General features: G+C 47.8%; 3 protein-coding genes across 4 annotated transcripts; 1 reads left to right on the forward strand and 2 right to left on the reverse strand.

Moving 5' to 3' along the window:
- Positions 1-8,043: 8,043 nt before the first annotated feature.
- On the reverse strand, positions 8,044-10,188 carry LOC136489084 (uncharacterized). Of its 2 annotated transcripts, none has more exons than XR_010767411.1 (5): positions 9,902-10,188; positions 9,393-9,795; positions 8,665-8,750; positions 8,434-8,484; positions 8,044-8,335 (listed from the first exon to the last, which is right to left on the reverse strand). XR_010767411.1 is itself a non-coding variant. In XM_066485813.1 (5 exons), exons 2-5 carry the CDS (start codon positions 9,427-9,429, stop codon positions 8,236-8,238), a joined length of 324 nt encoding a protein of 107 aa, XP_066341910.1. In that variant the 5' UTR covers positions 9,430-9,795; positions 9,902-10,187; the 3' UTR covers positions 8,044-8,235. The 2 variants fall into 2 exon arrangements, 1 of the variants encoding a protein (XP_066341910.1); XM_066485813.1 differs by having other exon boundaries at positions 8,665-8,800; positions 9,902-10,187.
- Positions 10,189-16,728: 6,540 nt separating this feature from the next.
- LOC136537191 (glycerol-3-phosphate acyltransferase RAM2-like) lies at positions 16,729-21,623 on the forward strand. Its single transcript, XM_066529245.1, has 2 exons — positions 16,729-17,509; positions 20,498-21,623. The coding sequence occupies exons 1-2, from the start codon at positions 16,853-16,855 to the stop codon at positions 21,383-21,385; spliced, it is 1,545 nt and encodes a 514-aa protein (XP_066385342.1). The 5' UTR covers positions 16,729-16,852; the 3' UTR covers positions 21,386-21,623.
- Positions 21,624-21,764: 141 nt separating this feature from the next.
- On the reverse strand, positions 21,765-46,122 carry LOC136537198 (probable prolyl 4-hydroxylase 7). Its single transcript, XM_066529249.1, has 7 exons — positions 45,873-46,122; positions 45,715-45,772; positions 45,527-45,631; positions 23,230-23,287; positions 22,947-23,122; positions 22,753-22,813; positions 21,765-22,547 (listed from the first exon to the last, which is right to left on the reverse strand). Exons 1-7 carry the CDS (start codon positions 46,001-46,003, stop codon positions 22,237-22,239), a joined length of 900 nt encoding a protein of 299 aa, XP_066385346.1. The 5' UTR covers positions 46,004-46,122; the 3' UTR covers positions 21,765-22,236.
- Positions 46,123-71,468: the final 25,346 nt, after the last annotated feature.

Below are 71,468 nucleotides of genomic sequence, written 5' to 3' on the forward strand. Positions count from 1 at the left end.
ACTTAATGTAGTTAAAATACCAGTAAGTTGTACTATATATACTTCCCTACGTGTTTAATTACTATATCGTACTTTAATTTACGTGTGAGATGATGAGAATAATCTTCTTCTCGTATAGTGGTGTTTGCGGTAGCAACCAGGTAATAACTTGTGTGGATACTACGTTTGTGAATTTATCACTGCACACATAAGAATAACTCCTGAAGATGTCCTCAGAGTACATATATATCAATTTTTTATTTATTTTTAAATGAATATATATATGTATATTAATACTTTTCCTTTTATTTCAAATGCAAGACTGAATGGTTGAAACAAAGGGTTATGCAAAAAGACCATCTGAAAGCCGTTCAAGAGTCAATAGCTGGATTTCTTATAGAAAAAGTGCTAAATCCCAACGACAAGTTCTACTTTGATCCTAAGAAATAAATGATGTAAATTAAATATTTATTGATATCATTATTTTCGAGAACAAGATTATGAAAGTGTTGTATATATACATATATATCTATAATATATATAGTTTCATACTTTATTCGAATATAATAATGCTTGAGATGAGAATTAAATGTAATTATATGCGTGCATGTATTTATATTAGCAGCATAGAATACGTACATAAAAACATATTATATATTAAACAAATATATGTAACTAAACTGAAAACAAATTAAACAAAAAAAAAGAAAAAGAAAAGGAACCTTTAGTCCCGGTTGGGGTTACCAACTGGGACTAAAGGTCCTCCAGCCATAGTCCCAGTTGGTAACACCAACCGGGACTAAAGGTCCCTCTTTAGTCCCGGCTCGATGACCCGGAACTGAAGGTTCCACCTTTAGTCCCGGGATCGTTGTCCCGGCGTGGTAACCGGGACTAAAGGCAGTTACCGCCCAGGGCAACAAGGCCATCCTGTAGTAGTATTGCCTTTCACCAAGAGTTTACCGGCTCAGAAGTCTTCACATCTATCTTGTGCTCTTTAGCTTTAGCTTCACCGGTCGATCATCAGCGCTCACGAACTGCTCCTCTTCTACTCATAGCAACCAAGCAAAACAAATAGACAAACAGACACAACTAAGAACAACACATTACTCAAAGGAAAAGCTTGAAAAGAGCATACTAAAAGGCATAACTCGTTGCTACGGTCATGAGAGCACAAGAACAATCGAAAACGGAGCTACCGTTGGAATGGACGTGACTATCGAGATGTTGGCAACATAACTGAGAAGACGGACTACATGCTTGATTCATTTTAGTTTAACAAAATAAGGTGGAGGAAATTTAGGAGAAATATCCTAAAGTTTAATTAAGTCAAATTGAATCAAATTTATAAAACTAGAATAAAAATCCTAGTCATGTTTTATTTATAAATAATAAAAACTTCTATAGTATTGAAGCCATTTAGACATTTAATTTAGAAAACATAGAACATGCGAGTGCAACTAATCGAATCATTATATGTTCCGTGTTTAAACTAAACAAGTTATAGTTAATAAAGAAACATTTAAGTTGGTATTAATCAAATTAGCATTTAACTATGAGAAAGATCGAGGTATAAACCTAAGTTATTTTTAATTTAAAAACATTGAATAAACATTAATCAAATTAACATTTCCTGTTGAAATTCAAAAACATGTTACATGGTAAAGGTAACACGTAGCTTATTTTGTTACGGAGCTAACGCAACAAAAACGGACCTAAACGGAGCTAAAAGCCCTAAAATAGTGTTTAGTGGCAAAATTGTGGTTTATTGGAACCATTTTCGCAATTAAAACAATTAAAACTGAATTCTATATAAGGTTTGGACCACCGATACAACAAAAACTAAGAACTCAGGGTTTAAACCGATAAGGACAGGGCCCGTTTCTAAATAATTTTGAACTGGGTCGTACTGTGGATTGATTACGTCAAAATGGAAGGGCTTTTCTCCAAAACCCCTAGGGCTGACCGTGTGTTGACTGGTATCACTCGGACGCCGCTTGCGTGGCACTGACGCGGCGTCCACATGGCAGCCAAGCTAGCTCTGCTGCCTTCGTTGACCTGTGCATGCAGAGCGGATATGGACCGTCAGAAACGGATCGGACGGCCGGGGGCGGGTGCTCGATTGGGTTGACTCAGACAGCGTCGGTCAGCGACAACGGCTGCACGGCGGTGCGCCATGGAAGATGGCGGCAACTTGCCAGAGCTCGGAGGAACGCGAGCTACGGGGCTCGGCCGGACTGGGAAGGGCACAGGGCGAGAGACCTCACCACGGAGAACTCACTGGGGCTACTCCACGAGGCAGACGACGGTCGGCATTGGCGCTAGACGCGGCGGAGCGGCTCGGGCACGGCGAACGACTCTGGCGAGGTCGCGCGCACACGTCAGAGCGAGAAGAGAGAGAGAGAGAGAGAGAGAGAGAGAGAGAGAGAGAGAGAGAGAGAGAGAGAGAGAGAGAGATACCGACGTGTTCCTTAGCTCCTTGTTGTGCTGGTCTCGTCGGCGAGAAAGGAGATCGACGGCGGCGAGATCTTTCCAGGGCGGCGGCGATGGCGGCACGTGCGGAAGCTTCGGAGCGGGTGGTGGCTAGGTTTACGGTTCTAGGGGCGGCTCGGCGCACAGTGATGCTCTCTTTATAGCCACGGGGAACCTTGTGGCGCGCAGTTGGAGATCGATCGGGCGGCGGCGGCTGACTCCGGCTCCAGCGGAGTTTGTTAGGGAAGAAGGCCACTATCTCTAACGCGTGGGCCCTCTTGGTTAGCGGCTCAGGGCGGGGCAACACGGGCCATGGCAGCTGACGAGCGGGGCCCGTGGGTCAGCGACGTAGGGTGGGGCGAGCATGGGCCACGACTACTCTGTTGGCTAGCTAGGCCGAGGCCCATCAGTGAGGGCGATCACGCGGAAAAAGGCCGGTCGGCTGGGCTGCGAGCGCTACCGATCTGGGGCAAAGGCTGTGTGAAAGTAGGCGGGAGAGGAGGGCTAGGGCTAGAGCGGACCAAAAGCCAGGACAGGCCGAAACGCAGCGAAGAAAAAGAGAAAGGTTTTTTCGTAAACAAGGACTCAAACCACTTTTCCAAAACCTTTTCTGAGACATATTTTGATATTATGTTTTAAAACTATTTTGAGAGTTAAAAACCATTCTATAAATAATTTTCAAACTCAAACTTTGAAGTTATTTTTGAAATAGTTTTGAAAACACAGTTTTGAAGCTTTATTTTCCAAAAACAGAAGAGGGCTTATGAGTGGTTGGATCAAGTTTTAGAAATTCATTTTTCACATAACAGAACTAATGCAAAGGTATTTTCATTACTTTGTAAAAGTTTTATAAAGCATATTTTCTTACTTTAAGTTGACAACAAAATAAATAAATCTTGGAAAATTTTAGAAAAAGATATTAAATCCTATATTTTATTTAGTATTTTCTATTCACAACCAAAAATAGGAATTTTGACGTGTGATAGCCACCGGCACTGGCATGGCCAGGTGTGTTGCTGGAAGGTGGAAGCGAACCACCGACCGCAAGACCAAGAAGGGCTTGGTGGGAGGCCATCTTGGTGTGCTCCTTGTCGTAGAGCTCCTCAAGAAGAAGATAGGATCAGGCAGAAAGAAGGGTGCGCGGTGGTTGCTTGGAAGTGATTACCGGAATAAGCCCGCGGAGCGTATTTTTAAGCACTTGGCTCGTCTCGGTGTCACGGAGGGCATCAGCATGCAGTTTGAGACCGCCGCAGTACTCGTTGATGGTCATATTGCCTTGACAAAGGTTACAGAACATGGCCTCCAAGCACACGCCGTGGTGGAGCTCGTTGTCGCGTAACAAGTCGTTGATGGCGCGGTAGGCGGAGAAGGCAGTGGAGCAAGAACGACGAACGACGTTGAGGACACCCGTGGACACCGAGTTGTAGAGCCAACTCGGAATGCACTGATCCACCATCCGCCACTCAGATTCTTGGCGTTGGTCAGAGCTTGGAGTGGCAGCAAGATCAGAGCTGAGCCCGAACTTTGCCGATGATGTTGTTGAAGGTACGGTGCGCCAACCATTGTGTGTAGTTGGGAGCGGGGATGTCGAGGATGACGGACACGTGCGACTTGATGTTGACTATCTGAAGCACATAGGCTGGAGGAGACGGGATAGGGACGACATCATCAGCGTCGATGGAAGAGCAGGAAGAGGAGTCGCGAATCAAGGGGTCAAGCTCGAAGAGGGGATTGTTGTCCATGGGCAGCAGAGGACAGCAGGCGGCGAGAGGCGTCGACGTCCCTGAAACCGGCGCGCCGCGCCTCGGCGGCGCCCGCCACGGCGACGTAGCCCATCCAGTTGGCGTGGCCGTCCCAGGCGTCCTTGTGAAGCGGGCGGCCGAGCCAGCGCGGGACGTCGACGTCGCTGGTGGCGTAGAGGAAGGCGGTGGCGACGTAGCCGTGGCCCACGAGGCCCAGCGCCGGGAGCAGGCGGCGGAGGCCGTGGACGCACGTGCCGCGGTGCGGGGACCAGTGGCGGCGGTCGAACGCGTCGTAGGTGGCCTGCACGAGGTCGCCGTACTTGAGGAGGCCTGCGTCCAGCGGGTCGAGAAGCGCCGACCACTCGTGGCGCCGGGCGAAGGCGTCGGCATCGGCACGACCATCAGTGATGATCGGATGCGACTCAGACTTGGCAGCGTCGCCGCCGGTGAGGTGGAGGAGAGCGGCGAAGGCGAAGGCGAAGGCGGGCATGAGATGGAGAGCTCGCGACGTTGGAGTTGGAGTGAATCTGTTGAGGGTGCGATGGACAGCGCGCTGGAGCAGGCCACCACGAGCGTTGCGGTGGAGGAGCCCGGCGAAGGAGGCCATGACCATGAGAGGTGGCAACAATGTCGTCGTTAGTGTGTTGAAGGATCAGAGGGATGGGACGGGATGCAGCGCCCGGGATGGCTAGCTAGAGAGCACGGATGCAGCGGCCGGCCGGCCGACGGCGAAATTTCCTGCCAAAGCATCGAGTTGAGGGCAATGGAGGAATGCAGCAGCAGCACTTCATCAACAGTTGACCACGTGACTAATAAGAGGGCTAGCTTACGACATGATGTACTAGCATTTGTATATGGACATATGTTGCACTTTTTGCATGGTTTGGCTGTATAATTGGATCATCAGCGTGTTAGTAGCATAGCATATTGGGTGGAGCCAGCGCAAAAGGTCGCGAGTAAGTACGCGCCAACCGACGCGCGGTAGCTAGGCCTTGTTTAGTCCGCGAAAAATTTTGAAAAATTATACTGTAGCACTTTCGTTGTTATTTGGCAATTAGTGTCCAATCATAGTCTAATTAGGCTTAAAAGATTCGTCTCGTGAATTTCGTCTAAACTGTGTAATTAGTTTTATTTTTTATTTATATTTAATGCTTCATGTATGAGTCTAAAGATTCAATGTGACAGAAAATCTTAAAAAATTTTGTAAAATGAAGTGCACCTAAACAGCGCCCTAGGATGGGTACGCCAAAATCGGTTTCACGGGAACAATAATATTTTACTTTAGAACAACATGCATACGTACTACTAGTACACATAGAAAATACAGTAGAAAACTTCGGCAATGACCGCGTGCTGATTTTTCTGACCAAGGATGCCTTTAGACCCACTCAACTACTCCCTCCGGTCTAAACTACAAGGCATCTTAAAACGTCTTATATAATTTGGAATGGATTGAGTAACTATAGGTTGTGTTAGCTAAAAATAATTGACTAATAGCTAATTGTTAGTTGGATGATAGGTAAGAGATTGGCTGAGTTATTAGCTAAGGATCTAAATAGCTACATGCATGGATCCAAACAGGTCCTATTTCCTTTACTATAGATATGACCCGCTCGGTCGTCATGCATGCATATGAGCATGGGGTTTAATAGCTACTCCCTCCATAAAAAAATACAGTTCTTATTTTTTTTAAGAAGTCAAACAATTTTAAGTTTGTCTAGTATATATGTCTAGTACAAAACTATGCTGTCTCAAAGTTTATTTAGCAACTTATGTTGTACAGTGTTAGTGTAGTAACTCGTATGTCTAGTAGCACTTCTATCTTAATGATGATAAACTTTGTATCTACATTTTTTTTACGGCATTTGTATCAACTTATTGGTGTCAATTTACGTAGATAACATGTACGCCCTCGTCCCAGAACTTGCTACGACCACTAATCGCAACATGTGACGCGACCCCCAAGAGTGCTATATATTACGACATCCATATGAGTCCACGGGATTTAATCTCATCGATCAATCCCATTTCCTTGGTGTAACCCTGCTTCAACTTCATACACCCTGGTAGCAGCTGGAGGACACAAGAGAGCTATTTCAAAATCATGCCCTCCTAGCCGAAAAAACAGGATTCATGTCACAAACTCACAATGTTAATATTAATAGATAAAGGGAAAGGGTCAAAGTCCCATACGGTGCTGTAGGTGAATTGGATCAGGAGATAGAGCAGACCTTCTCGTATCATCTCGTCTAGTGTCCTCGCAGAATTATGTTGCAGTCTTGTGTCTGCAGTACCTCCTCAGACCTGCACACAGAAAGGGCGTAATTTGCTGGGTTCGATCAGCTTCAGACCTTCAGTTGAAATCGACGGGCACTGAACTCCGTTGTCTCTGCCAATGGAAGCAGAGCAGCGAACTGTGCTTGGGGCTTGGGAGTGCCTGTTGAGGGCGGCGATGGGGTCCGGGGACATGTCGGCCCCAGCAGCGGCGGCAGAGCGACCCCGAGACAGGAAGCGAGAGCGCGGCGAGTATCTGTTTGTGTTCCGTTGTTAGCGGTGGACCCTGCCAGACGATCTGGAGACCCAGGCTCACACAGAAGGATTTTTTACCCTTTCCAACCATTTACATCTCGTTATGGAGTATCTCTTATAAGGAATCCGCGACTAGCGCCAAGACGCCTGCATACAGCGTGCTCCCACGCCCGCGCCTGATGCACGCCGCATCGCGCCCATGCCCATTCTGCTCCAACGCACGCAGCATGAAGGCCCGCGTCCCATCCCGCCCAATGCGTCGCGCCCATGCCCATTCTGCTCCACATCCCGATCGATCCACCGCGGCATCCTGTTCTCACCGCTCTCGTGTTCGCGGCCTCCATCGTCGCCACACCAGGGAGCCGCAGCACCTGGACCACCGAGGGCTTAGGCTTCTTCCACACATACATCCAGATCCACTTTTGCAACACTTATATGGAACAATTGCAATATACGCCTGAAACCGATGAAACATTCGAAACGTACACTTGCAACATATGCAAATTCAGATAAAACACTTACAACATACGTCTGAAAACAGATGAAACATGCGTGTATAGCCCTAGCAAGAAATGCAACATACAGATCTACTTTTACAATACAACATCCAGATGAAACACTTGCAACATAAGTCTGAAAATATCTGAAACATACGCTTGAAACATGCGTGTATAGCTATAACAACATATGCAACATCCAGATGAAACACTTAACATAGGCTTGCAACATATCTGAAAACGTTGTCGGCAGTCATGGCCTACTTGGTGGGGAACTTGGGTGGCGCAGGCCTCCCCTTCCTGCCGGCAGAGCAAGGTGGATGGAGCCAGCGGCGCGGGTGACGTGGGCGGGGCACAAGGAGCAGGCGCGGGTGACACGCACGCAGAGGGGTCCGTCCGAACAGGACGCCCATGGCTTATCATTAGCGATCCACCTATGCATCAAATCGTCAACATTTACCTTGTTCACGCTCCTTCTCTGTTCACCTCCATCAGTTGCCCCATCGTCCGGAACAAAAAATCACGAAATCGAGATCATCAATTTATACGGACCAACCTGCACACATGATCGTGATAGCCCTCGTAGTCCAACGAAATAGCAGTCCCCAAACCAAACGTGTCCTCACTAAAATGCATACCATCCAATCCTATCTCACAAAAAATAAAATCCCAAAATTTTGAAATGAAAAATTCATAATGGGGTATTTGCAGTGGTAGAACTAAAACCCTCCTTGCGGTGTTATATACCCTCTAAAATCATCAGTTTTTAATACAAACATGAACATCAGTAGAAGCGGGGGAATGTTTCAAACAGCTGTGGTGCCCATTGACATCACAGCTTGTACATACACCCGCCGCAAAAGCGAAAATGATGCACAAGTTATCACTGAGGTTAAAAATTCAATGTTAACACACCATGTAACAAGGTACCTCCACAACTCCACCACAAAAAAAAGGAGAAATGGCCTAAATCTGTTCCACATATAACTACACAGGAGCGAGGGAAACTATACTCAAAACTACAAGGCCTTGAAGTTATACATGTAACTTCTCAATGTGCTGATATCTTGCATTGACTCCAGCAGCACATGGTCCACATAAAGGCTCAATGCACCTGCCCTGCACGGTAGCACATATATACAAGACAATAGTATGTTAGTTATTATTCATGAGTAGCTGCTGAAAGAAGATTTAAGAGAGATTCAAGTTCATCATACATCAAAGGGCCGAGTGGGAGCCATGCAACATCCCATCGAATTCTTGGCAACCTACAACACCAACGGTCAGAAGAAGACATATCTAGAATGGTTTGCTGTGTGTTAATGTAGCTGCAACAGCTAGAATAGTACTGGCATGGTAGAAGTTGTTTCAAATGCTAACACTTTAGCAAAGCATTTGATTGACGCAGGAAGGAAAAAAGAGATGAACAGCCCGATGAGATGATATACCTCAAGATGTAGTATGTCCAAAAGATGGCTACCAAAATGCCAATATAGCACGAGTACCACATCCACTTCTTTGATGGGCCTGAATTCTGTAGTATTTCCTTAATAGCAAATAGGCATGCTAGAGCAGCTATCCAATCTGCAATTTAACATTTATGTATCTTCATATCAAAGTGTTGGGAGAACTGTTTTAGGTTGGGTAATATATATGCCTTTGTGCCTATCAGGCTATGAGCACTGAGTTCTCCATTTTATTTGGGGATCCTAGGATAAAATGGGAATCCAAAATGGAATAGGTTAATAACAACCAGGTACTGGTAAGGTACCAGTATCAGTCTTTCCCCAACCTCTTTCAGACTCCTAAGGTACAACTATCTACTGGTAGCAATTAGGATACTAATAAAATCGTAATCATGAACACTTGCTGAGTGTAAGCTGCCTTTTGATGCAAATGATAAGGGAAAGCCCTGGCAGAACTAAGAAATAAGCATTGTAAATAACTATGCAAATAGTTTCCTATATGAGCATCGATTGTACAGTATAATAAATCTGTGTTCTATAAATGGAGAAGGTCACAATTGTTTTAGGTGGCCAATCAAATTGTAAGCACCCTAGTCAACTTTGACTAAACAACAATGTGATCCAAAAAAAAAAATCAGTTACAAGCATCAACACATGGTTTGTTTAGAATTTTGCAAGCTAAAACCAAATGGTTGAAGGAGATACCAAACCTGCAATTATGACCATTGGAGCAGGCAAATCTTCCATGAAGTAAGCATGGTACCGCTGTTAATTTGAGAAGCATAGTTTAAGGCAAATAGATAATAGTATACCAACAAGCAAAACTTGATTCTTCGTAGCGCCAAGCATACATTAGTGATTAATTATTTTCAATACTGCAAGCATTTCAGTTATCTAGAAGCAACAAAGCTTAAGAAGTATACAAAACAGAATAACATGATTTTTGATATTTATGATCCTAATCCAACATAAAAGGAACTCGTTGTGTGGTCCCTGAATTAACTTGGGGCCCCAAATGATGGCAGGTGTACATCAACAGTTGGGCATAAACAACCAGAAACTGTAGTAGACAAGGAAGGCCGCGTAACCTAGGAGGAACCCTGCGAAGATGCGCTGCACAAAACAGTAGGCGATGTGAGGACGAAATGGCCAAAATTGAGACACAAACCAAAGCCCTGCGCCCACACCAGGCCGAAGGAATCAGAAATCTGAAACGCACCCTCCAACGGTGGATCTGCTGCGCCTCCAGCATCCGAACCAACTCCTCTTGCTCTGCCAAACGCATCACAATCATTCGGTTCCGTGGCGTCAGCAGCGCCTAAAACCCAAAGGGAAGGGGAACGGGGAGGTGCGCGCGTGAAATTGCATCGTTTCTTGGGCGTCCATGGGGACAAGGTCATTGTTCCCGCCGTCACGCCGCCTCCACCATCGCCTAGTCACAGTCGCCGCCATCCTCGCTTCTGATCTAAGAGGCCAGGCCAAGGGCTCCGTGTGGATACGACGACGCTTCGACCTTCCTCGCGCTAGCTGTTCTGGTGGGAACGGTCAACTTGAACACTACTTTAAATAGAAGACTTCATTATTAGAAAACTGACTCAAAGTCATTAACAAAAGTAACACAAACGTATCAAAAGTAACTCGCAGCAGAACACCCAATCTTCCACATCCTTTGTCTGATTACCCATCCAGAATTTTGCCAAAATAATAATAAAGCAAGCGTGAATACCATGCATACCCAGCAAATGTTGGAACAAATGATATGCATAGGCTCAAAAAAAAAAGCTGGCTCTGGTTAGAACGCCATGAGCTTTTAGTTGGCATATTTTATTAGCAATCTGCTTACTAATAAAGTATGTTGATCCCATAGCCCTTAACAAAAATTTGTAAGTAAATCAAAGAACAAAAAGTAAAGCATGTATAAACATAAGCCATCATAAACCTAAATATCCATAATATTAACAGTTCTAGTTCAAGTATTATGCGAGGGTCCAGGCCGCTCTTAACCGTGAGCACGACTGTTATAACAGATTTTAAAACTCTATAGAGGTTGCGCACTTTACCGACAAGTCGTGATTCCCATTTGCCATGCTGATCAGACACATTCACGCTTTGTAGGTGTGTGGTTGGGTTTCACCGCGAGGCCTTTCCAAAGAGTCTCCTATATGGTTATATGTCTCGTTCTCACAGAGCACGCATAGGAGCAATCTCCCATTATCAAGGTCTTGGCAAGTCTAGGAACAACTCCCGTACCAAGCCTATCTTGCATAGAAGCCTTCTTCTGTACCCATGTCACTATGAGACTAATGTCATCCCCTAATTAATTAGCTAAGACCGAACATTAATCTTGTGGTTGCACTGTTTTTCTGGGTTGTCACTCCATGTTTTTTTAATTAAATTCATCATGTGCTCTCATGAACAATTCCGTATTCATTAATAAGGTGTATGAACATGTTATAAGGTCATCATATATCATAAATAAAAGGTAAAGCAGATAAGCATTTACTATCCTTCCAAAAACCCCTAGGAAGTCCTTATGTTTTGCTCGTCATGACACATGCATGCTTATAAATGAATTAATGCGAATGGGATTCAAAATGATCAAGGGACACTTGCTTTCCTCCAAGTTGCGCTCTGATGCTCGAAGACTTTGAATTCTTGGTCCTGCAAATTCAAGCACAGGAAAAGTCATCTTTCTTGGTTTTATAATATCAGACTTTGAAAACTCTGGACAAAATTCAGACTAAACTTATTTATGCTGATGGTTCTAAAAATATCGTAATTAAGCTCATATTATTTATGTCTGCTCTGTTTTTTACATCAAGAAACAATAAAATGGTTCATACAAATCATATTCGTACTTACTGTGATTGCTTGGAAGCATTAAATAGATCTTTTTTGTTGATAACATAAGCATTAAATAGGTTGAAATAGACCATAAGTCAGTCGTGTGTTTGTGGGTTATACTATGGTATACATCCTGCCCATAAGGCTGGTATCACCGGTGATCCTTGGAAAAGCGATGGGTGGATGGATATCCTGTGGGCTCAGGCTGTGGCCATTGCCCGCCCATACAGGTAGAGGCGACATACGCGGCTGAATCAAGGCACGACATGGTGATGGCGACCCGAGACATCCTGTTGTTGTTACCCAGGCAGAGGCAGAGGCAGGCAGGCAGCACCAGCATCACCCTACTGAACTTTTGGTGTCTCGTTTCCATTTGTTTACTGGTCTCTCTGATGAATGCAGGCAAGGCATATGCAGATGCAGCAGGTTCCCTATCATATCCATGCAGATGCAGAGGAGCACCTGCACGGCAGCAGAGCGCCAGAGAATGATGCGTGCGTGTGGGTGTGGGTGTGGCTGTGCTGTGCGTCTCAGAAGCCAGAAGCATAGGACAAGGACTCAAGGAGGGCCGGCCGAGAGCGAAGGCCTGAAGCCTGATCGGAGGAGAGGGAGAGGGGAGTCGGATTCGGATCGAACGTGATGGATGGGCACAGCAAAAGAGCGGAGAAGAATGGAATGGAATCGGTCGGAATCCCGGGCGTCACCTGAGTTGGTGTGCCCTCATCCAGACCGGGAGTTGAACCACCGGCATGGCCGCTACCTAGCTAGCTGCCTCCTCCTCTTTCATCATATCAAACGGAACAAGAAGCGTCTAAATGCTGCTTCTTCTTCATCTTCCGATCCGTTGATTTGATGCGCAGTCTGAACTGACATTTTTCCAGCGACCACCACTGCTGGTTGGTTGGTTGGTTAGTTACTTGATAGTTACTATACGAACTAACCTGTTACTTTCTCCTCTACTAGTAATAGTATGCTGAGTTTGTGTGAGAGGGAGAGGGCAACCGGCCGGCGGAGCCACGGGTGATCCGGTGCTCGTTCAAGAGGATCTAAACGACCGAGACACTCGGGGGTATCGTATCAAAAACCCCTTTTTTTCTGAGCGTTCCATTTGGCTACACGCTTGCATTAGTTGGCAACCATCAATATAATCTACCAAGTCCAAGTGATAGAAGCATCATCCATAGTGGATTTGCCTTATAAACCATGTTTGTTTGGGTTTGTTTGGTTTATAAGCCGTACTTTTTTAGCCAACGAATAATATTTTTCTCTCACACCAAATCAGTCAACGGTACTTTCAGTCATGGTTTATCAGCCAAATAAGCCCAAACGAATAGGGCAATAGCTTGCAGACTGACGCAACCAAAGGAGGAGCTGCGCGCGTCTCCTATGCAGTGGCGGCCCTAGAATTTGAACCTGTCGTATGCCTAACAAAAATATCTCACAATCAATACGGTGTATAATCTAAGATATAATCTGAACCCGGTGGATATATACCAAGCGTAATTGAGCACTAGTCGAGGGGAGAGATTTAGGGCTTGTTTGGATCATCTCCTCTAAAGTTTAGAGCTCTAAAAACTTTAGAGCACTTTAGATCATTTTTGAGATCTAAAGCTCTAACGTGGGGTGGGCTAGAGTTTAGAGCTAATTTTAGATCACATGTTTAGAGCTTTAGCTCTAAAGTTTAGATGAGAAGATACAAACAAGTCCTTAGTTTGGGACTGAAATACTTAAGAATGTTAGACTTTTGAACTCTCTAGATCTAACAAGTAATAATAATTTTGGTAAAATCTAGGGTAGTCCCCGGACTACCCTAAATTAGGCTGGTTCCGCCCCTGCTCCTATGCATCGTACACACAACACTCTGGCTGCTATATGGTTGTCTCGTCTCCACCTCCTTAGCACAAATTAGCAGGCGACATGTATTCTCATCTCGTATGCCATAATATGGATATATAGATTTGTTTTATGACTTACTATTACAAGTAGACAACAAAAACTTTGCTGCAAATCTTATTGATATATGAGAAAAACTAGGCTATGGACGGCCTAATTTTTTGTTGAGTGTAAACAGAGTAAAAAACAAACACAATTAAGGTGTTGCATCCCCCCACAACTTCGATTCATAGCTCGCACTTGATATTTTGTAAAAGAATAACAAGCCAACAAAGTTGTATTTTATATACCACATTTTGTATGGAAAATGCTCACTTATTTGTGGCTAGCTTGAGTAAATTGGGAGAAGATTTATCCAATAAGCGGCAGTTTTCAGTGGAGTGGTTCGACCGGATGCAAATTGATTGCTCCCAAACATTACGCGTTCTTGGCCCCATCAGCTGAACCATTTCCTGCAGCCTGCAACTTTACTAGTAGTACTAGCTAGAACGGTGAAGACTTTGTTGATATTACACTTGACATATGTTATACTGCCTCCGTCCCTTTTGGTTTGTTGTTCTAAATTTTCGAGAAATCAAATTTACTCAACTTTGACCAAATATGTATAAGAAAAATATTAATATTTATGATATATAATTAGTATCACTAGATAGATCATTGAATATATTTTATAATAAAAATTTTTTGGAGATACAAGTTAATATTTTACATAAATCCAGCCAAAGTTGATAAAGTTTGACACACACATATTCCATAGCGACAAATATAAAGGAACGGAGGGAGTAGATACGATGGTGCCAAGTGCCCATCCTTGACAATAAATGAGAAATTGAAGCCTCCCGAGTCTACAATCCAGCGACGTCACTATATGGCAAGCATCATCTAGCCCACTAAACACTAATTAGACCATATGATGGGAGGTGGATCAGACACGCCTACTCACTCAAGATTGCATGTCTCAACATCACGGGCTTTGGCGCCGATCTTTGCGGCCAGGTTATAGCGTGGCGGCTACGTGGCATAGCTTGATGTCGTGAGTCATGGCGTCGACCTTGGCGCTAAATGGTGCGGCACCGAGTCTGGGCCTCAAGCCAACAGCCCACCTGACCCTACCACTGCACAATAGTGCCAAAATAAATATTGCAAAAATCCAAAATTAGATCACAAATCTTTATATCAAAATTAATTGATGTCCATAAAATTTCATTTATTCCAACCATAAATTGTTTTAAGATCAATCGCAAAAACTTAGCTTCATGTTTGACCATAGAATCCTTTGATTCCCTTGTCCACTAATTAACAAACCATAAATTTCACATGTTCTAGCATTTAAGCTAATAACAGCTACATCTACCTTTAACATGTCCTTGCATTTTAGCGAATACCAACATTGGCATGTTTTTCTTGTGAACGGCCACAGCTAACATGGCGTGCGAAAGGGTCTTCTAGTGACAGAGGACAGGGATAGGTAGTGAAATAAAGAAACCTTACTTGTATGGATGGGAATAAAAAAACGGTCATATGTGACTAGAAAAAGATCAATTATATATATACAACTAGCATAGAGTTAGACTAGCTAATCGCAAATACATATGTAAAAGTCAAAACCTCTATATCAAACATAAAAAAACACATGTATTTGCACCCATACAAACATAGCAAAATTCTATCATGTGTGACCGGAAAAAACTAGTGAACCATAAAAACCTCAATTATTATGTATAGCCAAACTAGCCTAAGCACTAACTATATGTGTGTGTGTTAACTTTAATTTAGGTGATCAAGTCTTGCCGAGTACAGTTGAATACTCATTACACCTCAGATGCTAAACATGTGCGGTGAATGGAGTTTTGTCTGTATTGTATGTGCAACGATGAGGAGTTGTATCCCTAGACGTGTGAAGCGATACAAATTTCATACAAACTTCACAACACTAGTGCAAAAGTGATTAATACAATAATAAGCCCTACAAGCCTCTACTTTGCACTAGCTCTATTTCTCACCTACAAGCAAAACCCTACACAAGTCTAGTAGCTTTGAATTCTACTATACTCCCTCTGTCCCGATTTAATTGTCGTTTCCGGTTTTCGTGTCACAAGTTTGACTCGATTTGTAGAAAATACTAGCAACATTTGTATCTCCAAATAAATTTATTAAAAAACTAGATTCAAATATCTTTCCGATGATACTAATTATGTACCATAAATAATAATATTTTTTAATATATATTTTGTTAAAGTTGTTTCTCGGGAAGCGAGAACGACAGATATTCTGGGACGGAGGGAGTACAGCACAACACAAAACAACTAGCTAAGAAGCTAACTAGATAGCTACAAATGAAAGCAACTAACAACTAGGACTATGCTACTCTAGCAAGCTAAATAAAGCAACCACCACACAAACAAAGCACAAGATATGAATGCAAAGAGCAAGCATGCAGTATGCAAACCACCATACGCAATACACGAACACAAGATTTATCCTCGTGGTTCAGTTGCTTGCCGGCAACCTACGTCCACGTTTGTGGCAAGTCATCGAATGATGATTCGCACGTTAACTAGCACGATAAGATAGACCCACAACTTGGGTGCCGCAAGAATCATGCACAAGATGCACTTCAACTAGTCACAAGCATTCCACTAGTGTATCTTGAAAGGACGACCAAGATGCTCAAGAGAGGAGGTGAATTGGGCTAATCTAAAATTCTCGCGAAATTAAAATCTAACAATTAGCCCATTTTATTACCCTTTTTGTGTCTAATAGTGTTTTCTAGCCTATGCACAAAAGTTTTACAACCTAGTTCCAATCCTACACTAGCATGACAATTCTAAGAATATAAAGACATACATCGATGTAATTGCACAAAAGTAAATATGTAATGTAAAAAGAGGGATAAGAATACAGTGGTGTTTTTCCAAGGTATTGTAAAGTCAGAACTCCCCACTAGTCCTCGTCGGAGCACTCGTGCATGCAAGGGTATCGCTCCCCCTTAGTGATCTGTATAAGGATCAAGTATTCTTCGCCACTCCGGCACGGTGAATTGTCCACGACGGCTTACAACATGAGTTGGGTTTCCCACAATCACCATCAAAGATCACCAAGCTCCCAATCATCACCAAACCATCTAGATAATATCAATCGCTAAAAGTACAACCAGCACAAACTCTCACTCGACCCTAGCCAAAAGTTTGTAATGAAATGGAAATGATAGCCCATCCCTACCGCTCACCAACCAACCATACCGCTCCACCTCGCCACAAACGCGGGCACGGGCGCCGCGCCACCCCCTATATATACATATATACATGCCCGCGCGAGCACAGCCAGATCGAGCTCGAGCTGGCACGCCGTGCGCAGTGCGCAGTGCGAGAGAGTGAGAGCTCGCAGGCGCGTGCGCAGTGCCAGGTCGGTCTCACAACAGAGAGCTAAAGCCATGGAGGAGGCGGTGGAGGCTGTGGTTGCGGCCGGAGTGGAGCCGTTCCCGACGGTGGACAAGTGCGACGCCTCGGGCCTCGGCGCGCACTCCTCCGTGGTGGCGGACCTTGACGGCACGCTGCTCCGCTCCCGCAGCGCGTTCCCGTACTACGCGCTGGTGGCCTTCGAGACCGGCGGCGTCCCGCGCCTGCTCCTCCTCCTGCTCCTGTCCCCGCTGGCCGCCGCGCTGCGCTTCCTCCTGGCGTCGGAGTCCGCGTGCGCGCGCGTGCTGGTGTTCGCGGCCACGGCGGGCGCCCGGGTGCGCGACGTCGAGTCCGCGGCGCGCGCCGTGCTCCCACGGTTCTACGCCGCCGACGTGCACCCGGCGGCTTGGCGCGTGTTCTCGGCGTGCGCGCGGAGTCGCGTCGTGCTCACGGCCACGCCCAGGGTCTTCGCCGAGCCCTTCCTCAGGGACTGCCTCGGCGCCGACGCCGTCGCGGGCACCGAGCTCGCCACGTGGCGCGGCCGCGCCACGGGCATGGTGAGGGGCGTCCTCGTCGGCAGGCGCAAGGCCGAGGCGCTAAGGGAGATCTTGGCCGCCGACGGCGACGGCGACGCGCCCGACGTCGGACTCGGGGACAGCCGCTCCGACTACCCCTTCATGAGCATGTGCAAGGTACGGCCAGGACACCAATTCTCACAACACTGTACATATTTACTCCCCAAATATTCCGTATTACCTACCCCTTCATTGACTCTCTTCTCTTTCTATGTATAAATAAATATACACTGTAATTCCGTATTCGTACAAGCACCAACTTGTTCATGGAATTCAAATGTTTTGAATGCACGAGTTTCACAAAAAATAAGTGATCGCCCTCCCCCGCGCGCGCACACACACAAACTTCTACAACAGTTGAACCACTATGTGAAAAAATAGATACAAAATCGAGCTGCAGAGAATTATTGGCCGTGGAGTGAATGCTGTACTCTCACTTGCCACCGTGTAATTGGAGAAACAAGTTTAAGCTATATATATATATATATATATATATATATATTGCACATGTGGATGTGGTACCGGGCGAACCGCGTTGCATCATCGCACGCATGTGTTTGCAGCCAGGGGCTGGTTTTTGCATGTTCCCTCCATAAATTGGAGAGATATATGGCACTGTTGTGGTGTGGATCAGAGTTACTACACACACTAGCTAGCTGCCTAGCTGGCACACGACGAAAAAAGAAAAAGAAAGTGTTCAACTTGTTTGTAAATCGATATTAGCCCGTTCGCGTGCCCTTAAATTCGGCTTAATCCGCTTCTTTTTTTCATCTAGAACAGTGTTTTCCTCTCACAAATTCCTCCAGAATTCTTCCAAACTATCCAAATTCCTACAGAACCATATCATCCAAACGGGGCCATTGAATTGAATTCTCAATATGTATATGTATGCAGAGGCCATCGAATCGATCGGCTATCGAGTTAGTAGCATTGCATGCACGAGTCAGTTCAGTTGTCGACTTCAAATGTCTTCGCCGTCCTTTTTTGAGAATTACAGTAGATCTCCACAATAGACCTGACAGAAATTAGTTAGTTGTAGAGAACAAACTAACACTATCAAGTTTCCCTGTGAGCCATGTGTGGAAAAACAAGGAGCTCCTTTGGAACGCAAAAAAAATTCATATATATAGGAAAAATACAGAATTGGAGATAGAAATTCCCGTTCCAAACAGACCCACAAGCAAATTGTTCCTGCAAATTTCTGAAGGCTGTATTTGGTTCAAAGCATACTGCTCCAAACATGCTCTTAAACATGCTGCTATTATATCTCTGAAGCACCTGATGGTTGTTCACATCAGCAAGTCAGCATGCATATATGATATATGATATGATACACCTTTCTCCATACTGGTACGTAGCAAACCCACAACTACCAGTACTAAATAGAAGTACACACCGCACATATAGTTGGAGCGCTCAGATATGCAATATATTATACATAATAATAACGTTTAATTAATAATCTGGTTGGGTCACATCTTTGTGCACTAAAAGAGTGTTCGTTGGTCAGGGCCGGGACCCGGCATGGCATTAATCGATTTTGATTTCTGTTCGGCTGAGCTGGATTCAAGCCGGCTGGTCGTTTTCGGCTGATTTGTTGTAAACCGGTAGGTGAACAGTGTTTCAGCTCCAGCCAGCCGAACGGACTGAACTAGTTATTTGGTTGGCGTTAACTACGTCTACGCCCCAGTTTGCCGGTAGTTAGACCGAGCATTTTCTGTTTTGTCTGCAAGATAAGATTGCCTAATCAGTCAACACACACAAAGCAAACTCGTGTAGTAGGCTTTATTTGGTGTTTTGGACATCCTGCATGTCGGCCGTGTAACCAGCTGCGTTGGTGAAACTCGTTGAGTTTTGGTGGTTTCCGTGTAAAACATGCAACTACTATATGGCAGAAGCTTGGGCAGCTTCTGCTGGCTGAGCTGACTGCTCTCCCTCATAAGTTACTGTAGCCGACAGCTAGGGCCAGCCAGCTGCAGCAGTAACTTTTAGGTGAATCTACACGCGGTTGGCCGCACCAAAAGTATATCTACACGGCGACGCCGGTACAACCTTTTAGGTGAATCTAACAAACCATAGTTAGCCCTCGTTTAGTTTCAGAAATTTGGATTTTGAGGTTACTGTAGCATGTTCGTTTTTATTTGATAAATAGTGTTCAAACATGGACTAATTAGGTTTAAAACGTTCGTCTCGCAATTTTCCACCAAACTGTGCAATTAGTTTTTCTTTTCGTCTACATTTAATGCTCCATGCACAGACCGCAAACATTCGATGCGACAGATACTATAGCAACTTTTTAAAAGTTAGGATACAACTAAGCAAGGGCTTACTAGCCCTAGCTAGATAGCTGGGATGGACAGTGACGATGCATGTACCGCTGCTACTGTTGCGTGTCTGTCCTGTCCTGAGCTGAGAGATTTCGATGGATTTGTGTGCAGTCAAACCAAGCCCGCCCTGTACGTGCCCCTGTCCTTGCTCCTTACTCCTTGGCTATTGTCTCGTCTCCAATAGGCATCAGTCCATTAGTATGTAGACTGAACAACTAATGCAATAGTGTAGCAGTTCGGGGCACTTGATACAGTTTCATCAGACTACGGGTACTAAAATTCCTGTCACATCGAATATTTAACATATATATAAAATATTAAATATAGACTAATTATAAAACTAATTGCACAACTTACGATTAATTTGCAAAACGAATCTTTTAAACCTAATTAGTCCATAATTTAACAACGTGTTGCTACATCAAGCATATGCTAATAATAAATTAATTAGACTTAAAAAATCATCTTAAAAATTAACCTTCATCTATATAATTAGTTTTATAATTAATCTATATTTAATAATTTTTATTAATATTTAAATATTTAACGTGACATAAATTTTAGGAAAGCACCGCCGTTATAGCAGTATAGCACTAAAAACTGATCGATGGCGCACGGTGGTGGTAGCTGCACTCTTCAATTTTTATATTCATTCATTGTGCTAGCACTAGTATAGTACGGCTTTTAATGCTGATGGGACCATGCCTGCCCTCTTCTTAATTCGCCATTAACGCAAAGTTGTGGGCGCCGCGCCTGAATGGATGGATGGATGATGCAGGAGGCGTACATCGTACCGCGCGCGCCGGTGGAGCCGCCATTGCCCATGGACCAGCTGCCTCGTCCGGTCATCTTCCACGACGGCCGCCTGGTGCGCCGCCCGACGCCGCTGGTGGCGCTGCTGGTGGTGCTCTGGTTCCCCGTGGGCCTGGCGCTGGCCTGCCTCCGCATCGCGGCGGGGGCGCTGCTGCCCATGCCGCTGGTGTACTACGCCTTCTGGGCGCTGGGGGTGCGCGTCCTGGTGCGTGGCGCGCCGCCGCCGCCGCGCGCCGAGCGCGCCACGGGCCGGAGCGGTGTCCTCTTCGCCTGCTCGCACCGGACGCTGCTGGACCCCATCTTCCTGTCCGCGGCCCTGGGCCGCCCCGTCGCCGCCGTCACCTACTCGCTCTCGCGCCTCTCCGAGTTCCTGTCGCCCATCCGGACGGTGCGCCTGTCGCGGGACCGCGCCACGGACGCCGCCATGATCCGGGACCTGCTGGCCGAGGGCGACCTCGTCATCTGCCCCGAGGGGACCACGTGCCGGGAGCCCTTCCTGCTGCGCTTCTCGGCGCTCTTCGCGGAGCTCACCAACGAGGTGGTGCCCGTCGCCATGGAGAACCGGATGAGCATGTTCCACGGCACCACGGCCAGGGGGTGGAAGGGGATGGACCCATTCTACTTCTTCATGAACCCGAGCCCGGCGTACGTCGTCACATTCCTCAACAAGCTCCCGCCGGAGCTCACATGCGCCGGCGGCAGGACCAGCCACGAGGTGGCCAACTACATCCAGAGGCTCATCGCCGCCACGCTCTCCTACGAGTGCACGAGCCTCACCAGGAAGGACAAGTACCGGGCGCTTGCAGGAAACGACGGAGTCGTCGCCACCCCAAAGCCAAAGGTTGCTAGCTAAGGTTATTAAAAAAAAAAGGAAAGAAAATTCATTGTGACGATGATGCATGGCGATGGGCAGTATTTTTCTCTTTGTATTGTACTGTATTGGTCACCTATGCTACAGTATATTGTACTATGGCTATGTACCAACCGGAATTGAATGCAAGGGGGGCAGGGACTAGTCTCATTCGTGGCAGCAACGTGCATCTTTCTGCACCCAACAGCTAAGAACATAATAAAGACGGAGTTATTTCGTTTCCGTTTGGTCGATTAATTATTAGTGCTTTAGTCCACACAACCTTTGGCCACCCAGGCCTATACGTTTTGCAATTCAGTAGGCAACTGGAGCACAGCTCAACACATAAAAGGACACCAAACACCATTCATATACACACCACAAAGCAACTCGTTGCCCCACCCTCGTCCAACCTCCTATCTTAAGGAATGGAAAGCTTTCATTTCCCACAGGCCACAAGACAAGTTATCACGCCAAATGAAGGACGCAAGATTGCTCCAACCCTTGCCATTGATTAGATTGCTCGACTCAACAAGGTAACCCGTCCGCAATTTGAAACTTTGGACAAGACATGAGTTCTAGCTCTCACGATTCCTTCTTCCGGGTTGCACTTATACATGCTATACTCAGACCTTGTTTGGATGCATGTGTATTCAATTCAATCCTCAATCCTTATGTGTTGGAGTGGAATGGAATAGAACTTAGTTTAATTTCAATCTAATCCGCTTCAACACATGTGGATTGAGATAAATACATGCGCAGCCAAACAAGACCTCAATCGTTTCTAAACCCTGGTAATGGGAACAGCAACTGTGTAACACACCATGATACTTATCAGACAGCGGATTAATACCTTACTCTGCGCATACTTTGCAGCTCTTCCGGCAGAAGCCAGGAGCTTCCTTGGTCCCCACCATGTAGTTAGGGTTCTTGGCACACTCACCCACGGCGGCCCACTGGGGACAGAGGACATTGTCGTCCTCGCATCCATCAGAGGAACCCGGCTGCTTGACAGGGAGGTCAAACGACCTCACATGGATCCATTTAGTTGCGGACCACTTCTGGCCTTCGATGACGGGGCAGCTACCGTGCAAACTCTCAGAGTCTGTTGTTGCATCAGGGTGGAGACTGAAGAACAGCAAGGCATCACCCTTTACCGGTTTAACTGCACAAGGAAACCAGCAGCAGCTAGACATCAGAGTAAATATGTGGAAGGTACACGCATGATACAATGCAGAGCTATGAAAGCCACATCATATCAAATAAAAAGGGCCAAGGGCCATAGTCACATCGGGTAAGAACTGGTCAAGATGATATATAGCTTGCAGATCTGCACTGTAACTCGAGTTCTACCAGAAACACTGCTATACCTGCATATCCATTTCTTGCACAATCAGACCATGTGTCGTCCTTGGGTTGTAATAGCTTCCCCTGTGGAATGTTGGAGTTATTATTACAATTACAACTGGCGTTCTTGAGACATTTCACATCTGCATAAGAAAACTCCGTTCTTGGTATATAGCTTGCACATCTGCACTGTAACACAGGAAGGATAAGTAACTACCTCTGCATTGGGGAAGATGGTCTCTCCACCCTTCTCAACATTTGATAGGTACATGAGCACAGTGGCAATGCGATGGCCACCCAGGGCTTGATTATTTTTGTCATGGAAGTAGTCAAAGTGGGGTTCGTATTTCTCACCATTCTGGTAGTGCAATATCTGAATGGATTCACCATTCTCTGAGCATGCCAGAACCATAGAGTTAAGATTGTTGACAATTAAAAGGAAGGAAATACAAGCCTAAAAGGGTTTTGAGTAATTTATTTAATTGAAGTTTTCGAGGTACCTGGTGCAAGAAATGTCCAAGCAGATATCCTCTCCTCTATTCTAGTTACTACTTCATCCTGCCAAGTGAATATCTCAGTTAACATATCGTCATATACATAGGTAATTGTTGCCAGCAAAGACAGAGATCTTCTACACTACATTACTAATTCCAAATAAGCCATGACACCTCAAGGCTTCGTTTGGAAACTAGAACCCTGGGGCCTTCCATCTTTTTCCCTCGGGAGAGAAGGCCACGTGGGAAAAAAAACTATAGGCCATTTCACATCTGCATAAGAAAACTCCGTTGACAGGAGTCGTCAGCCGAACCCACCCACTTTCCCTAGGGCAAGCCTTGACCCCTCGAGCAACGCCTCCCTTAGCCCTGTGCATGGGTCGTCTAATCCACCCATCGAAAATCCAACCCAAACCGTGATAAGTATTGATAAATGACTTGGGTGGATATGGGTTATGACCCATTAGACCTTCAAAGTGCCGCAAACCCCGGAGAGAAGTGCTGCCACTGCTGGGTTGCTGGCACCTCCTTGCCTCCTCCAGCCATTGCCTCGGTGTCCACCAGTGCCTCCACCTCCGCCTCCACATCAAGATCCCCCTTGCTGACGACCCATGACTGTTGGTGCTGCTGTCACCCTCAAACACAGTGGAGACTGGAGACGCCTTCACCTCTTCCTCCGCATCCACTATGGCGTCTCGACCTTGTCTTCTTCCTCCAGAATCGCAACAATGTGGGTTCTCTACCCTATCCTATAGGGTTCCTATACTTTTCGCATCCTAGTTCTTGTAGATCTTCGAGAGAAGCATGGTGAAACTCGAAGATCATCTCCATGGTCATAGCATACTGCAACAAGCACGTCCTCCCCTGCTACCTAGAGCTGGGGCCTGGGGCAAGGTCAGGTCAGTTTATTTCTTGTTTGTTGCCAGTTTGAGCGATTCTTGGTCTATTAGTAATCTGAGTTTGTGAGTGAGATCCCAGTAATATATGAGTGATTCCTTCAAAGTGAAGTTTACCTTGTGATACTGCCCTGTATCATAGTTCTCAGATCTGAGGGGCGCTATGTTTGAGCGATTGAAATTCACTACGCTAGACAGTGGGAGGGACTGAATTTCAGAATATTCTGTGTGCAGCAAACAAAATGGCCCTACTATTATTGTGCATTACATGCATAGAGGATAAATTCATTGGACATCTCAGGTCAGAGACATTAGGTACAAAAATGACATTATATTAATTAAATATTTCATAGACAGTTGAAATGTATAAAGCTAGAGCATAGTATTTTTAAGTTGCACTGTAAAATATGTGGCTCAGCATAATCCATCATGTTTATAATATGCTATACGTGCTAGCCTAATAACAAGAATATATTGCGGGAGAGAATTCCCAATTGTGTGCATCCTATGGTCATCAAACTTTCAGACTTAGTCATTCACCATAACTTGCCCCCAAAATCTTTTGGTTCAGAACCAATATCATCAAACTTTCAGACTTAGACCTAGCACCAATTCATTACCTTACCATCACACTGATTCTATGCTAATGCCATATATGTCAGCTGAGTCTCTCAAGTAAGCCTAGTGGAGGTCTACCTTAAGTGCCAGTGTATGTAGAAAAGGTTTCGAGATTTGCACTCAGAATGAAGCAAGAGCATTTAGCCAAGTATCTTACTTCCAGAGAGTAATGTTCTATAATCCGTTTGGTCCCCTTTTTTTCACAATTCAACTTCTCCATTTGAAGGAACAGAAAATAAGCTTTATCCTTTAAAAGTGTATTTCTTGTACAAATGCATTAAATTAAAGATTAATCGATGAAGTATCTGTAAACCTTTATTCTAGTCCAACTGTTGCTGTCTTGTCAAAAATACAGAGTAACAAACTTTTCACTGGCCCATAGCCCTGAATGTTAGTCTGAATAACAAGTTGCCCATCCTCCTCTCTCCAAACACCTCAAGGTGATGATATCGCTAGAATCAAGTTATTTGTAACTAATGTGTGCTAGCTCAGTCATTAGCTGAAAGCCAGTGAACAATTTGACTAGCTTTTTCTTCCTAGATTAACTAGAAAACAATATGTCACAGATCCATTGCAGACACAATTACAGATTAGAAGCAAGAATTGTCTATAAAAGCAGGGTACCAAAGCTACATCTCCAATCAAATTTCACACAAGTTGATTGGCTAATAAAGGTGTCAACATAGTGTCTTTGCCTACTTTTGTTAGGTGCAGTAAGACAGAGCATGTCAATAGGGCAATCTCTAGTTTTTTTAAATTTTGTATGCACAACAAGGCAATCTCTTGCTGTTTAATTGCTTCAGCCATTGATATTATGATTTACATTTTCAGTTTGCACGAAATTAATATCTCAGAAGTTAATAGATGAAGATGTCAAATGGTGCTCAACATGCATCTCCTATTTTGATCAGCATGTAGAAGTCAATTACAATGCAGTTTATTGAATTTTTATTGATAGTGAACAAAGGTTGCTTGATATTAGATGGTATTTGGTTCAACTTTAACTCAAAGTAATATATGTGGATGTATGGATAGTGGAACTCCAACTTGTCCTGGGGCTGGGTGTGTTTTAACTCTGCGGTGGAGTGCAAGTACAAGTGAGAGGCAGGGTTGAACTGTGCACTATTATACTCGGAGTTAGGTAAACTTGTAACGGTGGTACTAATTTAAAATCTCAGTGGCCCTGTTATTCTTTTAAAATTTTCAGGACTTTTTTTTGAACCTAATACTTCTAATGCAGCTATAACCTAAATGGGTTGATACTCTCCTTAATTCTAGAGGTTAACAAACTAATTAAAAATCCAGTCATTCCATCTATATAAGGATGGGCTTGTACCTCTACTCGTTGATCAAGATCTATTTCATAGTTCCTAGTATCTCTCATCTATCCCTGCCATGTTGTGCCATCAGTCATCAGCAATTAACATACTGCTTTGGTTCAGGGCCATCTAACTAATACAGATGACACATGACAGAGTGTATGATGTTCTGAACCTAGAGGGATAGCTCAGGTTCAACTAGCAAGTCCTAAGCAATCACAGTAAGATGCATGAGAATGAATGGAATTAAGACATTGATGCCCATAGGTGGAACATGACTCAGCAACAGCTCGAACAGGTTTATCAAATGAGATGATAAATTGATAATGCACACATATAGGACTTGTTTGGCACAGCAACAACTCCAAGACTATTTGGAGCTGGCCAGTCCTAGATCCAAGAATATTTGGAGCTGGTCATTCCTAGCTCCAAGATTTTCTTGGAGCTGGAGCTGTGGACACACTAAAGGTTTTAGTTAAGCAATATTGTATTATTTTGGATTAAACACATCTGTCTAATCCCTCTATTTTATCCTGAAAACTCCAAACTCTAAATCCTGCATGGATGTCAGAGCAGGAGCTGTGTCAAACAGGGCCATATAGTAACCACATAAACTGTTAAACGAAACAACACATGTTGACCATGCATGTATGTGAAGGATGAGTGGATGACTGCGACCAATTCCTACACTAACAAAACCAAAACTTCATGGACAATTCAGACATTGAACCAGAACCCAATAAAGCCAATGTGCAAAACAAAGACAAAATGGCAACAAACAAACTACAGCAGAACAGTACATCATCCAAACATGGTATTCAAAATCTTACTGTCTAGTGCAAAGAGTTCAGCACATTAAACCCAAAGAATAAAGATGGCTGAAGAAATCTGACCCATGTCAACCATGGTCTGTTTTCCAGATTCAAGTCCATCCCTGCTTACATGCTATTTTCTCTATGGCTGTTATAACACAGGTTTGGAACAAACACCTTGTTCTGGACTGACAGTTGGATTCATGGCAAAAGGATCAGTGACCTTGCGCCCCAAGTTTTTGCATTGGTCTCATGTTTTCCAGATTCAAGTCCATCCCTGCTTACATGTTTTTTCCTCTATGGCTGTTATAACAGAGGTTTGGAACAAACACCTTGTTCTGGACTGACAGTTGGATTCATGGCAAAAGGATCAGTGACCTTGCGCCCCAAGTTTTTGCATTGGTCTCAAAGAGAAGAGCTAGCAGGACTGTACACTAGGCCCTCTCAAATAATTTGTGGGTCTCTGATATCCAAGGCACTCTAACCGTGGGAGTCATCTCAAATTTCTCTCTGTATGGGATTTGGTCAAGGATGTGATCCTGCAGCCCAGAGTCGCAGATTATCATATTTGGTGGTTATCTTCAAAGGGCCAATATTCAGCAAGGCCAGCTTACAAAAATCTCTTCCAGGGAACGAGTTCTTTTTGTCCTTATACTAGAATTTGGAAATCATGGGCTCCAGGAAAATATAAATTCTTCTTATGGTTGGTAGCTGCAGCCCAGAGTTGTCATATCTGGTGGTTATCTTCAAAGGGCCAATATTCAGCAAGGTCGGCTTACAAAAATCTCTTCCAGGGAACGAGTTCTTTTCGTCCTTACACTAGAATTTGGAAATCATTGGGCTCCAGGAAAATATAATTTCTTCTTATGGTTGGTAGCTCACGACTGGTGTCCGGTGTTAGACAGCAGACCTTTTGGCAAGAAGAGGGCTTCCTCATCCTGATAGATGTCCTCACTGTGATCAAGCTGAAGAATCTATCAACCACTTACTCCTGTCATGTGTTTTTGCAAGAGAATTCTGGTTCAAACTTCTACAAAGAGTTGGCCTGCAGTTCCTTGCCCCGCGGATCGGTGAGGAGTTATTTAATGATTGGTGGGAACGAATCTAAACGTTAGCCACCAGTTACAGAAAGGCTTCAACTCCCTTGTCATCCTTGGTGCTTAGACCTTGTGGATTCATTGTAATAAGCATTTGTTTGATGGAGTTTCTCCAGACTTGGCTAGAGCCTTACTGCTCGCTAGGGATGAGTTATTTTTGGGGTTTGGCCAGGGCTAGAGGTATCTCCCTCCTACCTCCTCGCCCTTGTGCTTGTGCCGGTGTAGTGTGTTTGCTTTGGTTGGGTCGTTTCATCCTTTGTCACAGGCGAGTCAGATTGTTAGTAGCAAGACTTTTGTGGTGTTGGTGTGTGTGTTTGTAAGGGCTCTCCAACCCCCCCCCCCCCCCCCCCCCCCCCCCCCCCCCCCGCTTTTTCCTTCTTAATATAATGATACGCAGCTCTCCTGCATGTTCGAGCAAAAAGAAAAGGAAAAAATATCCAGTCATCTTAACCCAAATATCAAGGGACAACACTCCTACCAAAACTCAAGTTTATTAAAGAGACAAGCCAAATTTTGTGTGGGGACATCAAGGGACACAACAATGTGTAATAAGAACCATTCCTAGGATGCCACCCGATAAAATTCAAGTTTCCTGCCATACGTTTAAGGTACAATGCCCCATTTGTGGAAAAATTATGAGAAGTGTATGATGCACTATTCTAAAAAACTGAAACTTAAAAAACATCACAGATGCAGTACAATGTTATGTTGTGTAGTCATGCAAAATTCATGGTTTTCTTTTTGGATCAACAGTGCGGCACCCACAGGGCACCAAGTGTGCACCCCATGAAAAAAAAGGGATACAAATTTAGTGAAGACGGAACCCAGTAAGAACAAATAATCCATTAGTGATTTTGTGTACATATGAGACAATATGGTCCTACGGTTCACATTTAAGATGCATATTTCAATCAAGTAATGTTACGAGCAATATAATTAAGCAACCAGTGAAACAAACAAGCCTTTAATAAAGAGAAATGAGTCAATTTTGTTGACCTTAATTCACAAAGTGTAAGATATAAAGAGGTCTAGTCAACTATAAATTAGTATGATATTTTGCTCTAGATAACTACAGGTACAGATGCTTAGAAACATCGGCGTTCAATGGATCACTGTATCTAAATATTAAAAAAAAAGTTAATCGTTGAATTTATTGATTATAGATAGTGAAACACAGCATGAAAATTGTGTATGAGCACCACAAGTAAAAAACAAACTTAGTCAGGCTAGCTACAGTATCTACAGAACCATAAAGAAACAATCAAACTTCACAAATGTCCACAAAAGAGCTATTATAGTAACAATTATTTAATTGCATGAAAGCATTAACCCATAGATCGCCACTGTTAAGTATTAAGTCTTAACCTAAGAACCATGTTGTCGGTGTTTCGGACCGGGGGGTCCTCAACCAACCAGTGAATTTGAACTGCGTGCCCCTAATCCTGGATGGTGATGCAAAGAGACACAGGGTTTATACTGGTTCAGGCAATCGATGCCCTACGTCCAGTTTGAGAGATCGATCTTATATTCCTTGCACCGAAGTGCTTGTAGTAGGGGGTTACAAGCTAGAGGAGAGAGGGAGCTAGTCCCAGGTCTCGGCAAGGTGTCATGTGGGCCGTTTGAGACGTTGCTCTCAGACGGCTGGGATGTGTGCGTGTTACAAGGTGTTCCTCTTTTTTTCCGTCCTCTCTAAGTGGCCCAAGTCCTCTCCTTTTATAGTTGAAGGGAGGATAAGGACAGTACATGTTGTTAACTATGCGGCGTCGTGCCAACAGGGGCGGCATGTCCGAGCCCTGTGGCCTGTTCCTGTGGCGGCGTGGTCGTTGGAGTGGTCCGTCCTTGGAGCACTGGGGCGGCGTGCTAGTCCCATCCGATCCTGTGCGTCGTGAGGGCCCTGGGACTGCCTCGGAGTGGGTGCAGCAGTGGACGTGCAAACCGCTGTGGACGGACTGTGCGCGAGGCCGAGGCTTGGTCGGTGCCGAGGCTGCACCGCAGTGGGGGGTCTCGGTGGGCACGAACCCCAAGATAGCCGAGACCTTGGTGCACAGTGCCGAGGCCCCGAGTGGGCGGCTGATGACTCGGGCCAAGTTGTCCGTGCGATGTTGTTTTCGAGGCGGGGATCGCCGGACACAGTGTAGTGTGGGCGCTGATCGTGGGCACAGCGTCAGAACACAGTGGCCAGTAACCCCCGCCGTGCCCTATCCCAGCCGGTATGGCGCTGATGCGACCTCAGGTCCCGTCGGCCATTCTGTGGCGTCGAGCCCTCGTCCGGCTGAGATTGCGGGAGTGGTTGAGGTATTAATGAGACGCGACGCGCTGTCGGGAGGGTTGGCCGAGGCAGGGGGGCGACGGGCCGCGGACGTACCGGCCTCGAGCGACACGGAGAATGAGGCCTCGCGCGAGACGGAGATCGGACTCCCTGCCGAGGCCTTGCGCGAGAGGCCTCGCGCGACACGGAGAATGAGGCCTCGCGCGAGACGGAGATCGGACTCCCTGCCGAGGCCTTGCGCGAGAGGCCTCGCGCGACACGGAGAATGCACCCCCTGCCGAGGCCTTCCGTGGGGAGCCTCGCGCGAGGCGGAGATCGTGTTCCCTGCCGAGGCCTCCCGTGGAGAGCCTCGCGCGAGACGGAGATTGCGTCAGGACGCCGAGACCTCCTGCGCGAGGCTCGAGGCGAGGCGGAGGGCTTGGTGGGCCCGGTCGTGGCGGGTGAGGGCCCACGGCTTACCTTCTAGCTTTGTTTTTTTATGGGACTTAAGCGACCCCTTTGATGTTCGCTCGGGGTACCCCGTTCTAAGGTACCCGACAGTAGCCCCCGAGCCTCTGGGGGAGTGCGTGCACTCTCCCTGAGGGTTTGCCGAGGCTTGGTTCATACCCGCTCCCGTAGGAATTGGGTTTTGTTACTTGAGGTTCCGGTGGGTGCGCGCGAGCGAACCCGCCGGTTGTAGCCCCCGAGGCCCTGGAGGAGTGGAGTTACTCCTCCAGGGGCTTTTTTTTATTTTCGCGTTTGAGCGAGTAGTTCTTATTGCATTTGCCGAGCCCATAAGCGCAAGTTCGGGTTGCGGGGGTCTCGGCGAGGCTGCAGGAAAAAGCCCTCTAGCCTCTGCACGGAGCGAGAGGTCCGTCAGGGGTCCCCCTGACTTTGGGTACGACCCTCACGCTTCCTTTTCGCTCGGAAGGAGGGGTGGAATGTGCCAGGCTACCCTCGATGGGTACGAGCGTGGGCACTTCCGGTGAGCTGTTAACGGGTGAGTCCGAGTGGAGGCCCGTACCCCGTTTGCTAGGGGACGGCTAGTGGTCCAGAGACGCACTCCAAGAGTACCAGAGGGTTTCTCTAGTGGGTGCCGAGGCCGTTCGCTGGGCCTCGGTGGCTCGGTGCCTCCCTACGGTGGGATCCCATTCGGAGACTTCCCTGCCGGTCTCGGACACGACTTAGGACGCCCCGAGCGATTGCTCGCTCGGGCCTCGGCCATTCGTAGGCTCGCCCCGAAGTCGTCCCTGACTCTGTTGCCCTGAGGCGGCTGTCGAAACCTCTTGGAGGCCCAACCTTCGAACCCCTGGACCGTAACGGGCTCTGTGCCCTTTTTCGTGTTTTTTAATGAAACCTCTAGCGTGGGCTTGGACCGTTTGTCTTTTGTCTTGGGTGCAAGAGGAGCCCCCGAGCCTCCGCCTGGAGCAAGAGGGCGGTCGGGGGTCCCCTGACTTTTTCATCCGACCCTCACATATCCTTTTCGTTCGGACGGAGGGTTTGTTTGCCGAGCCCATTCTGGTCTCGGCGAGGTTGCAGGAAGAGCCCCTAGCCTCTGCGTGGAGCGAGAGTGCCGTCGGGAGTTCCCCTGGCTTTTTATACGCCCCTCGCGCGTGAGGGTTTGTTTGCCGAGGCCCCTTTTGGGCGTGAGCCCAGGTTGTGGGGTCTCGGCGTATTTGCAGGAAGAGCCCCCTAGCCTCTGCACAGGGTGAGAGGGCCGTCAGGAGCTCCCCTGTCTTTTTGTACGACCCTCACACTTCCTTTTCGCTCGGAAGTAGGGTTTGTTTTGCCGAGCCCCTTTGAGTGCGAGCCGGGGTTGCTGGGTCTCAGCAAGGTTGCAGGAAGAGCCCCTTAGCCTCTGCATAGAGCGAGAAGGCCGTCGGGGGTTCCCCTGACTTTTTGTGCGACCCTCACGCTTCCTTTTCGCTCGGAAGGAGGGGTGGAATGTGCCTCGCTACTCTCGATGGGCACAAGCGGTGGCACTTCCGGTGAGCTGTTATCGGGTAGTCCGAGTGGAAGCCCGAACCCCGTTCGCTAGGGGACGGCTAGCGGTCCAGAGACACACTCCAAGAGTACCAGAGGATTTCTCTAGTGGGTGCCGAGGCCGTTCGCTGGGCCTCGGTGGCTCGGTGCCTCCCTATGGTGGGATCCCATTCGGAGACTTTCCTGCCGGTCTCGGACACGACTTTGGGCGTCCCAAGCGTTTCGCTTGCTTGGGCCTCGGCCCCGTATAGGCTCGCCCGCGGTCGTCCCTGACTCTGTTATCCTGGGGCGGCTGTCGAAACCCTTTGGGGCCCAGCCTTCGAACCCTTGGATCGTAATAGGCTCAGAGCATGGTTCCTTCATACGAAAGGAATAGGCCGCGGGGAATATCTTCCCTATTGGCTCGGCAACGGGTGGCGCGCCTTTTGAGGCGGTTTCATGGGGAGGCGAAACAACGCCGGCTGCCGTAGTGGCCGAGCGTGACGTGGTGGATGGGACGTAACTGTCCTCGCATTTAATGCGGGAGACGTGGGCGCGTGGGCCGGCGAAATCGGCTCGTGGTTAACTGCGCCGAATCGGGGGGAAAACCTCCCCGATTTCGTCACCCGTTCGTTTCGCCTCCTCCCTGCATAAATACCCGAAGTGTCTCGCCCCTCCTCGTCTTACGTTGCCTGCATTAGCACCGCCTCCGTCGAGCCGTCGCTAGAGCAGCGGGTGCCGGGAAGAAGAGGAGAGAAGAGCGAGCCTAAGGAGAAAGCGAGAAAAAAACGAGAGCGTGGGAGAGAGAAAAAACTCACCGCCACACCCGATTCCTCCATCGCACTCATGGCCGACGACATCGTCGTTGTCGAGGCGGACCCCTGGGATCCGTCGGACGTCACCGAGATGCTTCAGTCGCTTGTCGACGGTGGACTCCTTCGCCCGGTGACAGACCCCACCAGGCCAGAGTGGATTGCTCCGTACGGCGAGCCAGAGCCGAGGCCTCGCGACGGCTACGTCGTGAGCTTCGTCTCCTTTCATGAGCGCGGCCTCGGCGTCCCGGCGGACCGGTTCATGCGGGCGCTCCCGCACTACTACGGCGTGGAGCTCCACAACTTCAATCCCAACTCCATCGCTCAGGCGGCTATCTTTGTTGCCGTCTGCGAGGGGTATTTGGGGATTGCTCCCCATTGGGAGTTGTGGCTCCACCTATTTCGGGCGGGGCATACTACCAAGCCGACGGACACGTCGGGTAAGAGGAAGGCGACGAGGGCCGGCGGCTGCACTCTCCAAGTGCGTCAGGACCGCCTGCACCTCTACATCCCGGCCCAACTCGCGTCCTCCAATTGTCGGTGGTACACGAGTTGGTTCTACCTCCGCAACGACGACGGAGGACTTCCCCCCTACACTGGGCGGATTGTGGGGAGTTGCCCGGAGAGATGGAAGTACGACGTCCCGAAGGACGACCAGCCCAAGCTGCAGCCGCTTCTGGAGGGGCTGGCGAGGCTGCGGGGCCACGGTCTCACCGTGGCTGTGGTCGTGGCCGCCTTCCACCGCCGGAGGGTGCTGCCGCTGATGGCTCGGCGCCGGCGGCTGTTCGAGATGAAGTCGGGTGAGCCCATTGAGGGCACCCGGATGTCCTCCTCTGCCCTTTCCGACGAGGAAATTCTTCGTCGGGTGGGGGAGACGGTAGAGGCGAAGCTGAAGGGCGGCAACTTGACCCCTATCGCGATGCGGCCGTCGCGGGGGTTCCTCTCGCTGGTAAGCCGTGTGCCGCTGTAGCCTCCGAGCCTCCTCAATCTCCCCTTACCCCTTGTTTCCTTATGCACGTCCGTCGTTCCTGTAGGGGATGAGGGACGTGCGTTCCTCTCCGCCGCCGGTCCCCGAGTACGCGAGGCGGCGGGCGATCAACCGCGCGCATGCCGATGCGCAGAAAAAGCGGAAAGACGCCAAGGCGGCGAAGCGCACGAAGCAAATCCTTGCGCGCGAGGAGCTGGATAAGCGCCGCCGCCAACAACGGAAGGATGGTCTCCCGTTGGAGGAATCCCCGTCGACGCCGCTGTCGACGGAGGCCTCGGACGGGGATGACTGGGGCGAGGTGGGGCGAGGTCCCCTGGACCACCTTCCTGACGTCGTGGAGGTGGCGCTCGGGGCGTCGGCAAGTAGCCCGGCACCCCCGGGAGGGGGAGGAGAACCGGACCCAGGGCCGGCGGTTGCCCGCTCCGGGGCCGAGGCCGACATGCCCGAGGCGCGGGCGTTAGGCAAACGCGCCGTCAGCCCGGTAGGCTCGGCGGCCGTGGTGGAGCAGGTGGCGGTGGAGGCGACGTCACCGCCCCCGCAGAGGACCGAAGGGGCGCCGGGGTCTATTGAGGACCGACCGGCGCCAATGGATATGGAGGCGACGCCTCTGCCGCCGCCCTCCGCCGTTGCGGACGAGGTTTGCCGTGGCGAAGCGGCTGCCGCCCCGTTCAAGGTAAGTGTATTTTTGGCAGGGTCATAGTGCCTTCCGTTCGCTTTTTTGGTCTCGCGCTGATCCTGTAGGTTATTTTTCCTTAGTCGGAAGCGGCCTTCGGACGAGCTCCCCTTGGCGCCCCTTAAGGCGCTTAAGGCGAGCCCCGGCTCCTCCGCCCACTGGGTGGCGGAGGCACAAGCCGCTATCCAACGCGGCGCGGCGTCGGCGGGGGTCGACCCGAAGGAGCCGGCCGCCCAGGGAGGGGCTGCCGAGGCGGCCCCTACACAGACGAGGAAGGGAGCGCTTCCGCCCCGCGGGGGCGAGGCTCACGAGTCGGATGGGGCAGGCGTGCCCTTGGTTGCCGAGGCCCCCGGGGTCTTCGAGGCTGAGGCGACGGAGGACAGGGTGCCCAAAACCGCCGAGACCGCAGTGGCCGCGGTCGGTGTTTCTGCGTCCTCCGAGGCCACGATGGCGGAGGCTGGAGCCTCCGAGGCCACCAATGCCGCCGTAATGGCGGCGAGGCCATCTGCCCAGGAGGCGGAGATGAAGGCGGCGGAGGCCTCGGAGGCGCCCTTGGTTCAGGGGTCGCCATTGTTGCGAGAGAGCGCCCGGGAGGCGGAGGTCTATCCGATCTCCTCCGACGATACTTCCCGGGCGCGGGAGGTGGTCGACGCCGAGGATGCCGGTGCCGTGGAACAGCCGGCGCCGGTCTTGGACGAGGGAAACTCGGCCCTCGTGCGGGCGCGACTCGAGCCTCGCGGGTGGGATCACCCGTGGGTACTGTGGCGGAGCCGGGACGACCCTAAGGGGGAGCCTCTGTTCGCCCTTGAGGACGCAACCGAGGGCGGGCGCTGGGGCACCTTCGAGCAATACCGCCAGCTGGCAGAGCGGTCGCTACGGACGGCCCTGTCCGTGGTGGCCGACGAACTGCCCGGAGTCGCCCAGGTTCGCGTTTTCCTTTCTCGCGCGACGTTATCCTTTTCTGGTTTTGTTGCAATTAATGACCCATGTTCTGCTTCCCCAAGAGCTCGAGACCCGGTCCCTTGGGAAGTCGGTCTTTCTCCGGCGGGAGAGGGGCGTCTGGGACCAGCTTCAGCGGTAGAAGGGCCTTCTTGCTGGCGCCAACGAGCTCCTGTCGGCGCGGAGCGCGGAGGTAGAGGACCTCCGCCTTCGTTGTGCCAACGCGAAGGTCGAGGCGGCCACGGCCCAGACGCAGCTCGCCCCTCTGGCGGCGCGGGTGAAGGAGTTGGAGGAGGAGCTCACCCGCGCAGCCCGCGATCGGGATGCCTTCAGGGGCCGAGCCGTTGAAGCTACGGCCTCGGCCGCGGCTCTCGCGGGGCAGCTGGGGGCGGAACAGGGGTCGCACCAGTTGACGAAAGGTGCCTTGGATGAGGCCCTTGCTGCAGCTGAGGCCTCGCGAACCGAGGCTGTGGTTTGGAGGGGGCGGTTGAGGGTGAGTTTTTCTCCCCTCCTTTTGTTTTCTTTTCCTTATGTTCGCTCCCTAACTCCCTTGTGCAACGCAGAGCTGGGGAGTGAAGCTTCCAGGGCGGCCGAGGCTTCTCGGGTCGAGGCCCAGCGCTTGGAGGAGGCCGAGGCTTCCCGGGCCGAGGCCCTGCGCTGGAAGGAGAAAGCCGAGACCTGTCAGGTCGAGACCCGACGCTGGGAGCAGAAGGCCAAGGGTGAGTTCCGTGGGCTTCCGCCCCTAACTTAGGTTGTTTTTTCCCTCACTCGACCTCATTCCATTTTCCGCGGTGCAGAGTCAGAGGCGGAGGTTACTCGGGCCGCCGAGGCTTCCAGCACGGTGCAGACAGTGCTCGAGACCGAGATCGGGGAGCACGAGGCGCTGAAGCGTGCTGCCCTTTCCGCCTGCGAGGCCCTGGAGGTTGAAGGGGTTCAGTCAGGCAGCTCCCTGGGGAGCCGTTTGATCGCGCTGAGCAACCAGATGCGCGAGCGACTCCGAGGAGCGCTGCACACGGGTGTCAAGCGCGCGCTGGCCGTCATCTCTTCTCACTACGTCGGCGTCGACCTCCCGGCCATCAGTGATGGGTATGTCCTGCCTGATGATGACGAGGAGGCTGACGCGGCGGTCACGAAGCTGATGGAGGCGGCGGAAGGCCCTAGCACGGCGCTGGCGACGCTCTTTGAAGAGGTGGTTCCGCCCCTACCACCCGCCGGTGTTGAAGGCCCTGAGCCTTGATCTGGGCCCCAGGGGCTTATGTAAAAATAGAGTATGAGGCCTTTATTTCTGAAGTATTTGTGTTTCTTAGTTGTTTTTCTTATGTTTCCGAGCCTCTGCCCTCTGTTGCTCCTGATCAGATTTTGTTTGCAAAACACCCATTTGGGGCCTAAGCCGTCCCTTGGGCGAGAGGTAGTGAGGGAGTGCCGTAGCCCGGAGGCGTAGGCCGTCTCGCGGCTCTACCGGCCTCTTGCTTAGGAAACAGACCTTGGTACGAGGAGTTTTTACAACTGATTCGTTAGAGCCTGCTAGAGTCTTGGCGTAGGATTTTTTGCGAAAAACAACTGAAGAATGGTGCGTGGGACCTAGGGGGGAGTCCCCCATCTAGCCCCCGAAGGAGGCTTGGTTCTGCCGAGGCAGAGCCGAGTCTCCCTTGCCGTGTTACCGAATTGCCGAGACCTACGATGGGCTCGGGGGGTTTCTCGAAAAATTAGACCAAGTAAAGAACGCTTTTTAATTGTATTTCGAGAAACGACATACAATGCTTGGAAATTTAGGGATAAAAGCGACGTAGCTGTTCTATGTTCCAAGCGTTGGTGAAGACTTCGCCCTTCTCGTTGGCCAGCTTGTAGGTCCCGGGCTTCAGTACTTGGGCGATGATGTACGGTCCTTCCCATGGCGGGGTCAGCTTGTGGCGGCCCTTGTTGCTCTGTGCTAGCCTCAACACCAGGTCGCCTACCTTCAAGTCTCGGCCTCGGACGCGTCGGGCCTGATAGCGCCGTAGGCTCTGCTGGTATTTGGCCGAGTGTAGTAGCGCGACGTCTCGGGCTTCCTCCAGTTGATCGAGGGCGTCCTCTCGGGTGGTGCGGTTACTTTGTTCGTTATAGGCTTGTAGCCTCGGGGAACCATATTCCAAGTCGGTGGGGAGGATGGCCTCAGCCCCATAGACCAGGAAGAAAGACGTGAACCCCGTGGCTCGGCTTGGAGTGTTCCTCAGGCTCCAGATGACTGATGGGAGTTCGGCGAGCCATTTTTTGTCAAACTTTTTCAACCGGTTGTGAATCCTTGGATTGAGGCCTTGTAGGATCATGCCGTTGGCACGCTCTACTTGGCCGTTGGTCCTTGGGTGTCCTACGGCCGACCAGGCCACACGGATGTGGTGGTCGTCGCAAAACGTCAGGAACTTTTTGCCGGTGAACTGCGTCCCGTTGTCGGTGATGATGGTGTTGGGGACCCAAAACCTGTGGATAATGTCAGTGAAGAACAGCACCGCCTGCTCGGATTTGATTCGATTGATCGGACGAGCCTCGATCCATTTGGAGAACTTGTCGATTGATACCAGTAGATGGGTGTAGCCCCCGGGGGCCTTTTGCAGAGGCCCGACCATGTCGAGCCCCCACACGGCGAACGGCCATGTGATGGGGATGGTTTGCAGGGCCAGGGCCGGGAGATGTGTCTGCCGAGCATAGTACTGGCATCCTTCGCAGGAGCGTACTAGCTTGGTAGCGTCGGCGACCGCCGTCGGCCAGTAGAACCCTTGGCGGAAAGCGTTCCCTACGAGCGTCCGAGGCGCCGCATGGTGCCCGCAGGCGCCTGCGTGCAAGTCCCAAAGCAGGGCTTGGCCCGCCCCGGCAGTGATACATCGTTGGAGGACACCTGAGGGACTTCGCCTGTACAATTCGTCATTGTAGAGGGCGTAGGTCTTGGCTCGGCGCGCAAGCCGTTGCGCTTCGGTTCTGTCGACAGGAAGCTCCCCCCGATCAAGCCAATCGAGGAACGGGACTCGCCAATCCGCGTCCTGGTCAGTCTGCGGAGGCTCGGTGTTGACTTCCATGACCTCGGGCTCGGTCGAGGGGGTCTCGGCAGCAGAGGGGGCGTCGAGCTTTGCCGTGGGTTCCACAGGTGGGCCCTCCTCTGTTGTCGAGGTGTAGCCAATGGAAGGTTTGTGGAGGTCTCTAGCGAAGACGTTTGGGGGGACCGGGGCCCGTGCCGAGGCTATCTTTGCCAGCTCGTCGGCGGCCTCGTTGTACTTCCGCGCGACGTGATTTAGTTCGAGACCGTCGAACTTGTCTTCTAAGCGTCGTACCAACTTGCAGTAAGCCTCCATTTTGGGGTCGAGGCAATTTGACTCCATCACTTGATCTATGACGAGTCGCGAGTCGCCTCGGACGTCGAGGCGCCGTGCCCCAAGTTCGATGGCGACTTGTAAGCCGTTGATGAGGGCCTCGTACTCTGCCACGTTGTTGGAGGCGGCGAAGTGGAGCCGCACCATGTAGCGCATGTGTACTCTGAGGGGCGAGATGAACAGCAGGCCCGCGCCTACCCCGGTTTTCATCAGGGATCCGTCGAAGTACAGGGTCCAGCACTCCGTCTGAGTTTGAGCCGGTGGCAGTTGGGTGTCTGTCCACTCGACCACGAAATCGGCCAAGACCTGAGACTTGATCGCTTTCCGAGGCACAAAAGTCAAGGTTTCCCCAATAAGCTCGACAGCCCACTTGGCTATCCTGGCTGAGGCCTCCCGGTTATGAACTATCTCCCCCAGGGGAAAAGATGATACCACAGTCACTGGGTGAGACTCGAAGTAGTGACGCAGTTTGCGCCGGGCCAGGACCACGGCGTAGACCAGCTTCTGGATGTGGGGGTAGCGTGCTTTGGTCTTGAAGAGCACCTCGCTGATGAAATAAACAGGTCGTTGGGTGGGCAGAGTATGCTCCTCTTCCTGCCTCTCTACCACTACGGCGGCGCTGACCACTTGGGTCGTTGCGGCGACGTAGAATAAGAGGGCCTCGTCCCTGGCCGGGGGTACCAGGACGGGAGAATTTGTGAGCAGCCTCTTGAGTCTGTCGAGGGCTTCTTCGGCCTCGGGGGTCCAGGAAAAACGCTCGGATTTTCTCAAGAGTCGGTATAGAGGCAAACCTTTTTCGCCGAGGCGCGAGATGAAGCGGCTCAGGGCCGCAAGGCATCCCATGACCCTCTGTACTCCCTTGAGGTCTCTGATTGGTCCCATGCAGGTTACGACCGAGACCTTCTCTGGGTTGACTTCAATGCCGCGTTCCGAGACTATGAATCCCAAGAGCATGCCTCGGGGGACCCCGAACACACACTTCTCGGGATTGAGCTTGATGCCCTTCTCTCTAAGGCATTTGAAGGTTATCCTCAAGTCGTCGACGAGATCCTCGGCCTTTCTAGTCTTGACCACGATGTCGTCTACGTAGGCCTCGACGGTCCGCCCAATGTTGTCGCCAAAGACCTGGGTCATGCACCGCTGGTACGTGGCACCTGCGTTTCTGAGGCCGAAAGGCATAGTCACGTAGCAGTACATGCCGAATGGTGTGATGAAAGAAGTCGCAAGCTGGTCTGACTCTTTCATCTTGATTTGATGGTAAACAGAATACGCATCAAGGAAAGACAGGGTCTCACACCCTGCAGTGGAATCAACGATTTGATCGATTCGAGTAATGGAAAGGGGACTTTTGGACAGGCTTTGTTCAAACCGGTGTAGTCCACGCACATCCTCCATTTTCCATTTTTCTTCTTGACTAACACGGGGTTAGCCAACCACTCTGGGTGGGACACTTCTTTGATGAATCCGGCCGCCAAGAGTTTCTGTATCTCCTCACCGATGGCCCTACGCTTTTCCTCGTCAAAGCGGCGCAGGCGTTGCCTCGCCGGCCTAGATCCGGCCCGGATGTCCAGGGCGTGCTCGGCGACCTCCCTCGGTATGCCCGGCATGTCCGAGGGACTCCATGCAAATATGTCGGCGTTTGCACGGAGAAAGTCGACGAGCACGGCTTCTTATTTGATGTCGAGGGTGGCGCTGATCCTCAGCGCTCGGTCGTCGGGGCAGGCGGGGTCGACCGGGACGAGTTTGATGGCTTCCGCGGGCTCGAACGCCCCCGCGCGACGCTTGGAGTCAGGCGCCTCGCCACTAAGTTGGTCGAGGTGGGCGATGAGGGTCTCGGCCTCCACAAGAGCCTCGGCGTACTCGATGCACTCAACGTCGCAGTCGTATGCATGTTCGTACGTGTACTCAATCGTGATGATACCGCTAGGGCCTGGCATCTTGAGCTTGAGGTAGGTATAGTTGGGGACTGCCATGAATTTGGCGTAGCACGGCCGCCCCAGGATGGCTGGTAGGCTCCCCCGAACCCGACTACCTCGAAGGTAAGGACTTCCTTGCGGTAGTTGGAGGGAGTGCCGAAACAGACGGGAAGGTCGATGCGCCCGATGGGTCGCGTGCGCTTCCCTGGCACGATGCCGTGGAAGGGGGCGACGTCGCCTTGGAGCCTCGACCGGTCGATCTCCAAGAGCTCCAGGGTGTTGACGTAGAGGATGTTGAGGCCGCTGCCTCCGTCCATCAACACCTTGGAGAGTCGGGTGTTGCCGATGATCGAGTCGACAACCAGTGGGTACTGCCCGGGATTCGGAACATGGTCAGGGTGGTCATCTCGATCGAAGGTGGTCGCCTCTCGAGACCAGTCGAGGTACTGGGGGGTGGCCACCTTGATCGAGAAGGCTTCTCGGTGTTCCCTCTTGCGCTGCCGCGCCGTAAGGCACGCCGAGGGCCCACCGAAGATCATGAAGGCGTTGCGTACCTCGGGGAACCCGTCGTCCTTGTCTTCGTCCCGTTCGCCGGTGCCCTTCTGCTTGGCGTCGTCGTCGGGGAGCCCGAGCCTGGCGTAGTAACGTCGCAGCATGGAGCAATCCTCGAGGGCGTGCTTGACCGGGCCTTGGTGATAAGGGCATGGTTTCTTGAGCATGTCGTCGAAAGGCCTAGGGCCTCTGGGGCCTCGGGGATTCTTGCGTTCTGCGGCCCCGACTAGATCGGCCTCCAGGACCTCCTGCTTCCCTAGGCGCCCCTTTTTCTTTCTCTTGGGGAGGTGGGAGGCCGAGGCCTTGGGGGCCTCGTCCCTCCGTTTTCCCTTGGAGTCGCTGTCGGGGAAGATGGCTCCGACAGCCTCCTCGCCCGAGGCGAAGTTGGTGGCAATGTCGAGGAGCGCAGCAGCGGAGCGTGGTACGTTCCGACCTAACTCTCGAACCAGGTCTCGGCAGGTGGTGCCGGAGAGGAAAGCCTGGACGATCTCCGAGTCGCCGACGCTGGGCAACTCGGTGCACTGTTTGGAGAAGCGCCGGATGAAGTCTCGGAGAGACTCGTCCGGCTTCTGGTGACAGCTTTTAAGGTCCCAGGAATTCCCAGGGCGCACGTATGTGCCTTGGAAGTTCCCGACGAAGATCCTAACCAAGTCGCGCCAGTCGTGGATTTGTGAGGGAGGAAGGTGCTCGAGCCAGACTCGCGCTGAGTCTTACAAGAGCAAGGGAAGGTTGCGGATGATGAGCAGGTCATCATCCGCGCCACCTAGCTGGCAGGCCAGGCGGTAATCGGCAAGCCAGAGTTCGGGGTTGGTCTCGCCGCTATATTTCGCGAGATTGACTGGTTGCCGAAACCGGGCCGGGAAAAGGGCAGCGCGGATGGCCCTGCTGAAGACCCGAGGGCCTGGCGGTTCAGGAGAAGGACTGCGGTCCTCCTCGCTGTCGTAGCGACCGCCTCGGTGTGGGTGGTAGCCCCGAGCGGGCCCCTCGTTGTCGTGGCGTCGTCGCCTGCTGACCACCTCATGGTCTCCCTGCACCTCGCGTCGATTGCCGAGGCGGTCCAGAAGCACGGGGACCATGTGGGCTATCGGCGCTCGAGCGGGCTCGGGACGAGCCGGGGCTTCCTTGTCCTGCCGAGGCGGTGCCGCGGGCAGGTTCGAGACGCCCCCGTGCCGTCGGGAGGCGGAACTCTCGGCCTGCTGAACCGCGGCGGTCTCTAGGAGATCCCGGAGCTCGCCGCGGACCCGCCGCCCCTCCGTGGTAGAAGGCTCGGGCATTGCGCGGACCAGCATTGCCGCAGCCGCGACGTTCTGGCTAGCGCGATTGAAGACTAGGGGTTGCTCACTCCCTTCGTCGTCATGGATGCGGTGATGCACATCGCGGGCCCTCCGTCGGGCTCCCCCGCCTTCGCCGCGACCTCGCTGTTCCTGTTCGAGAGTGTCTCCAAGCTGCTGCATAAGAAGTTGGTCTTGTTCGACCTTGGCCTGGAGCTCACGGAGTTGTTCCAGGTCTGGGCGTTGAGGTCGCTCAAGGGCGGGGATCTTGTTTCGTGCGGCCGGCAGGACAATGCGTGGAGGTGTGGCGGCGCCTGTACCTGGGCGAAGCGGGGAACGGCTACCTGCCCCCTCGTCCTCTTCGCCCGCCCTTGGCATCCCGAGCCCGACGTGAAAACACTCGCGAGTGGGGTTGTAGGTACCCTCATCGTCGGTGACGGAGTAGCCGAAGCAGTAGTCGCTTGCGGCCAAGAACTGGCGCATAGCCCCAGGGTCGTGGAGTCCGGAGAAATCCACTCTGGGCCATGCCTCATCCACCTCCGAGGAGTCGGCGTGGGTGCTCAGGTCGAGAGCGAAGCGCTGGCGGCGTTCTGAGGGATCCTTGTGAGCGGCAGCGTAAGCGTAGGCGTAAGAGGCGGCGGCATTTTTCAACCCAAAGGGGTATGGGGATGGTGCCGTCGCCAGACTCTGCTCCGCCGGGATCGGCTCCTCAGGGAGTGGTGTAGCGGAGCTTGATGACTGGGTATCGCCGCGTGTCACCGGCGATTTTCCTTTGTCCAAGCTCAGGCTAGACAGGTCCACAGCCAGGGACCCTATGCCAACAGCTGGTCGTAGGATATCGGCGGGGAGCGACGTGCCACCCCGGATTCGCGTAGCGTCGGGGTGGTCTTGCTCGCGTCGTGCCTGGCGAGCGCGGCGAGAGCGGCCGCCCGGACGCCGCCTGCGCCTGGGCTGCCGGTGCGTGACTTCATCGTCGGTTTGTGGGGCTCGAGGAGTGAGGAGTACCATGTCGTACTCATGCCCTAGAGACATGAACTCTAGGCTCCCAAACCAAACTACCGTGCCAAGGCGCAATGGTTGTACGGGGTCTGCCATCCGGGACTTGCTGGGATGACGAAACTGACACGCAGAAGCCCCTACCTGGCGCGCCAACTGTCGGTGTTTCGGACCGGGGGTCCTCAACCAACCAGTGAATTTGAATTGCATGCCCCTAATCCCGGATGGTGATGCAAAGAGACACAAGGTTTATACTGGTTCAGGCAATCGATGCCCTACGTCCAGTTTGAGAGATCGATCTTGTATTCCTTGCACCGAAGTGCTTGTAGTAGGGGGTTACAAGCTAGGGGAGAGAGGGAGCTAGTCCCAGATCTCGGCAAGGTGTCGTGTGGGCCGTTTGAGACGTTGCTCTCAGACGGCTGGGATGTGTGCGTGTTACAAGGTGTTCCTCTTTTTTTTCGTCCTCTCTAAGTGGCCCAAGTCCTCTCCTTTTATAGTTGAAGGGAGGATAAGGACAGTACATGTTGTTAACTATGCGGCGTCGTGCCAACAGGGGCGGCATGTCCGAGCCCAGTGGCCTGTTCCTGTGGCGGCGTGGTCGTCGGAGTGGTCCATCCTTGGAGCACTGGGGCGGCGTGCTAGTCCCATCCGATCCTGTGCGTCGTGAGGGCCCTGGGACTGCCTCGGAGTGGGTGCAGCGGTGGACGTGCAAACCGCTGTGGACGGACTGTGCGCGAGGCCGAGGCTTGGTCGGTGCCGAGGCTGCACCGCAGTGGGGGGTCTCGGTGGGCACGAACCCCAAGATAGCCGAGACCTTGGTGCACAGTGCCGAGGCCCCGAGTGGGCGGCTGATGACCCGGGCCAAGTTGTCCGTGCGATGTTGTTTTCGAGGCGGGGATCGCCGGACACAGTGTAGTGTGGGCGCTGATCGTGGGCACAGCGTCAGAACACAGTGGCCGGTAACCCCCGCCGTGCCCTGTCCCAGCCGGTATGGCGCTGATGCGACCTCAGGTCCCGTCGGCCATTCTGTGGCGTCGAGCCCTCGTCCGGCTGAGATTGCGGGAGTGGTTGAGGTATTAATGAGACGCGACGCGCTGTCGGGAGGGTTGGCCGAGGCAGGGGGGCGACGGGCCGCGGACGTACCGGCCTCGAGCGACACGGAGAATGAGGCCTCGCGCGAGACGGAGATCGGACTCCCTGCCGAGGCCTTGCGCGAGAGGCCTCACGCGACACGGAGAATGAGGCCTCGCGCGAGACGGAGATCGGACTCCCTGCCGAGGCCTTGCGCGAGAGGCCTCGCGCGACACGGAGAATGCACCCCCTGCCGAGGCCTTCCGTGGGGAGCCTCGCGCGAGGCGGAGATCGTGTTCCCTGCCGAGGCCTCCCGTGGAGAGCCTCGCGCGAGGCGGAGATTGCGTCAGGACGCCGAGACCTCCTGCGCGAGGCTCGAGGCGAGGCGGAGGGCTTGGTGGGCCCGGTCGTGGCGGGTGAGGGGCCCACGGCTTGCCTTCTAGCTTTGTTTTTTTATGGGACTTAAGCGACCCCTTTGATGTTCGCTCGGGGTACCCCGTTCTAAGGTACCCGACACATGTAGAACAATCAGTAATTCAAGGAGCAAATAAATTTCCCTCTTATTTCGGGATTGCAATACCCAAAGTAAGTTTCAATTGTTGCTTAACAGTTTAACCAATGTGGCAATGTCAATTGCTTGTGGAGACCACCATGAATGTACAAGCATTACCTTCGATTACTTCATACACAGGCAAAGAATCTACATGATACTCCTTTCCATATCCGAACCATTCGAATCCAGAAGATGACAATGGAAAGAAAGTGAAATCGATTGGAGTGCCATCTGCTCACCTGCTTCTTCTCCAGGAACATGCCGGAGCTGGTGCGCACCTCACTCTGGACGCTCTTACCGGACTCGTTGTCCGCTACCATAGACTTCTCCAGCTTGTCCTTGGCCTTTCAACCAATCAAACGCCGAATCAATCAACCAATGAACCAACCAAACCAGACATCACAAGGTACCCGCCTCCGGCACTCACCAGCGTGATGAGGTGGTCGCACTCCGCATCCGACAGGAAACCCTTGTGCAGGAACGCCCTAATAGCCACACGAAATCACACAGCCGTCAGACTCCCGCACGACCTAGGGTTTTGGGGGAAGGAGAGAGCGGAGGGTAGGAGGGAGATCAGATCGTCACCTGGGGCGCCACGAGAGTTGGACCACGCGGGAGGGGTCGAAGGAACCAGTGCCCCGGCTCGCCGCAGAGGCGCAGCCGGCTAGGAGGAGCGCGAGCACCGCGGCGAGGAGGAGGCGGCGGCAGAAATCCATGGCGCGGCGAGATGGGAAGGCGACTAGCGGTGTAGCACTTGAACTGGGGAAGAAGAAGCGGTGTGCGTGGAGTTAACCGTCCAGGAGCCGAGGCGATGTTAGACTGCCACTGACAGCGGGCCCGGCAATACGTGGACCCCGAGCGAAGAATGGAGGGGGTGGACCTGGTGAGGGAAGAATGCCAAAGTCGCTCTCTGGAAGTTTCCTGGCGTGTCGCTTGCTGCACTCTGGAAGCCGGTGACGTCATTTTCGGGCGTAAGTTTTGGAGAGAATTTCATTGTTATCGCTCAGACCCGTAACAACCCTTTTATTATCCTCTAATTATAGACTTTCCTTCGCTACTATCCATTTAAAAAAAATTATCTTCTTATCGTCACTACCGCACAAGTTTTATTTCCTTAATTGTCATCCGCAAAGATAATTTGTTTCCTTAAATACCATTGAGAGAGCAAAAACACCATTGCAATGTGTTCGTTACATAGGAGTAACCCGTGAGCATGGTTAATAATTAAATTTGATCACTTGTTATAGTCTGAATTTGATAGTATGCTTAGACAATTTATTTCACCGGATTAATTAAATTTAAGTTTAATTCACAGACAAAACTACGAATTTCATGGTCAAACAATAAATGTCCACAAGAGTTATCAGGTCAGGAAGAGCATGCATCAAGGAGGGAAAGATTTTTTAGAAAGTAATTAGAGATGGATCACACTTAGGCCCCGTTCGACTTACCTCATATTCGGTTTGTTCGGTTTGTTTTTTTAGTCGGAACAGTGTTTTTCTCTCACAACAATTCAGCTAGAACATTGTTTTTCAGCCAGTTTCAGCTAAAATTCAGACCAGCGAACGGGGCCTTAATATGGAAGGATGCGTTGTTTTTCGGACTTTGAACAGCGGAGGATGTCGAATTTTTAATAGATCTTAGAGATAAAAATAAAAAATATCTAAGTAGAGGTAGTACCAAATTAAACTTAAATTTAGTTAATCCCGACAAAATATATTATCTAAGCATACTATCATGCTGAGACTATAAAGAGTGGTCAAATTTGGTTATCAACGCTGCTCATGGAGTTAGTCATGTGTAACAAACACCTTTGTAACAGTGTTTTTTCTCTGTTTTTAAGAGAACAAATTATCTTCATGGATGGCAATCAAGAAAATAAGGTTTGTCCATACAACGGTATTATGGTAATGGTAATGAGGGGATAAAAAATTCTAGGATTTAGATGGCAAAAAAGGGGGGTTGTTAAAGGTTTGAGTGGCAGTGACGAAATTTTCTCTAAGTTTTGTGTGAGAGACTCTGTAAAAAGGGATCTCTAAAGAATAAGATTTTTAACTTTAAAGAACTAGAGTAACACAACAATCTATTTATATAAGTTAAACCACTCTTCGTATTTAAATATGTCACATCAAACAAATTCGCCATTTTATTGTAGAAGCAAGAGTAAAATACATGGACAATGTTTGAACTTGTATCATTGTTTATTCAGATCTCTGAACTCTTAAAGCGTATTTTAGGTCTTTGAATTTATCTTTGTGTGTCGTCTAGATCATAACTCTTAAAATACTATTTTTAGATCTCCAAACTTATCTTAGCGTTATTCAGGTCCTAGAACTTGCCATAGTGTATCATTTAGGCCCAAATAGACCTCATATAGTTAGTGACACGGTGTCACATGCTACAATTATTGGACCGATAACTCTACTTCCAACCAATTGAAATAAGAAGTCTAGCGTGTTGTGCCAAATTTTGAGATTTGGATATCCCTAATGCAATGGAAGCTTTTGATAAAATATCAAAGGAAGACAATGCCCTAGCTAAAAAAGAACCAAACAGGGCCTCAAAAAATTTAGTATTCAAGCAAATCAAATATTGCCATTCATAAATCTATCTCCTGCGTTGCCACGGTACTTACTTATAGCTTCTCGTGTTTTGTTCTCTATATATTTGATCCTTATGTTCACCTTGGTACTTTTTAACATAGCTTTTATATATATTTGCATCATAGATAGAGGATTGACGAGCTGGCGACCATAGAACCGAAGGTGAAGACGTGCCTAGAGGCCAAGAACAAGCATGAGGAGGAACACGCAGGTAGGTTGCTAGCTCGTTTGGTATTATATGCTAGAATTATATTCTTTTTTGAAATGAGGGAGTAGCACTGTAGCATGCGAGCTAGCTGTTTGAGACGTCACTGGCGAGTCCATTTTCGACATTCTTTCTCCTTTGTTCAGAATAAAATACAATTTATGCTGGCTATTTGAATCCTTTTGAGGACGCCCTAATCTGGTGGCCACCATCGCTCCTACCTCGCCCTTTCAATCCGGATGTCGATGACCACGCACCGCCTCACCGTCCTGCCCACGAACTGCCGCCACCACCGCTGGGCCTGCATGCCACAACACCGGCCTAATTTTAACTCAGGCAGCCACGAAGCCCCTTCCCTGATAACGTGCAGGACTACAGGTATTGGGCGGTTTGTGCATTGCGCCAATTTCAGACGTATAGGTAATGTGATCAAACAATGCATTGGCTTGGACATTTGGATCGACAAAAATCACCAAACATCTTCTTAGGCTTCCTTTGGAAGACCTGATCCACAGGGTTATCCTGGCCTTTTCCTCAGGCAGCCCCCCCCCCCCCCGCATGGAACATAGGAAGTACGTAAGAAGGGGGCGAGCGGACCCGACCCACGCTATTTCCTGGGGCAGCACTTCCCCATCTCTACCATCCGGACGTGGCTTCTCCGTGCGGCATGAGATGACGATGCTCGCTCGTGAGTCGCGACCAACTCATCGCCACAAGCGTCTCCCTATCTACCATGTCTCCAAACAAATAAGTAGGGCACGAGGGAATGCTGGCCTAGGAATTGAGCATCCGCTGAAATCCCCGTGCGAGGAATCTCTTCCCTAGGCTAGTTCGGCCCTGCTTCCAAAGGAAGGCTTAAAGTTTTGCTCTCTTTGTCGTTGACCCCAAACACTAATCCTCATTACTTATCGCTTATTCAAGTTATGACAAGAGAAGTAAAAGCATTTAGGCCCCTAGTTGGGTTTTGGTGATTAATGACAATACATGGTTACTATGACTAACATGTGTTTTGCAGAGGCAATTAAGTTAGGTCATGGTAATAGAGATCGATTGGGCAATCATGGTGGTCATGCCCCTACGATGGAAATCATTTCGGTTTTCAAAAAATGGACGACAAGGTTAAGGATGGAGTAGTTCTAAGTATCGATTGGAGTTGAGGAGACACTTAGAGTAGTTTAGGACTTTGTTTTTCCTTTGGCTGTACTATTAAGGGGGGTATGGACAGGTAGTTTGACCTAGGTGAGTCTAGTGAGTTAGGTGTGGTACACACTTGCTAAATCTAGCACTAGGTAGCTCCTAAAAAGCCCTTAAATCCATTGTAGCAAACTTCATTCACGTATGATCGAGAGTTGGAAGTAAATGGAGGGTCAAATATTGATCGGACGCTAGTTCCGAAGTGATCGGACGCTGGCGTGGAGTCCGGTCAGTTCATTTGATCAAGGTGAAATCATCTGGACGCGACCAGACGCTGAGAGGTGAGTGACCGGACGCTGGGTGCCAGCGTCCGGTCGACTCTAGTAAGGTTCCAGAGAGGGAAAATCGTGACCGAACGTTGTCCAGTGTCCGGTCACAACTTAAACACTGGAGTTCGGGGAGAACTGACCGGAGCATCCGGTCAACATGATCGGAGCGTCCGGTCACCCCGTAGAGGCACATAACAGTTCATTTTTCAACCAAGGTTATAAATACTTCCTCCATTCGTGTGAGGGGGGACTTTTGCTCATTCCAACAGCTGAGAAACACCTTTGAGAGTGCCAAGAAGAGCAAGGTCATAGTGAGGTGATTGAGATTTGAGAATCCCAAAGAGAGCCCTCATTAGTGAAAGTAAGAGTAGCAAAGTGTGCATCCACCCTTCTCATTAGGCTTGTCGTGGTCAAGTGAGAGTTCGTGCTTATTACTCTTGGTGATCGTCATCACCTAGATAGCTTGGTGGTGATTGGAAGCTTGGTGATCATCCGGTGGAGCTTGTGGATGGCCCAACTCAAGTTGTGAGCAGTTGTGGGTGATTCACCATGATGGAATGTCGAAGAATCAACCCATAGAGAGCACTTGATCCTTGTGCAGATCAAGGGAGAGCTACACCCTTGCGCGGGTGCTCCAACGAGGACTAGTGGGGAGTGGCGACTCTCTAATACCTTGGTAAAACATCGCCGCGTTCCTCCTTCTCTTTTTACTTTGAGCAATTCAATTCTTATCATTTATATTCATAGAATTATCATGCTAGAGTAGGATTGGAACATATGTTGCTAAACTTTTGTGTGGTAGATCAATAGAAACACTTTCTAGGCACAAGGTGTTAATTGGGCTAACCATAGGACTTAATTATTGCAAAGAAATTTAGAATTAGCCCAATTTACCTCCCCCTCTTGGGCATCTTGATCCTTTCAATTGGTATTAGAGCCTCGTGCTCACGTATTTAGGCTTAACCGCCTAGTGAAAGATGTCTCACGGGGATGAACCTCCTCCTATCTTTGAGGGGGGTGATTTTCCTTATTGAAAAATCTGCATTGAGGCGTATTTAGAAGCTCTAGACGTTGGAATACTTAGAGCCGCCTCACAAGGCTTCCCAAAACCTCGAGATGCTACACACCTACAAGGCGATGAGGTGAATTATGAGAAATAGAATGCAAAGGCTCGAAACACCATCTTTAGAGGCCTTTGCAAAGATGTGTTTAACTGGGTGAGGAACCACAAGGACGCCTATGCACTATAGTCGGACGTTTGTGCGCTCCATGAGGGAACAAAGAGTGAGCGTGAGGAACGCTATCATCTTGTCATGAAAAAGCTTAACTCTTTTGAGATGCTTCCTAAAGAATGTGCTAATGAGATGTACTCACATTTGAATGTTCTTGTAGAGGAAGTCAATGGGCTTAGACTCACTCAAATGCAACCATCCGATGTTGTAAGAAAAATCTTGAGTGCCCTCCCCATTGATAAATATGGGCATATTATGATCGTGCTTCATCAAGGTGATCTTTCCACCGCTACACCAACACAAATCTTGGGAAAGATCAATGCTCATGAGATGTACATGCACATCACACCTCAAGATGGCTTATCCTCTACTAAGAAGAAAGAAAAAGATAGCATTCAAAGCTAGCCAAGAGAAGGGCAAAGCAAGGCTTGAGTATGAGAGCTCAAGTGATGATGAAATTAATGATGCAAGTCTTGCTCTCATGGTGAGAAGAACCTCCAAGATGCTAAAGAAGCTCAACAAGAGTGGCATCAAGTTTGATGACAAGAAGAAGAAGTTCTTCACTAGCTCTAGAAGGAAGCCAATCTCTGAGATGGATTGCTACAATTATGGAGAACTTGGTCATCTTGCACACTAATGCACCAAGCCCAAGAAAGATAAGTTCAAGAACAAGTACAAGGGCAAGAAAGATGACTCAAGCAATGAAGAAGAAGAAAAACAAGCCATACAAGAAGAGAGATGTCAAGAAGGACTTCCACAAGAAGAAGAAAAGTGGAAAGGCATACATCGTCGGTGATTGGCTCACGGACATTGATTCATCTAGTGACTCATCCGATGATGATAGTGACAACAAGAAGGTGGTCACCATTGTTATTGACTCTTCATCATCTTCACTGTCACCACCACCATCATCCTCTACACACTTATGCCTTATGGCCAAGGGTGATCGCAAGGTATCAAATGATGATAGTAGTGGTGATGAACATGCTAGCAATGATGATAACGATAGTGATGATGATGAATATGAATCATCTTCTTATGATGATCTTGTTAAATTGCTAAATCAATACACTAAGATCATTAGAAAGAGTAGAGCTAAGAATGAAAAACTAGAAGCTAAGAATGATTCTCTCTTAGCTAAATGTGATATAGCCGAAAAGACTAGTGTTGAGCTTAGAGAAGCAAATGATGCTATATCATCTAAACTCAATGAGCTCAAATCTTCTAAGAAAGAGCTTAAAGATAAATATGATAAACTTGAGAGGATCCACAATGAGCTCATCACTAGCCACAACATGCTAAAAGAAGAATATACTACTCTTAAGATTAATCATGATAATCTTGTCATTGCTCAAGAATATTTATCCAATGAGCCACATGATGCTACTAACAATATTGTTAAGATTGATATAGCTATATCATGTGATGATTTGATCATTGAGAGCATTGAGAAAAGTCTAGTAGCAAGGGCAAGCAAGTGGTTGAGACCGAAGATTATATTGAGTTTGTCAAGTTCAAGGATGACAATGAAAAGCTCAAGAAAGACCTTGAAGAGATCAAAAGCCACAACACTATTATGCTAAAAACTCTTGATCATGATAGTGATTTGATTCTTGAGAATGAGAAGCTCAAAAAAGAGAACATGAAGCTCAAGGAAGAGAAAAATAATGATGCTCTCAAGGAAGAGAACAAGAAGCTTAAGTTGGAGAAAGAGCATCTCAAGATTGGATTGAGCAAGTTCACGAGAGGCAAGCATCTTCAAAGTGAGCTACTAATGAACACCGTCATGAAGATAGATAGAAGTGGCATTGGGTACATGACAAACAAAGAGAAGAAGGCTCATAATGGAGACGGGGATCCCGATCTTCCATCAGGTGATGGTAACTATCGTTGTGGCGGAGAAGGACACACCGATCTGGCTTTAGATCGAAAGATTGAACCCTGCAATCTTAGCACCATAGCTCCTCTGGTTATCAACCAAGTCACGGACCAGGTTAACCTCGCCAAGAAGGCTAATCCCTGCCTGCGCAACAAAGAACACAAGCAAGAACAAGAAAGAACGCAACCAAATTGCAGATGAAAGATTAATCTCACGAGTTGGGGTCTCAAACCGAAAAACGGCGAAACTGTTTCTTGACAGAATAATCTAAGCAAAACTCTAAACCCTAAAGTAGGTGGTGGCTACTGATTATATAGCCTAAGGGATATCCAAGGATCCCTCTTCACGTCCTAAAGGTGTCCCAACATGTTACAAGGCCCAATGGCCCAAAAGAAGGTGTCGCAGCACCCTGATAGATTCTGGATGCTGACTTGTTTCGATGATTCCCGTTGATTCCAAAGAGCTTTTGATGTGAAACTAGTTGGATTGGCTTCCTTATCAAATTATCTTTCCATCCATATGTGGATCATTGAAAACGGAGTTTGGATGCGTCCTAGGCGTCCGTTTTATTGCAGACTGGTCCTGATGGTCGAGGCAGACTCGAACTCGGATTGGACTGGGCCTCTGGCTTGGCTTGGACGTCCTTGCTGGCCTCCTAAGGTGGTGGCCAAGGAGAACGACATCCAAGGCCATCTATTAGGTGTTCTCTATCTTATTGGGGCGTGCTCCAACTTGGGCCTGGGTCCCAAGGATGTCTAACAAGCCCATAACGACAGTGTAGCTCCCGCCAGAAATAGCGATAGAATATATTAGTGATTTGGAGCCCTTGCTAATGTGATATTGAGATGGAACTAGATCTATTTGAAAGTTTATCAAACAAGCTTTCCATCAAGTGCTCATTGACCTCGATTGCACTCCGGATGGATGAGTTATGGCCTTCCTAATGAGGCACTGTCGGGCTACCGACGAACCAAAAGTTCAACTTTGATGAACTTCCATTATGAAACACATTTGAACCTATAATCAAATAGTGACATGTACATGTGGAACCAAGTGAATTATAACTAAAGCCACTATGCAAATATAGGAACGAGCGCACCTTATAATCATTGTTCGTATCCGAAGGTGCCATGTCCTCATTAGCTCAAGCTCAACAACAACAAAAGCCAAAGCCAAAGAAGTGTTTTGAGTGTGGACAAGAAGGTCACTTTGCCCATGAGTGCCAAACTCCACCACCACAACCCTTGCCTAAGCATGCTGGACCTTTTGCTTTCAATGCTCATTACATACTTAGAAAGGATTCTAGTGGAAAGATGAAAGTCATGTTCTTAGGACCTCCCAACAAAAATAGGCCTAAGAAAATTTGGGTAGCAAAGTCACTTATTGAGAAGGTGAAGGGCTATCAACAAGTTTGGGTTCTTAAAGCTTGATCTCTTGTGTGTAGGTGAGCTACAAGACCGGTGAAAGTCATTAGGTTCTTGATAGTGGTTGCACACAACATATGACCGATGATCCTCATATGTTCACCTCACTAGATGAAGAAGTAGATGGATAAGAAAGAATCACATTTGGAGATAATTCAAAGGGCAAGGTTAAAGGATTGGGCAAAGTGGTAATATCAAATGATCATTCTATCTCAAATGTGCTATATGTTGCTTCATTGAGCTTCAACTTGCTATCCGTTGGACAATTGTGTGATCTTGGCTTCCAATGCTTGTTTATCAAGAAGGAAGTTGTTGTATCTAAGAAGGATGATGATTAAGTGATATTCAAAGGATTTAGATACAACAACATATATCTAGTGGACTTTACCTCTGAAGATGTTAATTTGAAGACTTACCTATTCACCAAAACAACACTTGGGTGGCTATGGCATAGAAGACTTGCTCATATTGGGATGAGCTCACTCAAGAAGCTAATGAAGAATGATTTGGTGAGAGGGTTGAAGGATGTGAAGTTTGAGAAGGACAAACTTTGTAGTGCATGTCAAGCCGGTAAGCAAGTTGCAAATACTCATCCAACAAAAACTTTCATGTCATTCACAAGAGTGCTAGAACTCCTTTACATGGACTTATTTGGACCAACAATATACAAGAGTTTGGGAGGAAATCTTTATTGTCTTGTGATTGTTGATGACTATTCAAGATACACATGGGTATTCTTCCTTCATGACAAATCCAAAGTTGCATCATGCTTCAAGAAGTTTGCCAAAAGAGCACAAAATGAATTTGAAGTGAAGCTCAAGAAGATTAGAAGTGACAACGGCAAAGAATTTGACAACACAAACATAGAAGCCTATTGTGATGAAGTTGGGATCAAGCATGAGGTCTCCGCAACATATACTCCTCAATAAAATGGTATAGTTAAGAGAAAAAACCAGACATTGATCACTCTTGCAAGAACAGTGCTTGATGAGTACAACACTCCTGAAGCTCTATGGGCGGAAGCTATCAACGCCGCTTGCTATGCATCCAACCGCTTATTCCTTCAAAAGTTTCTTAGCAAGACACCTTATGAGTTGCTCAGTGGGAAGAAGTCAGACGTCTCCTTCTTTAGGGTGTTTGATTGCAAATGCTACATCTACAAGAAGCGGCAACACCTAGAAAAGTTTCAAAGATGTTGTGATATTGATTTTCTTATTGGTTACTCATTAAAGTCCAAAGCATATAGAGTATTTAATCATACTACTGGTTTGGTTGAAGAAACATATGATGTGGAATTTGATGAATCTAACGGCTCCCAAGAAACACATGAGAATCTTGATGATGTAGGTGATGAACCATTAAGGGAGGCTATAAAGAACATTCCGGTTGGAGACATCAAGCCTAATAATGATGAAGATGATGTACAAGTGATCAATCCTCCTTCTTCATCAAGTGTGCCACAAGATGATGAAAAAGATGGGAGAGTAGAAAATGAAGATACTCATGTCTCCCATGAGCAAATAGTGACACAAGCACAAGATGTTGATGCTCCACAACCTCCCCCTCAAGTGGTTGATAGAAGAAATTTACCTCTACTTCAAGCTCATCCATAAGATCTCATCATAGGGAGTCCATCAAAGGGAGTAATGACACGCTCACAAAAGCTTGATTCATTTATTGAACATCACTCTTTTGTCTCTTTCTTTGGGCCTACTAAGGTAGAAGAAGCTCTTCAAGATCCAGATTGGATAAACGCCATGCATGAAGAGTTGAACAACTTCACCCATAATAAAGTGTAGACTCTTGAAGAGCGACCATAAGGTGCAAGAGTCATTAGAACAAAGTGGGTGTTCTGCAACAAGCAAGATGATTAAGGCGTTGTTGTAAGGAATAAGGCAGGACTAGTTGCAAAGGGGTTCTCTCAAATTGAAGGTTTGGATTTTGGAGAGACCTTTGCACTGGTTGCAAGACTAGAAGCCATTCGTATCATCCTTACATATGCATCACATCATGAAATGAAACTATATCAAATGGATGTGAAAAGTACATTTTTAAATGGCTTTATTAATGAACTAGTCTATGCTGATCAACCTCCTGGGTTTGAAGACCCTAGATATCCTAATCATGTTTATAGGTTGTCCAAGGCGTTATATGGGCTTAAGCAAGCCCCAAGAGCTTAGTATGAGCGCCTTCGGGACTTCCTCATTGAGAAGGGCTTCACCATTAGGAAGGTCGACACCACACTATTCACCAAGAATCTTGATGGACATATCTTCATTTGCCAAGTGTATGTTGATGATATCATCTTTGGATCATCAAATGAAGATTCTTACAAAGAGTTTAGTGAATTGATGTCGAAGGAGTTCGAGATGTCAATGATTGGAGAGCTTACATTCTTTCTTGGTTTTCAAGTCAAGCAAATGAGAGAAGGGATTTTCATCTCTCAAGAGAAATATATAAATGATCTTCTCAAGAGATTCAAGATGGATGAATGTAAGTCAATCAAGACACTAATGCCAACTAATGGACATCTCGACCTAGATGAGGGAGGTAACACGGTTGATCAAACTCTCTACCGCTCTATGATTGGTAGCTTGTTATATTTAACCGTATCTAGGCCCGACATCATATTTAGTGTGTGTATGTGTGCTAGATTTCAAGCTAATCCTAAGGAAACTCATTTGATTGTCATTAAAAGAATCCTTAGGTATCTTAAGCACACACCAAGCATTGGCCTTTGGTATCTCAAAGGAGCTATATTTGAATTAGTTGGCTATTCTTATTCGGATCATGCCGGTTGCAAAGTTGATAGAAAAAGCACATCCAAAGGGTGCCGTTTGCTTGGTAGATCACTTGTGTCTTGATCCTTCAAGAAACAAAATAGTGTGGCTTTGTCCACCGCTGAAGTGGAATACATTGCCGCGGGTGCTTGTTGTGCATAAATACTTAACGAACTTTGCTAGACTATGGTGTAGTTCTAGAAAAAATACCTCTTTTATGTGACAATGAAAGTGCGGTAAAACTTACTAATAATTTGGTTCTACACTCTCGCACCAAGCACATAGATATCCGACATCACTTTCTTAGAGATCATGTTGCAAAGAATGATATATCATTAAAGGTGTAAGGATCGAGGATCAATTGGTGGATATCTTCACTAAATTGCTAGATGAGGCGACTTTTTGTCGATTGCGGAATGAGCTCAATGTGCTTGATTTTAGTAACTTCACTAAAAATTGAGCTTGTGTTGTCCCTTGCATTGCATTGTAATATACAACATGGTTACTTTATGGTAATGCACTTAGGGCTTGTCTAACATGGTTAAGATAACCGCCGTAAAGCGTGTGAAGAAGCTTAACCTTAGATCAAACTTGACAAGCAACTAGATTTACTTTCAAGTATTGCATTGCATATGTATGAATGTTGCTTTGTCGTTTATCTTCAATTGCCCTCTTATTGCCTATTTTCTTAAAAAGAATTATAGCCTAAGGCAAAATATTTTGAAAAAAAAATTGAGGGTTTGAGAGAGCTCACTCACATCAGTCCCAATTGGTATTTATTTGGATCTTATTGAAGTTGGGACTTGATTAAGAACAGGCAGCATGGAGGACTTTGAAGATTTGCTGAAAAAAGTGATCAAACGTTGCACCGAACTCTGAAGTCCAGCGTCTGATCAGTTCACAGAAGGTGAACCTACTACGATGTAGTGACCGGACTCTGCTGTTCAGCATCCGGTCAGATGATGTTCCTATGTCTGGTCGAGCGAAGACGATGGAGACTGGACGGACTAGACTCTAGCTGCGTCCGGTCAATTATGATTAGACACGTCCGGTCATGATTTCAGGGGTTTTGGACCTCTCTAGAATCGACCGGACGCTGGGTGGCAGCGTCCGGTCGCTACCATCGGAGCATCTGGTCAATAGGAGACGTACGGTTTCTGGACTTCTTCCCCGTTTCCTTATCTATCACGGTGGGCCACCTCATATAACCACAACACTGCCTTGACCTAGCCCCACATCGCTGAAAGGTCCTAATGGCTAGAGAGGGATGAATAGCCTAATAAAAATTTCTACAACAACACTTAACAAAATGGTTAGACAATTATGAGGCGAAGCAAGTGTTGTGCTAGCCTACTAAAAAAGCAAGCCACCTACCACAATTCTAGTTTATATAGATTTTATCCACACAATAGCTATGTCACTACACTAAGTTAGTGTGCTCTCAAAGGCTAACTAAAGAGCCACACTAACCAAACTAACAAGCTCTCACAACTAGCTACACTAAAGAGCTTGACAACTAGTTTGCAGTAATGTAAAGAGAGTGAGCAATTTGTTCATACCGCCGTGTCAAGGTAGGAGCCAATTAATCACAAGAATGAATATCAATGAAGACCAATCACCTCGAAATCAAATGATGAACACAATGATTTTTTACTGAGGTTCACTTGCTTGCCGGCAAGGTACTCCTTGTTGTGGTGATTCACTCACTTGGAGGTTCACGCGCTAATTGGCATCACACGCCAAACCCTCAATAGGGTGCCATACAACCAACACAAGATGAGGATCACACAAGCCACGAGTAATCCACTAGAGTACCTTTTGGCTCTCCACCGAGAAAAAGTCAAGAACCCCTCACAATCACCATGATCGGAGCCGGAGACAATCATCACCCTCCGCTCGATGATCCTCGCTGCTCTAAGTCATCTAGGTGGCAGCAACCACCAAGAGTAACAAGCGAATCCCGCAGCGAAACACAAACACCAAGTGCCTCTAGATGCAAACACTCAAGCAATGCACTTGGATTCACTCCCAATCTCACAAAGATGAAGAATCAATGATGGAGATGAGTAGGAGGGCTTTGGCTAAGCTCATAAGGTTGCTATATCAATGCAAATGACCAAGAAAGTGAGCTTAAGCCGGCCATGGGGCTTAAATAGAAGCCCCCACGAAATAAAGCTATTGTACCCCTTCACTAGGCATAACACGGGGTGACCGGACGCTCCGGTCATATCGACCGGACGCTGGACCTCAGCGTCTAGTCATGCGATGTGTGCCATGTGTCCCCTCTCTTCAAATATTGATCTCACGATCTCAACGGTCAAGTGATGACCAGACGCAGCAGCTCAAAGTGACCGGACGCTGAACCCCAATGTCCGGTCGTTTCCAGTAATGTAGGGTCAAGATGGCGGACTAGAGGGGGGGTGAATAGTCCTTTCTAAAATTAATCGCGTCGGCTAACCGAAGTAAGTGCGGAATTAGAACTATCGGTCTAGCCAAGACTACACCCCTCTATCTATGTTCTCTAGCACCTTCCAAAGATACTAATTAAGCAACAAAGGTGCCGGGCTAGCTAGAGCTCACCTAACCAATTCTAGGAGCAAGGTCACATAAACCTATGCCACTAGTACTTTAAGTAACAAGGGAGCTCCTACACATGCTAGTAAGCAAAAGCACAAAGCCAACTAAGCTCACTAGCAATGCTCAATAACAAGGCAACCAATGCTAAATTAGAGAGCGCAAATACTTAGCTATACAAACTAAGCAAAGTGACTAACAAGGTTACACAAACCTAATTAGCCACGCAAGGGAGCTACTTCTATGCTACATAAGCAAGAAGGTAACTAGTAAGCTACACAAGCTAACTAGTTATAAGAGGAACTACACAAGCAAAATGTATATGAAAGTAATTACAAGCTTGTGTAACGAGGATGCAAACCAATGGGAAGAACAAGGTTGACACGATGATTTTTCTCCCGTGGTTCACGTGCTTGCCAACACACTACGTCCCCATTGTGTCGACCGCTCACTTGGTGGTTCGGCGGCTAATTGGCATCACCCGCCAAGCCCGCACGTCGGGCACCACAAGAACCTATCCCAAAAGTGAGGGTAGCTCAATGACACGCTCAACTAGAGTTGCTCTTCACGGCTCCCGCGAGGCGAGCACAATGCCCCTCACAAAGCTCTTCTCCGGAGCACTGCCCAAGCTTCTTGCGGGCTTCAACGGAAACCACCACCAAGCCATCTAGGAGGTGGCAACCTCCAAGAGTAACAAGCACCACAGGCTTGCAACTCGATCACCTAGTGCCACTCAATGCAACCTCATGATGCAATCGCACTAGAATCGCTCTCTCACACAATCGAATGATCACTATCAAGTATATGTGAGATTGAGGGCTCCCAAGCACTACTACACAAGCCACCAAGGCTCTAGTGTGCTTAGCTACTGGCCCAAGGCTGACCATGGCTTCTATTTATAACCCCACGAACAAATAGAGCAGTTACCCCTTCACTGGGCAAAAGTCGGGATGACCGGACGCTCTGGTCCGATCGACCAGACGCTAGACCTCAGCGTCCGGTCGTGCGATGCACACCACGTGTCCCCTACTTCAAATGTTGTTTGCCCGATCTCAATGGTCATCTGTCAACCAGACGTAGCAGCTTGAATTGACCGGACACAGCAACCCCAGCTGAAGGGTCGAGATGGCGGACTAGAGGGGGGGTGAATAGTCTTTTCTAAACTTAATCATGTCGGCTAACCGATACAAATGCGGAATTAAAACTATCAGTCTAGCCAAGACTATACCCCACTATATATGTTCACTAGCACCTTGCAAAGATAATAATTATGCAACAAAGGTGCCGGGCTAGTTAGAGCTCTCCTAAACAATTCTAGGAGCAAGGTTACACAAACCTATGCCACTAGTATTTTAAGCAACAAGGGAGCTCCTACACATGCTAGTAAGCAAAAGCACAAAGCTAACAAAGCTCACTAGCAATGCTCAATAACAAGGCAACCAATGCCTAATTAGTGAGCGCAAATACTTAGCTACACAAACTAAGCAATGTGACTAACAAGGTTACTAAAACCAAATTAGCCACGCAAGGGAGCTACTTCTATGCTACACAAGCAAGAAGGTAATTAGCAAGCTACACAAGCTATCTAATTACAAGAGCAACTACACAAGCTTAATATGTATAAAAGTAATTGCAAGCTTGTGTAATGGGGATGCAAACCAACGGGAAGAATAAGATTGACACGATGATTTTTCTCCCGAGGTTCACGTGTTTGCCAACACGCTAGTCCCCGTTGTGTCGACCGCTCACTTGATGGTTCGGCGGCTAATTAGCATCACCCGCTAAGCCCGCACGTCGGGCGCCGCAAGAACCTACCCCGGAAGTGAGGGTAGCTCAATGACACGCTTTACTAGAGTTGCTCTTCACGGCTCCCGCGGGGCAAGCATAATGCCCCTCACAAGCACTTCTCCGGAGCGCCGCACAAGCTTCTTGCACGCTTCGACGGAGACCACCACCAAGCCATCTAGGAGGTGGCAACCTCCAAGAGTAACAAGCACCACCGGCTTGCAACTCGATCACCTAGTGCCACTCGATACAACCTCACGATGCAATCGCACTAGAATCGCTCACTCACACAATCGAATGATCACTATCAAGTATACGTGTGATGGAGGGCTCCCAAGCACTCACAAGCATAGACACTAAGTCCCTTGAGGTGCTCCACACTAGCCATGGCCGAAGGCCACTTCTATTTATAGCCCCAAGGGCTAAACTAGCCGTTACCCCTTCATTGGGCAACGGTCGGGCCGACCGGACGCTCCGGTCGTGTTGATCGGACGCTGGACCTCAGCGTCCGGTCGCCCACAGACGGCCACGTGTCCCGATTCCAATGGTCACTTGACCTGACCAGACGCAGTAGCTAAAATTGACCGGACGTTGAATCCTCAGTGTCCGGTCATTTCCAGTAAGCCACCCGAGGCATATTTCTTCGACCGGATGTGTCCGGTCCACTTGATCAGACGGAGCCAGCATCCGGTCACACTCCAGCTTCTGCGTCATCATACGTCAGCCTGACCGAACGTAGCCTGCCAGCGTCCGGTGCATTCAGACCTAGCGTCCGGTCAGTTGACCGACGCCAGCATCTTCGCGATCAACTCGTTTTCACTTCTAACTTCTTCACCCTTGCTCCAATGTGCTAACCACCAAGAATTTGCATCTGGCACAATAGAAAATAGGTATTCCATTGACCCAAAGCCATCTCAACCCTACAAACACCACCTCCTTTGTAAATGTGCCAACACCACCAAGTGTACACCACCATGTGTATGTGTGTTAGCTTTTCACAATCACTTCCCAAAGGATGTTAGCCACTCAACTTTCCACGCCACTCGATCCTAGCGATAATGCAAAGTTAGATCACTCGAGTGGCACTAGATGACCGATATGTAAACAAGTTTGCCCCTCTTGATAGTACGGCCATCTATCCTAAACCCGGTCATAAACTTCTCTACACACCTATAACCGGTGAAATGAAATGCCCTAGGTTATACCTTTGCCTTGCGCATTCTATTCCATCTCCTTCAATGTCGATGCAACACATGCACCAACACGATCAACAATGATATGATCCACTTCATATCATCACATGATCATATTGGTTCATCGATCTTGACTCTACTTGCTCTTCACCGTTGCCATCATCCATCGGCGCCAAGTCTTGCTCAAGCTTCACCGCCACGCGGTCCATCACTCCAAAGCCTTCGACTTGCCCTTCACGCTTGCAACTGGTCCATCAAGCCAAGTCTTGTCTTGATCTTCTCCACCTTGATCACATGACTCAATGTCATGTCTCATGTGCATTTAAGCTCCTTCATCATCACATGTGTGAGCTTTGCAACATCTCGAAGCCATTTTCACCTCCATGGCATATGTTGCTCATACACATGTACCTGTGGACTAATCACCTGTGTATCTCATATAAACACAATTAGTCCACCTAGGTTGTCACTCAATTACCAAAACCAAACAAGGACCTTTTACCAGCGTTTGGTAGTTTCTAGTAAGGTACCAGACATGTCCGATCGATCGTGATCGGACGCAGCACCAGCATCCGATCACCCTCTAGCCTTTCTGCTCTACCTACGTCACCACATGTCACCCTGATCAGACACACTCAGTCAGCGTCCAGTCACTTCCAGCGTCAGCCTCTGGTCGATGACCGATGCCTGCACGCTATCTGCCATCACTGACCGGACACTGGAACTTAGCGTCCGGTCACCACGTGACCAGCATCTGGTCCACTCTATGAAACGCTATCTTTTCTGTATAGGGCGCCGGTGGCACCGTCGGACTGTCCGCACTCTATGAGCGAACACTCTGTCGGTGGAGTTTCAAACCCTTTTCATTCCATCGCCAAGTTGATCCACATCAACTCCAACTTCATCTCCTTTGTAAATGTGCCAACACCACCAAGTGTACACCACCATGTGTATGTGTGTTAGCATTTTCACAATCATTTCCCAAAGGATTAGCCACTCAACTTGCCACGCCACTCAATCCTAGCGATGATGCAAAGTTAGATCACTCGAGTGGCACTTAGATGATTGATATGCAAACAAGTTTGCCCCTCTTGATAGTACGGCCATCTATCCTAAACCCGGTCATCAACTTCTATACACACCTATGACTGGTGAAATAAAATGCCCTAGGTTATACCTTTGCCTTGCGCATTCCATTTCATCTCCTTCAATGTTGATGCAACACATGCACCAACATGATCAACAATGATATGATCCACTTCATATCATCACATGATCATATTGGTTCATCGATCTTGACTTCACTTGCTTTTCACCATTGCCTTCATCCATCGGCGCCAAGTCTTGCTTAAGCTTCACCACCACGTGGTCCATCGCTCTAAAGCCTCTGACTTGCCCTTCACGCTTGCAACCGGTCCATCAAGCCAAGTCTTGTCTTGATCTTCTCCACCTTGATCACATGACTCAATGTCATGTCTCATGTGCAATGAGCTCCTTCATCATCACATATGTGAGCTTTGCAACATCTCCAAGCCATTTTCACCTTCATGGCATATGTTGCTCACACATATGTACCTGTGGACTAATCACCTATGTATCTCAAATAAACACAATTAGTCCACCTAGGTTGTCACTTAATTACCAAAACCACACAAGGACCTTTCAAGTAAGCATCTAGAGATGACTTTTCACGACCAGACGCGTCAGGTCGTGCTCGACCAGACACACACAGTGTTCGGTCACACGGTGACTCCCCTGTGTGCTGCCACGTTAGTAGGACTGGACGCAACCTTTTAGCGTCCAATCACTAAGTGACCCAGTGTCTGGTCAGAGACCGACACCAGCGTCTTCGTGGCTTCCACTAACCAAACACGCCGGTCCAACCGAGGCCGGCGTCTGGTCACTTCCAGGGACCTCTATCTTTTCTGTATAGGGCGCTGGTGGCACCGGTGGACTGTCCACACTCTACGGACGGACACTCCGCCGGTGAAGTTCCTAACCCTTGCTCAAATGTGCCAACCACCAAGTGTATCACCTTGTGCATATGTGTTAGCATATTTTCACAAAAAAAATTCAAAGGGTGTTAGCACTCCACTAGATCCTAAATGCATATGCAATGAGTTAGAGCATCTAGTGGCACTTTGATAACAACATTTCAATATGAGTTTCACCCCTCTTAATAGTACGACTATCGATCCTAAATGTGATCACACTCACTAAGTATCTTGATCACCAAAACAAAATGGCTCCTACCATTTATACCTTTGCCTTGAGCCTTTTGTTTTTATCTTTCTTCTTTTCAAGTCCAAGCACTTGATCATCACCATGGCATCGCCATCATCATGTCATGATCTTCATTTGCTTCACCACTTGGAATGTGCTACCTATGTCATGATCACTTGATAAACTAGGTTAGCACTTAGGGTTTCATCAATTCACCAAAATCAAACTAGAGCTTTCAATCTCCCCCTTTTTGGTAATTGATGACAACCCTTTCACAAAGATATGAATTAAAATTAAATCGAATCCATGTTGCTTGTCCAAGCATATTTACCATGTGTAAAGGATATGGATAAGTTTCATTAACTCCAAATAGTAGCAATTGCTCCCCCTACATATGTGCTAAGAGTTTGGATTGTAGCTTGCACATATGCTTAGATAGGAAATATAGGAGACAATGTCTACCAAATGATGCTAAGGTATAAGAGATGGACCTTTAAAGCATGATACCAATCGGAGTGCACCATTATACCATCCTTAGCACCATGATTAGCTTGATACCACTTGAAAACACTTGGAAATGACATCACTAGATGACCTATGCATGCTAGATTTTCATTTCATCATTCAAACCTACAACTAGCATACACCACACAAGCATGGATATTGAAATTTAAAACTTGTGCCATGCAAGCAAACATATGAAATGCACATTCAAATGCACCATACAAGTTCATGAGCTTGCTCACTCTACTTGTGTGCTCAAAATTTTAATTGATCTCTTTCATTTGTCATATCTCTCCCCCTATGTCAAATACTTTCCCTATCACTTATATCTTTGTTTCTCTCCCCCTTTGTTATCAATGACCATAAAGGTTCAAAATATAGATAGGTTGAGATTATCAATGTCAATCAATGGGGTGAGGATCATTTTCCCAAATTTGGTCCAATCTAGATCATGTGCCAAAGATATTTAACTCGGTTTGATCCAAGGACAAGCTTCTTCACACCTCCAAATAAGGGTTATCTTGTACCATGTTGAGTTAAACACTTAGAGCTCATTTACTAGATCAAACACTTGGTTTACAAGCCCACAAACATATCATATGCTACCACTAGATCAAAATAAGCATAGAAGCAATAGTGGTACCATATAATCATCAAATTCTTTTGATTTTCTTGAATGAGCCTATTAAATGTGAAAGATGTCTAGATGCACTAAACATGTCCTTAGTAAGGATGTATGCCATGCCAATCAACTTTTATCTTGGATTGCTTGAAGAAGAGGCATGTCATATAAGTGGGGGGTGCATCAACACATATTGTAGAAATCCAATATGTTCAACTCATTCCTTAGCTTGCAAAACCTTTTCTCATCCAATGGCTTGGTGAATATATCGGCAAGTTGATCTTTGATGCCTACACTCTCAATGCAAATGTCCCCTTTTTGTTGGTGATCTCTTATGAAATGGTGGTGGACATCAATGTGCGTTGTTCTTGCAATGTTGAACCGGATTATTGGTCAACTTGATTGCACTCTCATTGTCACATAGAAATGGCACTTTCTTGAACTTGATTCTAAAATCACTCAAAGTGGCCTTCATCCAAAGTATTTGTGCACAACAACTACCGACAGATATGTATTCGGCTTCAACGGTTGATAATACAACACTATTTTGCTTCTTTGATGACCATGAAACAAGTGATCTTTCTAACAATTGGCATGTGCCTGAGGTGCTCTTCCTTTCAACCTTGCATCCCGCATAATCCGAGTCGGAGTAACCAACTAGCTCAAACTTTGCTCCTTTGGGATACCACAAACCAACATTTGGTGTATGCTTCAAGTGTCTCAATATTCTCTTTATAGCCTTCAAATGACTTTCTCTTGGTGAGGCTTAAAATCTTGCACACATGCATACACTAAACATGACATCCGGCCTTGATGCGGTCACATAGAGTAGGCTTCCAATCATAGACCGATATAATTTTTGATCCACCATGTTTCCACTTGCATCACTATCCAAGTTACCATTTGTTCCCATTGGTGTGCTAATGACTTTACTATCACTCATGCCAAATTTCTTGATCATGTCCTTGATATACTTGCCTTGACTCACAAAAGTACTATTCTTCAATTGCTTGATTTAAAGACCAAGGAAGTAACTCAACTCTCCAATCATGGACATCTCAAACTCATTAGCCATTATCTTTCCAAACTCATCACAAAAATCTTGATTGGTTGATCTAAATATGATGTCATCAACATAGATTTGCAACACAAATAAATCTTTTCCAATCTTCTTGATGAAAAGAGTTGTGTCAACCTTGCCCATCATGAAACCTTTAGAGAGTAGGAAATCCCTTAATCTCTCATACCATGCTCTAGGTGCTTGCTTCAAGCCATATAATGCCTTCTTCAACTTGTACACATGGTTGGGCTTCTTGTCATCTTCAAAACTGGGAGGTTGTTCAACATATACTTCTTCATTGATGTAACCATTGAAAAATGCACTCTTGACATCCATTTGATAGAGCTTGATGTTGTGGGCACAAGCATAGGCTAGCAAGATTCTAATTGCTTCTAATCTAGCAATAGGGGTATATGTTTCTCCAAAGTCAAGACCTTCAACTTGTGTGTATCCTTGTGCTACCAATCTTGCTTTGTTCCTTACTACTATCCCATCTTAATCTTGCTTGTTTCTAAAGACCCATTTGGTTCCAATCATATTGTGTCCTTTTGGTCTCTCTACTAATTCTCATACTTGATTTTTTGTAAAGTTATTTAATTCTTCATGCATAGCATTCACCCAATCAACATCCTTCAATGCTTCATCTATCTTCTTTAGTTCAATGGATGACACAAATGAGAAGTGCTCACAAAATGGAGCCAATCTTGATCTAGTTTGCACACCTCTTGAAATATCACCAATGATAGTGTCCAATGGATGATCCCTTGCAATATTGGTTGGTTGGAGGATTGGAACTTTTTTGCTTGCACTCACTTGATCATTAGGTTGAGATGATGTGCTAGCCACTTGATCTTGTTTATTGTCGTGAGAACCACTTGAGCTAACTTGATTTGTATCGTCTTGCACATTTGAGTTAGAGAGCACTTGCACTTGATCATCTTCATCATCATTCACTTGTCTAGGCCTCAATTCACCAACATCTATGTTCTTCATGGCATTTGAAAGTTGAATGCCTCTAACATCTTCTAAGTTCTCATTCTCTACTTGTGAACCCTTGGTTTCATCAAATTCAACATCATGAACTTCCTCAAGAGTACCACTATCCAAATTTTAAACTCTATATGCTTTGCTTGTAGTGGAATAACCAAGTAACAATCCTTCATCACATTTCTTGTCAAACTTGCCCAATCTAGTGTCTTTCATCAAGATATAGCATTTGCAACCAAAGACCCAAAAATATGCAATGTTTGGCTTTCTACTATTCAAGAGCTCATATGGTGTCTTCTCTTTCAATAGGTGACAATAGAGACGGTTGCTACAATAGCAAGCCGTGTTGATAGCTTCGGCTCAAAAAGATTAACTCACATTGTACTTACTAAGCATAGACCTTGTCATATCAATAAGTGTTCTATTCTTTCTCTCAACAAGGCCATTTGATTATAGAGTATACTTGGCCGAAAATTGATGTCTAATTCTAAATTTATCACATAACTCATCAATTCTAGTGTTCTTGAACTCACTACCATTGTCACTTCTAACTCTCTTGATGGTTGTTTCAAACTCATTATGAATACCCTTGACAAATGATTTGAATGTTGCAAACACATCACTTTTGTCCACTAGAAAGAATACCCATGTGTATCTAGTATAATCATCCACTATCACAAAGCCATATTTATTTCCACCAATGCTAGTGTATTGTGTTGGCCCAAACAAGTCCATATGCAATAACTCAAATGCTTTACTAGTGCTCATCATGCTTTTCTCAGGATGTGTGTTTCCAACTTGTTTGCCAACTTGACAAGAGCTACAAAGCTTATCCTTCTCAAACACAACATCTTTCAAACCTCTAACCAAGTCATGCTTAACCAATCTATTCAATGGTTTCAATCCAACATGACCAAACCTTCTATGCCATAACTAACCCATGCTAGACTTAGTGAACAAGTATGTAGATAATTTAGCTTCACTAGCATTGAAAACAACCAAGTATAAATTCTCATATCTAAAGCCTTTGAAGATCAAATTAGAGCCATCTACACTTATGATCTCTACATCATCTACCCCAAATATGCATTTGAATCCAAGATCACACAATTGAGCCACGGATAGCAAATTGAAGTTCAAGCTCTCTACTAGCAACACATTGAAAATGCTCATGTCATTAGATATTACAATCTTACCAAACCCTTTGACCTTGCCTTTGCCATTGTCACCAAATGTGATACTATCATAACCATCATTGCCATTGGTGTTGATTGAGTTCAACATTCTTGCATCACCGGTCATGTGTTGAGTGCACCCACTATCAAGAACCCAATGCCTTCCTCCAGCTTTGTAATTGACCTACACTTGAAGCACCTTCTTGACTCTTCTTTGTTCTTGGATGAAGACTTCTTTCTTCTAGCACGGTAGCCCTTCTTCATCATAAACTTACCAAATTTCTTTACAAACAGAGCTATCTTCTCATCGTCACCATCATCCCATGAGCCATCATCTTCACTTAATGTTTCTTGCTGTGCCTTGCCCTTGGATGATGTGGCCTTGATTGCCACACTCTTCTTTTTCCCATCTTTCTTTTTATCTTTCTTCTTCTTCTTCTTCTTCCTTCTCATCATCATCTCTATATGTATCATCAGTCATTATATCTCCCAACACTTGGTTTGGTGTCATAGTGTCCAAACCACTCCTCACTAGAATAGTGACTAATGTGCCAAATCTTAAAGGCAAACATCTCAAGAACTTGTGGGAGAAGTCCTTGTCCTTCACCTCTTCTCCAAGTGCTTTGAGATCATTGATAAGCACTTGAAGCCTATGAAATATCTCTAGCACACTCTCATCCTCCTTCATCTTGAAGCTTGTAAACTTCTCTTTGAGAATATATGCCTTTGCACCCTTCACAGCTTGAGTGCCTTCAAAAGATTCTTCTAACTTCTTCCAAGCCTCATGAGCCATCTCAATATTCTTAATTTGCTCAAATGTTCTCTCATCAATTGCATCATGAATGGCACTTAGAGCAATGCCATTGTTTTGGAGAAGCACTTCTTCAACCGTGGTGAGATTCTTCGGATCCTCAATCTCAATTTTAGTTTCTACCACCTTCCACACTCTTCTATTGATTGACCTGATATGTGTGGTCATCTTTGATTTCCAATATGGATAATTTGTGCCATCAAATTGGGGTGGATTTCTGGTGTTGTTGATTTGAGCCATTTTTACACCGAAGGTTGTTAAGCCTCAAATCATGGTGACCTCGGCTCTGATACCACTTGAAAGGTCCTAATGGCTAGAGGGGGGTGAATAGCCTAATAAAAATTTCTACAACAACACTTAACAAAACGGTTAGATAATTATAAGGCGAAGCAAGTGTTGTGCTAGCCTACTAAAAAAGCAAGCCACCTACCACAATTCTAGTTTGTATAGATTTTATCCACACAATAGCTATGTCACTACACTAATTTAGTGTGCTCTCAAAAGCTAACTAAAGAGCCACACTAACCAAACTAACAAGCTCTCACAACTAGCTACACTAAAGAGCTTGACAACTAGTTTGTAGTAATATAAAGAGAGTGAGCAATTTGTTTATACCACCATGTCGAGGTAGGAGCCAATTAATCACAAGAATGAATATCATTTAAGACCAATCACCTCGGAATCAAATGATGAACACAATGATTTTTTACCGAGGTTTACTTGCTTGCCGGCAAGCTACTCCTTGTTGTGGCGATTCACTCACTTAGAGGTTCACGTGCTAATTGGCATCACACGCCAAACCCTCAATAGGGTGCCACACAACCAACACAAGATGAGGATCACACAAGCCACGAGCAATCCACTAGAGTACCTTTTGGCTCTCCGTCGGGGAAAAGTCAAGAACCCCTCACAATCACCACGATCAGAGCCGGAGACAATCACCACCCTTTGCTCGACGATCCTCGCTGCTCCAAGCCATCTAGGTGGAGGCAACCACCAAGAGTAACAAGCGAATCCCATGGCGAAACACGAACACCAAGTGCCTCTAGATGCAAACACTCAAGCAATGCACTTGGATTCACTCCTAATCTCACAAAGATGAAAAATCAATGATGGAGATGAGTGGGAGGGCTTTGGCTAAGATCACAAGGTTGCTATATCAATGCAAATGGCCAAGAGAGTGAGCTTAAGCTGACCATGGGGCTTAAATAGAAGCCCCATGAAATAGAGTCGTTGTACCCCTTCACTAGGCACAACACGGGGTGACCAGACACTCTGGTCATATCGACCGGACACTGGACCTCAGCGTCCGGTCATGTGATGCATGTCATGTGTCCCCTCTCTTCAAATGTTGATCACCTGATCTCAATGGTCAAGTGATGACCGGATGCAGCAGCTCAAAGTGACCGGACACTGAACCCCAGCGTCCGGTCGTTTCTAGTAAGCATCCAGAGATGACTTTTCACGACCGAACATGCTTGGTCATGCTCGACCGAACACGCCCAGCGTCCGGTCACACGGCGACTCCCCTATGCACTGCCATGTCAGCAGGACCGGACGCAACCTTCCAGCGTCCGGTCACTAAGTGACCCAGCATCCGGTCAAAGACCGACGCCAGCGTCTTTGTGGCTTCCACTGACCGGACGTGCCGGTCCAACCGA

Source organism: Miscanthus floridulus, chromosome 1 (genome assembly GCF_019320115.1).
Source record: "Miscanthus floridulus cultivar M001 chromosome 1, ASM1932011v1, whole genome shotgun sequence".
NCBI classification, from domain to species: domain Eukaryota; kingdom Viridiplantae; phylum Streptophyta; class Magnoliopsida; order Poales; family Poaceae; genus Miscanthus; species Miscanthus floridulus.

Excerpts from the sequence above, each read along its gene's own strand:
- LOC136489084 (XM_066485813.1), bottom strand. The coding sequence starts at position 9,429 with ATGGAAGATTTGCCTGCTCCAATGGTCATAATTGCAG. Across the intron at positions 8,485-8,664 it reads TGGACATACTACATCTTGAG|GTTGCCAAGAATTCGATGGG; the intron begins GTATATCATCTC and ends TTGGTGTTGTAG. Across the intron at positions 8,336-8,433 it reads CTCCCACTCGGCCCTTTGAT|GGCAGGTGCATTGAGCCTTT; the intron begins GTATGATGAACT and ends GCTACCGTGCAG.
- LOC136537191 (XM_066529245.1), top strand. The coding sequence starts at position 16,853 with ATGGAGGAGGCGGTGGAGGCTGTGGTTGCGGCCGGAGTGGAGCCGTTC. Across the intron at positions 17,510-20,497 it reads CCTTCATGAGCATGTGCAAG|GAGGCGTACATCGTACCGCG; the intron begins GTACGGCCAGGA and ends TGGATGATGCAG.
- LOC136537198 (XM_066529249.1), bottom strand. The coding sequence starts at position 46,003 with ATGGATTTCTGCCGCCGCCTCCTCCTCGCCGCGGTGCTCGCGCTCCTC. Across the intron at positions 45,632-45,714 it reads GCGACCACCTCATCACGCTG|GCCAAGGACAAGCTGGAGAA; the intron begins GTGAGTGCCGGA and ends ATTGGTTGAAAG. Across the intron at positions 23,123-23,229 it reads TTGGACATTTCTTGCACCAG|AGAATGGTGAATCCATTCAG; the intron begins GTACCTCGAAAA and ends TGGCATGCTCAG.